The 72089-nt window shown below is 37.8% G+C and overlaps 1 protein-coding gene across 1 annotated transcript; it reads left to right on the forward strand.

Annotated features, from left to right (window-relative positions):
- Positions 1-29742: 29742 nt before the first annotated feature.
- LOC114302301 (DNA repair REX1-B protein) lies at positions 29743-43697 on the forward strand. The gene is made up of 4 exons (XM_028247305.2): positions 29743-29990; positions 38291-38384; positions 38497-38601; positions 43243-43697. Exons 1-4 carry the CDS (start codon positions 29836-29838, stop codon positions 43510-43512), a joined length of 624 nt encoding a protein of 207 aa, XP_028103106.2. The 5' UTR covers positions 29743-29835; the 3' UTR covers positions 43513-43697.
- The last annotated feature ends 28392 nt before the right edge of the window (positions 43698-72089 follow it).

Raw genomic sequence — 72089 nt, forward strand, 5'->3', positions numbered from 1 at the left:
AAACTATTTAAAAGGACTGATCATTCGGATAACAAAAAACAAAGAAATCATCTGCAAAGCAAATGTGCCTAATGTTCAATTCATGAATCATCACACTTTGGATGAGAGGAAAACAAGCCAGAACTGATATGGTTATGAAAGATTATGTAAAAAACTCCATAACAAGGATAAATTCAATATATTATGAATTTATTTACAAAGAAGTTAAAAAGTTTTTATTTTGGTTAGTCATTTTTAAGCTTTGTGGAAATGTTCCACAAATAAAAAGGTTGTGCAAAGTTGAAGTAGCCGAGGCTAAGACGACAACACATTTTAACATCTCCATTGGAACACCCATATAAACTATTTCATGAACAAACCCTTAACATACAAAATTGGACTCCACTTTTTTGTCATATAATACACTTTAACAAACATTTTTAACATTTCCACTAGCCTTCTTAGTTAATATGGAAGAATGCATTATCAGAATAATGCATTGTGATAAAAAAATAATAATAATAAACATGGAGCTGAAACAGAAATATTTGTGATAAAAAATATCACAGAAAAAAATTTCAGATGTGAATTTTAAAAGAGTCTGCCACATAGGACCAAAATCAATCCTCTATAGAGAACACTAAAGCAAAACAGAGGAGTCATAAAATCAACATCTCCATCAATCAAATATAACTCGAATCTTCTGAATATTTCATAGGTATATACATATAAAACTCAAATTTCAGATTCTACATGAACACGGATCTCAGAATAGCACAATTCGATTAACACAAAAAACAATTGAACAATACTAATTTCACATTAAAAAAAAAATTAGAAATTGACAAACTCAAATCCATCTAAAACAATTCCACAACCTTGAGCAATTAGATTCAATTTTCAAAATCCAATTCACAAAAACCTCAATCAAATTCACCGAAACACATTTATATCAACATCAACCCAATCTTTGCCGACTAACATTTAAACTTCACACTACACAATCTGAGTCATACTTCACAGATACATGTAAATATGTATGTATAGGCGCAGAGAGAGAGATAGAAATTGGAAGAGAGGAAGAGAGAGAGATTCATACCGCCGGATATCTCAGACGACAATGGTGAGTGAAAGAGCGAGTGAGAGAGCAGAGCTATACAGGTCTGTGATGCGAGAGAGAGAGAGAGAGAGAGAGAGAGAGAACGATCAGTGTTTGAATTTTTCTAGAACTAGGGCAAATATAAGGAAAACGGGTAAAAGGGTAAAAAAAATAAAAAAATAAAAAGGAATGAATTGGTTATTTGCGACGGGTAATCAAATGGTCGCAATTATATAGTAGCAAAAGGTCACTTTTCTAGTAGTGAAACTTAAATAACCATTGGCCTTTGATTGGTCACTTTGTAGCCCTCTGTTTGTCATGGATCCATTGACCTCTGTTTTGATTGTCACTTTGGTGACCTCTGTTTTGTTTTGTACTGTGGTTATGATTATTTGCTTATATGATTTCTAAATTAAAATTTTGTTGTTTAAATAATTTATTTATTCAAACTGAATTGTTCACTTTTTTAGCCTAAATAATTATCCATAGTAATTTTTGTAACCTCATGCTCACTATATAATATTTCTCATCCTGCCATGTGCTTATAGCTCTTATCCTCTTTCAGGTGATGAGATTTCGCGGGATCGAGATTGGGAATAAATCGCTATGTTTTTATTTTTATTTACTATCTGTAATCCTGATTAGACTTTTGTAATTAAATAAGGTCCAAATGAATATTTGTTTTTCTGTTAAATAAACTTCTTGGTACGCATTTATTTTATTTTATTTTATCCGCCATAAATTTTGGAATTATTATTTTTTTATTGTTATGATGCCTAACCTCTGTATACCGAGGTTGGGTCGTAACAACAGTGGTATCAGAGCAATGGTTTAAAAATAAAAATAAAAACAAAAAAAAAACACCTTAATAATTGTTAAACGATTAAACGGTTTTATAAATCATTGTTAGGCTAATTTTTCCTATGTTATAGGGAATGGCAAATCTGGTAGAGTTATTCTGGTTTGAGCCCCCGAGAGCCCACCATGTCCCGAATCTGTTAGAGGGATGGGGAGATTCAGAGAGTATCGTCAAACAAGCCCACCCAGGACTTGACCGACTCATGGGGAGACCTGTATACTTACAGGCTGACCCTAATGAGGATTTTTGGTTTTGGAGACTTAGCCGTGGCAACACACGCGGGAGATACATTGGGCCAACCTCCATTGTTGGTCTTACTCTAGATCTAGGACATCTGCACTTTTTGGTTGCACCTTTGCCATCAGGCTTTACAGAGAGGAGAGGGCACGCATACCCCAGTAGCCACATACGTACTACGACACCTCCCCCACAGCACATTATCCATGTCCTAGTTGTGGATCTCACTGATAGCACGACATAATTGGAGGTACCTATACGGATTATTGGGTGGGAGTTCTGGAGATATGATCATGGTGTTTTTGTCTATATGGTCCAGGTTGTATGGCGTTGTTTTGGGATAGAGCATAATGGCTGGGAGTTTGAGTCCCTTTATGCAAAGTGAGTTTGTAGGGCTGTTTCATGTCCCAATCTTTCAAAGCCAGTTCTCGTGGTTGCTTAACGGTCCAGTTTAGACGCTTGATTAGGAGACTTTTGTAAACTGACCAAGATTAGTCTAATCCTTATTTTTGTATTAGTAGGAGTAGACACTCACTCCTGACTACTATATAAGTATGTTGTACTAACACCATATGTATAAGTAAGACAGGTATTGTGTAAATTATTTATGTTTTGTTATAGTATCTTTGTGAATCATAGAAGTAATATTGCAATAATTAAGTATGTAATAATTAGTTTAAAAAAAAAAAAAACCTTGTAGTAATTTTTAACGATGGAAATGGAATCGGATCGTCGGTCAGCGGTGCTGACCCAATGGAGCAAATCATGGGAAGAGTTGTTGCCAATCTCCTACAAAACTTGCAAAATAATGTAACCAATGGAACGCCAAAGCCACGAGGTGGACCAATTACAATTAAGCAATTTCAAGATTTGAAACCTACTACATTTAATGGTGGTTCAAACCCATTACTAGCCGAAGCTTGGGTCAAAGAGATGGAGAAAATTTTTTGCACGCTACCTTGTATGGAAGAATAGAATGTGTCTTTTGCCACCTTCAGTCTTAAAGAAGATGCACAGGAATGGTGGTTGTTTGCTCTGGAAAAAGAAGGGATTGTGACATGGGAAAGATTCTTAGAAGTATTTTACGAGAAATATTTTCCAGACTCGTTACGGGAGTAGAAAGTGTTGGAGTTCATACACCTGATGTAGGGAACGATGTCGGTAGTAGAGTATGAAAGTAAGTTCACCTGACTCGCACGCTTTGCAACATATGTCATCCCGACAGAAGCCCGAAAGGCTAGGAAGTTTAAAGGAGGTCTGGAGGATGAAATCAGAAGCAAGATATAGGTTTTAAAACTACCAACCTATGCAGAAGTGGTAGATCTAGCATACATCGCCGAGAAAGGAATCAAGATAGCACGATCAGGATGGATAAGACAAAGGAAGTGCTTTTGGGGCGACCCAAAAGGAGGATGTAGTTCCGCACCACCAAAGAAGATGAATGCAAGACCTGTGAAATCATCCAATTCTAGTAACCAAAGTACCACTACCTTCAGAAGAAGCACCATCCCTAACTGTCCAATATGCAGAAACACTCACTGGGGTTAGTGCTATCGAACAGTAGACACATGTTATAGATGTGGCAAAATGGGTCATTTGGTGAGGGATTGTCCAAAATTTATCAATCCCGTGACAAGTACCACTGAACTGGTCCAGAAACCAGGGGTACCTGTAGGAGAGAGAAAAGAACAAAAATGTCGGGGGAGAGCTTTTGCCTTGGTACTTGGAAACCCCGATGCTACCGAGAACGTTGTGTTAGGTACACTTTCTATATGTGGTCATGCAACTCATATCCTCATTGATTCTAGATTAACTCATTCTTTTGTTGCCCCACACTTTGCTTCTAAATTGGCATTAATACCTGAACCCTTGGGATATGCATTAACTGTGTCTTTTCCATTTGGTAGTTATGCACTTAGTACTGACATATATAAATTTTGTACTATATCCTTGAAAGATGAAACCTTCTATGCAGACTTGATTCCGCTCCACATCAGTAGTTTTGATGTAATCTAGGGAATGGATTGGTTAGTTGCCAATCATGCCTTAATCGACTGGACAACCAAAAAGGTTTTTCTCCGATTACCAAACCAGTGCAAACTTGTATTTGATGGAACTGGAGTCTTTACCCATCCATGTTTAATATCCTCTATGTCCGTCCGACGGCTTCTGAGGAAGGGTTGTTATGGTTGTATATGTTACGTAGTCGATACTCAACAAGTAAACCCGGCACTCAATTCGATACCTGTAGTTCAGGAATTTCTTGATGTCTTTCTCGAAGAATTACTTAGTACCCTAGTTGATCGAGAAGTCGAGTTTTCCATTGAAACTCAACCCGGTACTCAATCGATACCGAAAACTCCTTACTGCATGTCAACTATGGAATTAAAGACCTAACTTCAGGAAATACTTGACAAGGGCTTCATTCGACCAAGTATCTCACCATGGGGAGTCATGTACTATTTGTGAAAAAGAAGGACAGCACAATGAGCTAATGTATTGATTCTTGAGAACTAAACAAGGTTACCATCAAGAATCGCTACTCTTTGCCACAAATCTATGATTGATTTGATCAACTACAAGGGGCTCAAGTATTTTTCAAGATTGACTTGTGGTCTGGCTATTATCAAGTGAAGGTCAACGCTGAAAGTGTCGAGAAAACTATATTCTCGTATACTCTAGAATGCTGGAGGACCTTGAACGACATTTACAATCTGTGTTGCAGACACTACGTGATTACAAACTTTATGCCAAGTTGAAGAAATGCGAATTTTGGATCACTAGTGTACACTTCCTTGGTCATGTCATTGACAAGAATGGCATCTTCGTCGACCCACAAAAGATCGCAGCAATCGTGGATTGGCTACGACCCGCTAATGTATTGGAAGCTCGGAGTTTCTTATGGTTGGTAGGATATTACCGACGTTTCGTCTAGGACTTCTCGAGGATCGCATCTGATTCAATTAACCCAAAAAAATACCCCGTTCGAAGAATGGACTGACAAACGAGAACATTGTTTCCAAGAGCTGAAGGATAGACTTGTGACTGCTCCTATATTAACTCTCCCAACTGGAACAAATGGGTTCGTGATCTACAGTGATGCCTCTTATAATAGACTGGGTTGCGTTCTTATGCAAAATGGGAAAATCATCGCATACGCTTCACGCCAATTAAAGACCCACGAAAAGAATTTCCCAACTCATGATTTAGAGTTAGCAACGATGATCTTCGCCCTTAAAATCTGGTGTCACTATATTTATGGAGTAGCGTGCGAAGTCTACACCGACCACAAGAGGCTAAATATTTGTTCACACAAAAAGAACTAAACATGAGGCAACGATGATGGTTGAAGTTCATGAAAGATTACAATGTGAAAATTTAGCACCACCCGAGCAAGGCTAACGTGGTAGCAGACGCGTTGAGTCAAAACGCTACTAGAAGTTTGGCAAGTATCTTCACTTATAAGAGACCACTCATTCAAGAACTAGAAAAGTTGGATCTAGAGTTGGTTCCACACAAGGCTAATGGGTTGCTCACCAATATAGTTGTGGAACTCACTCTAATTGAGGAAATTAGGGCACGTTAGTACGGGGATAAACTTTTAAAGAAAAGATATAAGGAACAAGGAAGTACGCCTGATCCTGATTTTGCTATATGCAATGGAATACTAAATTTTGAAACCAAATTTGTGTGCCTAACATTCCAAAGATTAAGAAGAAGATATTAGTAGAAGCCTATAGCTTAAGATTCGCAGTCCACTCGGGGAACACGAAAATGTATCACGACTTAAAGAAACATTATTGGTGGATAGGAATGAAAAGAGACATACCAAGCCATATTCCCAAATGCTTTCAGTGTCAATGAGTTAAGGTAGAACATTAAAGACCGACAGGGCTGCCATAACCACTTCTGATTCCGGAATAGAAGTGGGAGCGCATCACCATGGATTTTGTCATCGAATTGCCACAATCAACTTCAAAGCACGATACAATATGGGTGATAGTAGATCGATTAACGAAGTCATCCCATTTCCTACCTATTAGAGTCACGTACTCTCTTAATAAATTTGCTACTGTAGACACCCCATTTTTGACCGTCCTCAAGACTTGGACGTCACCGCTTGAACACTCGGTGATCATCCATGTTTGTGTTCGTCTTGAGTTCCCGGAGGTCTCGGCTACGCGCCTTGCCTCAGGACCTCTCGACTCGACTGTTTTGTGTTTGGTTTTGCACCAAACACTTGTGTTTTGCCTTGGAGGGGCAGGGAATGGCTTATGAGCCATCCTCACACATCACTGGCCATGGCTTGAGACCACCGGCTGTGTTTTGTTGCCACTGGCCAAATGTTTGGCCAGCCGGCACTATAGATAGCCAGCCGGCTATCTTTTTTTGGTCAAATGCATTTTTGGCCGGCCGACTATTGTGCATCTGCTTTTGCAGATATTTTCATGCAGCTGGCATGCACTTGGCTCCCCTCTATACACGTGTATAGAGGGATTTCCCTCTTAGCTAGCTTGTCTTGTAAGCTTACAAGATTGAAGCTCTATAAGAGGAGGCCTCCTCTCCCTCTCTTAGGGGTTAGACAATTTAGACAACATTTTCAGAGAGCTTTGCGTTTTAGGGTTTGAGTGTTGTATCCATCCTATCTCTATTTCTCCCTCTCTTTAGCTCTAAATGTGTGTTTAGTCTTATTATTGCACACAAACACATAGTATCACACCTTTTCTTGGTTGCTGAGGGCCAGAGAAGTGTTCTTGGAGTTCTTGGAGCTGGTTTGGAGCCAAAGAAGCTACTGGAGCTTCATTGGTGAAGAGGGTCTACAAGGGTAAGACTTTTATCCCTTTTTTCCCCATTTTTGCATAGCTTATTTACCTATCTTGCATCTATTTTTGAGCTTAGTGTATAACATATAAAAGTTCTGTTTTTTAGTGCTCTAAATAGTTTGTTAAGGGTGTTTTAAGCTTTGGGGTTGTTTGACCCCTCTTAAGGCTTGTTTGCCCTTGTTTTGTGCCATTTCGGTTGAGCTCTGAGACCATTGTGTTTGGGCCTCCTCACCACTGAAATATTGAGGGATTTCGGAGGTGAGGATGGTGCCTTGAGGTCCCAAGAAGGAGAGGGCCACCCCCTCTCCTTGTTGTCCTTGAAAAGGGCCATTTTTAGCCTCTTGAGGGAGCATATAGTTTGAGTATGTATTGACCATGCCTTGACTGATTTTCAGGCTTGTTATGTCATAATATAGCATTGTTGTATGTTGGTTTTGGTACACCATGCTTGTCTAGCATACATACCTTGTAATGCCATGATTTGCCTCAATACATGCATAGCATTTAGACTACCATGCTTTTGTGTTTTGGCCAAGCTTTGTGAAGCTTATATGCATATTTTGATGTGCTAAGGGACTGTTTTAAGTCATTTGAGTCATCCATGCCTTGCTTTGTGTAGCTACCATGTAATCCCTCTTGTATGCCTTAAGCTTTGGCCCTTCTAGCATGCCATTTCAGTGGTTTGGAACCACTTGACATGTTATTTCAGACCTCATGATGTGCCCATATGCTTGCATTTGATCCCCCTTCAATGTGTTTAAAGGTTGTTGCCTTATGCCCCTTGTTTAGGCCTTGGAGTATGCTTGCATTTTTAGACCACTTAGATGCCATCTAAGTACATCCTTAGCTTTGTTTAGGTCTGCATTAGACCTATTTTAAGTCCCTTTAGCCTTGTGAGGATTGGTTGACCTAGCCTTGGTTTACCTCCTCTTTGGCTTGCCTTAAGTCTTGGACCATTGTTGCATGTTTGGCTTGCCTTATTTACTTGGTTTGGCACCTTTATAACATTTTTTTTAGAGCTTTATGTGCATGCCATTAATCCATGTTTTGTCACTTTTAAGTGTGTTTAAAGGTTGCATGTTTGATGCTTGAGTGTTGGCCCATTAGCATGTGCATGTGTGTGTGTGTGTGTGTGTTGGCCCTCATTTCCATAGCATTGGCTACTGTTTTGGACCTAGTTTAGGGCTGTCCAATTAGTGTAAGTCCCTTCCTCGCATGCCATTCAAATGTCATTACATTATTCCATGGTTGCATGCTTTGGTTGCATGTGTTGCATGCTTAAAATCATTTGCATTGGGTATGCATCCTCTTGGTCAAGTTGTTAGCATATTTGTATGACTTGTATGTTTGCATGGTTGAGTTGCACATTGCATACTTGATTAGCTTGCATGGATTGCATGCCTAGTGAGCATTGTGCATTGCATCTCCATGTTACACACTTAGGCTCACATGCTTAGGTTGCATTGTACTAGCATGCATGCTTGGCCTCTTGAATTGCTTGTGATAGAGGTTGAGTTCAATTTGTTTGTTTATGTGCATTGCATGACATTTGAAATGAAAATGCACAACTTGGTCGCTTGGGCCATCACGCATTGAAATGCGCGATTGGTGGTCCGAGAACCAAGGACCATGTCCCTTGGAGTCTTAAACATGATAAGGGATGTGTTGGTGCATACATTTGCTTGAAATGCATTGTCATGCCATGTTTTGTCCTCTGCTGCTGTCAAACCAGTTTCTGTAGGAAGATTTGGCCAACCGGCCATCTTCAGTGCCGACCGGCAAATAGTGTTGGCCGATGGATCAATTTTGTGGCCGGTGATCATTTCCCTTGGCCGGTGGCCATTCCCCTCAGCTGGTGGTGTTCCACAGTGTGCAGAGAGCATATCCTGGGACTTGTACAATTTTCAGAGGAGCAGAGCAGGGAAAACAGAGGCAACTTGTGCATGGTGGCGGATTTCCGAGCAGAACCGAGCACGCATTGCATTGGACCCTCTTCCCGAGGCTGATTTTATTGCTTAATTAGCTTAGTTAATTTGCTTAGCTAGTGAATTGTCTGTAATAATTAATTAGCTTGATAGTTAGTTAATTGTATTATTCTTTTAGTCCCTCCGAGCGAGGGCTAATTTGTAATAAGTGTGGGTGCGTGTTTGCATGTCTTCCAACCCCCACTTCTTTCTCCCTTTTACTTACCCGCTTTGATGGTTAGTATTAGGACACGTTTAATTTAGCATACCTTATGCAATGCATGTGTGCATCATTCATCAATATTGCATGCACCGGGCTCGGCGCATCATGCTAACTGCATAAGTATTTCAAATCTAACTTGAATACATGCTACTTGTGCATTTTCACATATCATTTATAGACTAGCCGAGCCTACTCTAGTGACATTCCGTATGCGTTGCATTAGGCATTTAAACATGGATTTGGATCATGCATGTTTGCTAACATGTTCTTGTTTTGGCACGGAGTACTAGGTAAGCTTTTATGCTTTAGCATCTTGCATGAGTGTGAGTGTTTGCCATGACAGCATGCTTACCATGTGGCTAGATGCTTATGTGATATAAACTGCCTGAACACATAACGTTTTCAAAAATGGATATCACGGTTAGTAGAGGCCGATCTTCGGATCGGGCGAGAGGGGGTGCTCATAGCTGACCTTCCCCAATCGTACCCAAGCTCCCGAGCCGAGGCAACTTTGGTGATGACGGACACGTGGCCTTTGGCACCGAGTCAGGGCTTCCTAAATTCCCCCATAAAAAATATTTAGGTGGCGACTCTGTATCTGGCAAAACAGTCCATGTTTGGCACTTCTTTCAAAATCTGTTTTCTCAAAACGATTTGCCGGATTTGTACTCTTTGGTTCAGATTTAGAACCGTGACAATTTGAGAGTCCGAACTGTAGTGAGCCCACATACGAACAGAACGGGACTCATCCTCCCGGGGCGTTCGGGGACGTCTACAGCTACGCTATACATCAAGGAAATCATTCGATTGCATGGCATACCCATATCAATTGTATTAGATCGAAACCCTCGCTCCGTATCTCAATTTTGGAACAAGCTACAAACGGCTTTGGGAATAACCCTGGAATTTAGCACTACTTACCATCCACAAATAGATGGACAATCCGAAAGAACGATCCTGACATTGGAGGACATGTTATGAGTATGCGTGTTAGACCTTAAAGGCAACTGGGATGAGCATCTACCTTTAGTGGCATTCATCCACAACAATAGCTACCAAGCCAATGTCAGAATGGCACCATATGAAGTGCTGTATGGGAGAAAGTGTCAATCACCTGTATGTTGGACAAAGTTCGGAGAGAGGAAGCTATTGGGTCCTAAAATTGTTCAAATGACAAGTGACAAGATCCAACTCATTCAGCAACGAATCTGCACTGCACAAGGCTGCCAGAAAAGCTATGCCTATAGATGAAGATAAGATTTGGAATTTCAAGTAGGCAACCATGTTTTCTTGAGAATTTTTCCAACAAGAGAAGTCATTCAGTTTAGAAGACGAGGAAAATTGAAACCGCATTACGTTGAACCATTTCAAATATTAGAAAGGATTGGCCTCGTAGCATATCGCCTTGCACTTCCACCAGAGTTATCTAATGTGCACAATGTATTTTATGTTTTAAAGCTTTGACAATATCTCCGTGATTCAGAACATGTTATCAATTACGAAGACCTAGAAGTTCAAACAGATCTCTCTTACGAGGAGCAACTGGTGCAGATCCTTGATCGTCACAATCAGATTCTCCACAACAAGACTATACCCCTCGTAAAAGTACTATGGTGTAATCATCGCGTCAAAGAAGCTATGTGGGAAACTGAGAATCAAATGCAAACCGAATATCCTCATCTTTTCGAAAAACAAGGTATGACAAGTTTGAGGCCAAACTTTTTTTTAAGGAGGGGAGAAATACTTGCAAATCAGATTTTGAGAAGAATATTTTTATTCATCTTAATTCAATTCATTGTACAATTACTTATTTATAGAGATGGATCACCAGTAAGTAGTAAGTCCTATAATTGAGTTATTTCTATAATCAAGCTACAATCAAGCTATTTCCTAATCTACAGATAGAATAAGAGTGTCTCCAATAATAGGAAACAATCACAAGAGATAATTCCTAAAATCATAATTCCTAAAATCTCTACACTCCTCCTCAAGTTGTTGCATAGATGTCACACATGCCCAACTTGCCCAAAAACTTTGAGAACGCTCGACTGGACACTGCTTTAGTAAGGATATCAGCCAACTGATCTTCTGAACGAGTCTTAGGCAACTCCACAATTTTCTCATCCAATTTCTCCTTAATGAAGAATCTGTCTACTTCCACATGCTTTATACGATCATGTTGAATCGAATTATGAGCAATATCACATGCCATTTTATTGTCATAGTAGAGTTGAACTGGCTGCGTAGGTGAATAGCCTAAATCCGCCAAGAGAAGTTTTAGCAATAATATTTCACATATTCCAAGTGTCATACCTCTAAATTCAAACTCTATGCTTGAACGTGCAACAACATTTTGTTTATTGCTTCCCCATGTAACGAGATTACCACCTACAAAGGTGAAATATCCTGAAGTAGATCGTCTGTCATCTACTGCTCCAGGCCAATCAGCATTAGTATATGCATCCACACTTTGACAATCTACATTTTTTGTAAATAAAATTCCTTTTCCAAGAGCAGACTTCAGATACCTTAAAATGTGCATAACTGCATTCATATGTTGCTCTCTAGGATTATGCAAAAACTGGATGACAATACTCAAAAGCATAGGCAAGGTTTGGCCTTGGGTGGGCTAAGTACATCAATCTTCCGACGAGTCTTTGATATCTCCCTTTATCAACAGGTACCTAATTAGTCTCAATACATAACTTCAATCCTTCTTCTACTAGTGTATCAGCTGGTTGACATGCTGACATACCAATTTCCTACAAAAAATCTAAGGCATATTTTCTTTGAGACAAAAAAATTCCTTTATCAAATCAATACACTTTGATCCCAAGAAAATATTTCAAGTGACTGAGATCTTTCATTTCAAATTCTTTGGATAAATAACTCTGTAGAGGCATTCTTTCTTTAGGATCATTTCTTGTGACCACCATGTCGTCAGCATACACAATAAGGGCAGTGATCTTACCATGCCGTTTTTTCAAGAATAAAGTGTGGTCCGAATTACTTTGATGGTAGCCAAAGGTTCTCATAGACTTTGTGAACCTTCCAAATCAAGCTCTAGGAGATTGTTTCAACCCATATAAAGCTTTCTTTAATTGGCACACCTTCCGAAAATGCACTTTTAGTATCATGCATCCTGGTGGCAAATCCATGTAGACTACTTCGGGCAACCCCAGAGCCGACTGTAGTTAAAAAGAATTTTTGGAAAAACATGAACATGCCGGGCTCCAAGCGTGGACGATCTGAAACGCAGAGTTTTACATAGTCGACCAGCCCTTGTTCGCCAGAACCAATCAAGAAGAGACATTGCAATAAGAAGAAGAAGACCCAACGTAGGAAGATGTTCCACTTCCAATGCAGCTGTTCGATATTCCATACGAACGGATGGATCATAAAAGGCAAGCGCAAGCGAGAAACTATTTAATCCAAAATAATTGGGGATTTTGAATTATTTTGCAATGGATCTTGGAGATCTAGGTCAATTTAGGCGGTTGATTTTAAAATACGAGCCGGATTTTTTGTTGTTGCACTGGTCCTTATTTGTGATCGGCGAAGATAACGCCGAAAATTTAATCCGGCTCATCAACGCCTTACAGCGGCAAGAAGATGCTCTATTCGCCGGTCTGAAAGCGGTTTCTGAAATCAAAACCCAGGCGATGGCTCCATCCATGCAGACAATGGAGCGATGTACAGACACACATCCTGCCGCTAATATCTGTGTGGACTCAGAAGATGTGTCAAAATCCGACTGTGGACTTAGGAATAGTGACATAGTTTCCTAATTATCATAATTGTATAATTGTTACTATTCCAAAATAAATAATTTGTTCAAATGTGTGGTAGTTCTGTCCTATTGTGTATTATATTCATTACTGGGCCGTATTCTAGTGTCCACTTCTTTCATAGTTCTAATGGGCCTAAGTCTGAAGGGCCTATGAAATAACACTGGCTAACTATGGGCCTTGTCACGTTATATTGGCCTCTTAATTTGGGAGACTGTAATTGGGCCCATTTATATTATTGTTGATGATCCAAAACAATAATGACATTAATTAAATATATCTCAACATCGTTATTATTTAATCATGAAAATGTACATAAATATTTTCCCACAGCCAATCTTTTACATAATATGAAAGCTCGTCGAGTACAATGGTCAGTGCGAGACAATAATTAACTGTACTAATAATCCCAAAGCTGGATAATTTGTTCATCATCCTGCGTGCAATACGCTGGGTAAATATATTCTCCGTTAGGCTTTTGCGACCACTGTATGTCAGCCACGTATACATTGTCACGGTGAACGTCCGAACTCCCAATGCTTTCCGGAGGTTGTAGTTGAACAGGCATTCTATCTTGTATACTCCCTGATTCCCCGGCATGGACATGTCTACGGCTCTGAACCACATCGGGTTCCTCAAAGTGTCGTAGAAGACCCCTGACAGCATCTTCTGTCTCCAATGGATGTGGTTCGATACATCCGTTTGTATGTGTGTCTGAATGACACACACAAGATAGAATGCCTGTTCAACTACAACCAGGCATTCTCTCGGATAGACTTGCGTCATCCGAGAGAATGTTTTAATCTTGGCTGCATTTATAATAATATACCAATTTGTTCGCTAGAACCAATCAAGAAGAGGCATTCTAATGAGAAGAAGAAGGCCCAACGCATAAAGATATTCCACTTCCAATGCGGCTGTTCGATATTCCATACGAACGGATGTATCAAACCACATTCACTGGAGAGAGAAGATGCTGTCAGGGGTCTTCTACGACACTTTAAGGAACCCGATGTGGTTCAAAGCCATGGACATGTCCATGCCAAGGAATCAGGGGGTATACAAGATAGAACCGTTCATCCTGTGTCTGAAAACTCCGGGGTTGCCAGCCATACAGCAACGATCCACATTGCGTGTAACAATTCTTTGTAACTAGAGTCGGCCCCTCGATTTCGGAAACTGTCGTAATTGGATGACAACTTGTCGTAATTCAACCACATCCACTGTGGCGATAATGTAAAAGATACACCCCAGCAGAATGGGGTCGCGGAGCAAAAAAATCAGCACTTGTTGGAGGTTGTTCGTGCTTCATTGATAGAAGCCCATATGCCAGTTTCTTATTGGGGACACACACTTACCTCTGCATCTTATTTGATCAACCGAGTACCTTCCAGCAGCATTGATTTTCGAACACGTAGTTTGATGAATAGTTCCATGGATTTTCAAATATCGCTTTAATTCAAGGTTCAAATATTCACCTCCATTATCACTGTGGAAAACCTGAACCTGTGCATTGTACTGACTGTGAACAATTTTATGAAAATTTTGAAATAACAAGTTTACTTCACTTTTGGAGTTCACCAAACATACCCAAGTCATCCTGGTACAATCATCAATAAAAGTAATAAACCAACATGATCCATCCAAGTTAGTAACTTTAGATGGACCCAAACATCAGAATGTATGATCATAAAAGGAACTGGGCTCTTATTCAAAATTATTCACATCCTGATTACCAGGTTCAGAGAGTTCTCTTTTAATAGAGATCAAAAAATTATAGTTATAGTCTAGAGCTTGAACTTCTTCCCGGTACTCCCCTTGAAGTTCAGGCTCAGAGGAAAAATACATAGAGTCTTCATGAAAAATGACATCCAACATAACAAACATGCGTTTGGTGGGAGGGTGATAGCAGCGGTACCCCTTTTGAGAAGTAGCATATCTTAGAAAGACACAGCACAATGCTCGAGGAGTCAACATGGTGCGTTGATGCTTATAAAGGTGTACAAATGCTACACAACCAAACACATGGGGAGGTAAGTTGGGGCTGACGGGAGCAATAATTGCTTCAGCGAGAGCCTGAGATGGTGTTCGAAAATCAATGCTGCTGGAAGGTACTTGGTTGATCAAATAAGCTGCAGAGGTAAGTGTGTGTCCCCAATAAGAAATCGACATATGGTCTTTTATCAACGAAGCACGAACAACCTCCAACAAGTGCTGATTTTTTCGCTCCGCGACCCCATTCTGCTGGGGTGTATCAGAACAAGTAGTTTGATGAATAGTTCCATGGATTTCCAAATATTGCTTTAATTCAAGATTCAAATATTCACCTCCATTATCACTGTGGAAAACCTGAACCTGTGCATTGTACTGACTGTGAACAATTTTATGAAAATTTTGAAATAACAAGTTTACTTCACTTTTGGACTTCATTAACCATACCCAAGTCATCCTAGTACAATCATCAATAAAAGTAATAAATCAACGTGATCCATCCAAGTTAGTAACTTTAGATGGACCCAAACATCAGAATGTATGATCATAAAAGGAACTGGGCTCTTATTCAAAATTAATGGAAACAAAGCACGATGGGCTGATGTGGATCACGTTGGTTTAGAGCCGTTAGGCTTTTGCAACCACTATCTTGTATACCCCCTGATATACAGTGACACAGTAACTTTTGTGTGGGAATGTTGCAAAATCCGACTGTGGACTTAGGAATAGTGACGCAGTTTCCTAATTATCATAATTGTATAATTGTTACTATTCCAAAATAAATAATTTGTTCAAATGCGTGGTAGTTCTGTCATGTTGTGTATTATATTCATTACTGGGCCGCATTCTAGTGTCCACTTCTTTCATAGTTCTGATGGGCCTAAGTCTGAAGGGCCTATGAAATAGCATTGGCTAACTATGGGCCTTGTCACGTTATATGGGCCTCTTAATTTGGAAGACTGTAATTGGGCCCATTTATATTATTGTTGATGATCCAAAACAATAATGACATTAATTAAACATATCTAAACATCGTTATTATTTAATCATGAAAATGTACATAAATATTTTCCCACCGCCAATCTTTTACATAATATGAAAGCTCATCGAGTACAATGGTCAGTGCGAGACAATAATTAACTGTACTAATAATCCCAAAGTTGGATAATTTGTTCGTCATCCTGCGTGCAATAAGCTGGGTAAATACATTCTTCGTTAGGCTTTTGCGACCACTGTATGTCAGCCACGTATACATTGTCGCGGTGAACGTCCGGACTCCCAGTGCTTTCCGAAGGTTGTGGTCTTTGGGCTTCATCGCTTATATTTTCTGCAACCCATTGCTGTATGGCTGTTGGAACGATCCATATTGTATCTGTAAATTGATGAACATACGGCAATGGCGGAGTAAATGAAATTTTGTCTTAATTGGATGACAACTTGTCGTAATTCAACCAGAAACATTTTGGATTGCCATTTCTTACCAATGCCATAGCTTCTTCTTTGCTTCCGGCTGTAAGAGCCTCATGGTATATATTTTCATTGTTGTCTTGATTAGCGCAGCGGCCCCTCTGACGGAATTCACCCCATTCTGTGTAATCCCCATATTTGGAGATGTATTCCAGCACATCCTGATAGTTGTTGGCCCCTTGTACATATGGATGGAAATGGCGATTAGTTCGATCATGAGTAACGTCGAAGAACCGTTCATCCTGTGTCTAAAAACGGTATGGAAATTAGACAAGAGCATGGAGATGCGGTTCACCGTCCTCGTGTAATTCATGTGCAACCCTCACATAATTTGGTGGCCTGTTAGTGAACAACTCTCTAATTTTCTCTAACAATCTCTCTTTAGGTAAAGAACATCTGGGATATGTGAAGAAGATGTTCTTGTTTTGAACTCTAAAACGACGTCGCATTGAGGCCATAACTCACTCTCAATGACCTTGTTCGCCATAACCAATAAAGAAGAGGCATTTTGGATGACACAGTGACACAGGCTTTTGCGACATTCCCACACAAAATAACAAATAATTGCGTTTTTTACAATATTATTATACGCGCCGTTCAGCACACCAAAACTATCTCGTAATTCGGATACAACATTCTTTCCGATGTTGATAAATGTTTTAACGCCTTGACGGCTAACGACTGGATACTCAATCGATTGCGGCGGCATTAAAACAGGGATACGCCGTAATACAACAAAACGATCTATTTCCGTACCCCTGACCATACAACCAGTTCGTGGGTTACCATTGGGCCACTGGAAAACATCTTTAAACTTAGGCGTATACGCAGGATTAGGAAAACGGTCCAACACAACGACAAATTCATATTGGCCATTGTCAAGTATACCAGATGGATCAAACTCCACAGTCTGAGTAGGGGCGTCACGCATGTCTCTTTCGAGCCCAGGCGTATCGGCAGAAACTTCGGAGAGACCACCAGTTTGCCGTAAAACTACACCCTGGATGTAGAGTCCTAACAGCTTCAATTTTCGCCCAAGTCGTTCATCTTGTTCAGTACCAACCTCTGGCAAATCGAAATGGAAAAAATGAGGCTCATCATACGGGCGAAAATGGTCAATCCTCCAGATGGAATCACAAAACGATTTGGATGTGAATCGTTTTTTTTTGTAATAATTACATTTTTGCTTAAAATAACTTCGGTTGGAAACACCAGATCTACTGGATGTTGTCCAACGGCGACTAAAATTTAATTTTGTTCTGGGGGTATATGGACGCCGTTGCGAAAATCAGAACGTAGTCGCCATAATCGATGGTGAAACTCCAGCCATTAAATGCATCACATCGATTTTATGTTATAGGCGTAATATGTTGACCGTGACGTGGGACAACATTAACAGTTATTAATTTGTAAAATAGGCGAAATACTAAACGTTAAAACAGTGTACGTGCATAAAGTATGGCACAGCATAATTTGACGACCCATAATAACAGATGGCAAGCGATGCAAAAAGGAGGCAACTCGTGGGCCATACGTATGAACCCACCATTTGAATTCAAATTTCCCGCTTGCGCTTGCCTTTTTAGATGTTTTAATCTTGGCCACAGATCTGGGCGCGGAGCGGAGCCCCTAGCCGACAACACGCCACAAAATGTAGAAGGGAGCACCAATCAGGGGACGACACGTGGCACGGAGGGAGCATCCCAGTAATATTATAGGGACACTCCTGGGATCATATATAAGTCACTCACTTACTCCCTTATACCAGTAAAGTTTTTAGAGAGTGACTTGCGTCATCCGAGAGAGTAAGTGACGTCATTGCGAGTGAGTGACTTATGGCCTCAAAGCGATGTCGTTTTAAATTAATTATTCTCCTAACTCTATCAACTGGGATATATAAGAATATGCATTAGCCATTCATACCCCATAAGAGAATTGTGTATCTAACAATTCTGGGAGCCCGTTGCGCTATCATAATGGCAGAAGAAATACAACAAGCCGATCTTACAGATAACGTTCATGAGAATAAGGAGGGCGAATTGGAAACCGAAATCGTAGACGCGACATCAAACTTACCGGTATCCAATATACCAATAACAAATCCAAAGATAGGCGATACGATGTGGCAGAAGCTCACATTCAAGTCAATGATAATTGACAAATCCAAGTTAAGCTACAGGCCACAGTGTCCATTTAATTCAATCGGTCGCGTCGAAGTCGAAATATGAGACACACGATTACGGGCGGACGATCAATTACAAGCTCGATTTACTTTTCCAGTTACATGCCCAGTAGACATCACATATTTTGGAAACGCATATGCTGCCGCAGATAAAAGAGGATGCCCAGGGATAGCGTCTTACAAATTGCTACAAACAAATATCAACGACAATGTCAAATATTGCAAAATGAAAGCCACATTGGCCTTTCAAACATCGTCTTTCCCAGATGAAATAACGTATCGTTCGCCATTAATAAATGTTTTGTCCAAAGTATGCAACAACAACCACATGGATATTTGGCACGTGGCACGCAGCGTGACGAAGGCAAGACTAACACGTTGTAATTCTGAATCACGTTTTCAGTCGACAATGACATTATCAGTACCAATGGGCCAATACGGTTCTTCGGCCCAAAGGATAATGGCAGCACGAGTATCAACAAGTTCAATTAGGGATGGGTCTTAATTATTTAGTCGGCGCGAGTGAGTGACTTATGGCCTCAATGCGACGTCGTTTTAGAGTTCAAAACAAGAATATCTTCCTCACATATCCCAGATGTTCTTTACCTAAAGAGAGAATGTTAGAGAAAATTAGAGAGTTGTTCACTAACAGGCCACCAAATTATGTGAGGGTTGCACATGAATTGCACAAGGACGGTGAACTGCATCTCCATGCTCTTGTCTAATTTTCATACCATTTTCAGACATAGGATGAACGGTTTTTCGACGTTACTCACAATCGAACTAATCGCCATTTTCCATCCAAATGTACAAGGGGCCAATAACCATCAGGTTGTGCTGAAATACATCTCCAAATATGGGGATTACACGGAATGGGGTGAATTCCGTCAGAGGGGCCGCTGTGCTAATCAGGACGAAGCCCAAAGACCATAACCAATCGTCTGCCTTGTTTGGATGTCCTTAAACACACAAAAATCAGGCCAAAAAATGACAATACAAAATAAGACAGTGGTTATTTGGGAAACTAACAAGAGATTATAATCTAAAGATGGAACAATCAAAACAGAATCTAAATTCAAAGTGTTAGTGAGGGACATTGATCCTTCTCCAATAATCAGAATTGAGGTACAATTGGCAGTGGAAACAAAAATTTTGTGCAGAAAGTTTAAGAGGAAAGACTTGTTTAGAATCAAATGTCATATGATCTGTAGCACCGGAATCAATTATCCATGCACTATTAGAAACAGGTGCAGAAATATTTAAAACCTTACCATCATTACCTACCACTGCTGCTAATGCTGAGAATGCTTCAACAATATCATTCTCTATCTTTGTTTCAATAACTACAACAGTGGAGGTTTTCTTAGAATTCCTCTTTCGTGAATCACGACCATGATCCCACCATTTTGGATACCCCACAAGTTTGTAGCATCGATTTTTGGTATGACCACTTTGATTGTAATGAGTGCATTTGTAGGAAGATTTATCGACACCAATAGCAATCTTAGGAGGGACGGGCTTCGGTCGGTTCTGCTGGTGTTGAGGAGGCCAATTCTGATTAGAACGGTTTTCGAGTCACCATGGTAGAAGCTTCAAAATTTCCAAGTTCAACATTCATCGTTTCACGTCAAACACATTCACGGCAGACCAGTGCATAACATTCCTCTAATGCGGGGATTGGATCCTTCCTCAAAATTTCATGGATTTGTTCGAATTCACCATCTAATCTAGCAAGAAAAATATGCATCCTTAGTCGTTGAACTGATTACGATGATCCTTAGTCGGGATAGGATGCAACATCATTTTCACTCTCTATAATCACCTGATCACGATGATCCAATTCACTAAAAATTTCAATCAACTCTCCATAATACACAAAAAGTGTTCTGCTACTCTGTTTGGCAGAGAGGGCCCTCTGGTTCAAGGTAAATACTTGTAATTCGTCTGCTCCATCATAAAAAGCTTTAGAAAGAGCTTTCCAAATATCACAAGCGATGGGTAGGCGAATGTATTGCTTTATAATGTCTGGGAACATAGAAATCAACAACCATCTCTTAATCCTTTGATTGTCTACATACCATTTCTCATATCTGTCATCCGTCGCGGTTGGTGGCTGTGAATTGCCACGAATAGAGGAGAGTTTCTCCTTTTTAGCAATATTCATCTCCATGATTTGAGACCACATATCATAATTGGTTTCATTGAATACAATCCCTGCATTGAATGATGAGCCTTCGGATTGAATGATAATGGAACCAGACTTGGTGCCTGATGTTTCAGAATCTAACTCGGCCATGGTTTGATGGTGATATGGATTCAATGAAAGGATGATGATGATTCTTTCAAGGCTCTAATACCAACTTGCAAATCAGACTTTGAGAAGAATATTTTTATTCATCTTAATTCAATACATTGTACAATTACTTATTTATAAAGATGGATCACCAGTAAGTAGTAAGTCCTATAATTGAGCAATTCCTATAATCAAGCTACAATCAAGCTATTTCCTAATTTACAGATAGAATAAGAGTATCTCTAATAATAGGAAACAATCATAAGAGATAATTCCTAAAATCATAATTCCTAAAATCTCTACAGAAATGTGACACTCGAATTTTTAATTTAATTCAACATCGTGTTAATATCAATTAATCATGAGAAGGAAAAATATAAACGAAAAACAAATATATATATATATATAATAATAAACAAATAAATAGAATTCCTTAGTGTATCAAAAAGTGCATAATGGAAGCTTGTGGTTTAAAAAGTTAGTTGTTATTAATTTTCTAATATTAGAAATTGAAAGATTAAATTGTTTAAGGGGATAAATTGTGGGACACCACACTTTTAAAATATTAAATAGTTTAGTAAGTAGTAAGTGATGTTGTATAGTTTGGTGGTGAGGATTTTAGACGTGAACCTAATTTATAATCATACATAATTTTAGGGATCATTGTGGATTGCCAAAGAAGGTAATAACCTTTAGAATTGTAAAAAGAAGCCAAGTAAGATTTCCGTGAGCTAAGGATTAATGTGGCTCTTGGTAATTCTCGGGGTTAAAACCAAAGGTCAAGGCCAAGAACGTGTGGCAAAAGAGGGAGCTTCTACGTGTATAATTCTTAGCTTGGGCCTCACACTTGGGTAGGTATAAATAATGAAGGTGCTGAAGTAGAATGAGTGGAAGCAACCAACTAAGTGGAGTGTAAGGAGGAATAGCACATCAAGAAAAGTTTCGGAAGCAGAGGGAAAAACAAGGGTAAATTTATATTAAAAATGAGTAATATTATACTTTGAGTCACCATAAAATATTTTATGTATATGTTGAGTTACCACGATTTATTTTATGCAATCCATGTTTTACAAATTATATTAATGTTTCAATTACATTAATGACTTTATAAACCCTATTTGTTTAAATTGAAACCCATGGATATGATTTGTTTAAATTTAGAAATTATTTGAAAATGATTAGATAAATATTTATTTTTGTAAGTACCACTACGAGAGTCTCATGCTTTGGGGGACTTAAATAACCATTGGCTTCTGTTTGGTCACTTTGTAGCCTTCTGTTTGTCATGGATCCATTGACCTATATTTTGATTGTCACTTTGGTTACCTCTGTTCTATTTTGTACTGTGATTATGATTATTTTGCTTATATGATTTTTGAATTAAAATTTTATTGTTTAAATAATTTATTTATTCAAACTGAATTATTCACTATTTTAGCCTAAGTAATTATCTATGGTAATTTTGTAACCTCATGCTCACTATATAATATTTTCACTCTGCCATGTGTTTATAGTTGTTATCCCTTTTTAGGTGATGAGATTTAGCAGGATCGAGATTGGGAATAAATCCTAGTGTTTTTATTTTTATTTAATATATGTAATCCTGATCAGACTCTTGTAATTAAATAAGGCCGAAATAAATATTTGTTTTTTTGTTAAATAAACTTTTTGGTACCAATTTATTTTATCCGCTTGCACTATTAATACAGAAATTTTAGAATTTTTTTTTTATTGTTGCGACGCCTAACCCTTGGCTACTGAGGTTGGTTCGTGACATTTGTTGCACAAAACTGGATTTTCCAGATCTTTTGTCCAGTTGACCAAATAAAAGGTACGACCAACAGATCTTTCGTACGGCCCAACCATTTATTTGTTCGGTCAAATGACTTTTCTAGGAAAAACAAAGTAGAATAGGGCAATTTCCGGCAGATGATCTCCTATTATACTTCTCTCTCTATCTTCTCATGATTTGTTAGATTCAGCTTTTATTTAATTAAATAAATTCATTGTTGTAATAATTTACAACCCCACTTTATTCTATTTAATTTATTATTATAATAATTTCCAACCCCACGTCTTTTATTCATTTCATTGTAAAGGCCTATCGTAATAACTTCCAACCTCCATTTCTTTCTATCCTTTTGCTATGTATGTCTTCCAATCACCATTTCTTTTCTATTCCTTTTATTTTCATACTTCTCTATCTGTTAATAGCATCATGTTTTCTTTTTCACCATTTCCATGCCTTGCATCTATATTTTATGCATTCGGACTCGGCTCTTTTGCATTTGTGGGCTTATCATTTCCTACGTGATTTTGTGCACTGCTCCATGCTTTGAGATGATCCACATGTCATGTATCAATAGCCGGGTCCTTAGTAGCATTCTTGTGTATGTATTGCATTAGTATTTTGCATCTAGGATAATGTATATTTTGCCAACATTTTTCTTTATCTTTTTACCATATGTGAGTAAATACTAGGTATGCATTTATAGCTTTAGCATCTTGCGTGTGCATTATTTTCTTATTATGTCTAGCATCTTACTATGCTTTTACTTGTTTAATTGATCTATCTCTACGATTGCCGGTGGATGGAGGTTGTGTCGTTTAGATTGAACCAGTATTGATTTTATGCTTGTGAACTCAGTTTTATTTGGGTTTACATTCTTCAAAAACTCTTTTAAAATGCATGAGATCAAGACATTCCAAAATGAATGACATAATCTATACTTGATTGCTTCACATATTAATTTATAGCATTAATAATAATTGGAACATTAATATATATTGTTAATAAAATTCATATCATGGTTTAGTAGAGGCCAATCCTTTGATCGGGTTAGTAGGGGTGCTCAATTAATGACCTTCCTCCCTCATACCTAAGGTTCCGAACCGAGGCATCTTTGGTTGTAACGAACAGTAACCTTTGGCATGAGTCACAGGTTTCCTAGTTTTCCTAAAAGAATAGGCTGCGACTATGAGATCTGGTGATGTAGTCAATTTTTGGAAAATTTTGCGATTAATGGACTTTCTATGGATTTGTTGGATCTGGACTCCCATTTATGTTTCACATTGCATTCGTGAGGCTAGATCAAAGATTGGGAGTTCGAACTGTCAGGTGCTCTCGGGTACCCTCGGGGCATCCTACATTCGTCATCGCCGTCACTACCGTCCCATCTCTCTATCATCGTGGCTAGATTTCCACTTTCAGATCTAGGGTTTTAAGGAAAGAAAAAGAAGAAGATGAAAGGAGGTTAAAGGATCTAGGTCGAAGAATCTAGGGTTATAATGGCGACTAGGTCACAATTTGGGTCACGATTTGAAGAAGAAGAAGAGATGAGGAGGATATAGTGGGTGGGTGGTTATAGAGGTGGCAGTGGAGGGGGAGACGATTTTCAGGTCTTGATTTCACAATTGACTTATATACTAAATTTTTTTGTTCATTTTTCTAAATAGGAATACATACACTATATTAATTTCAAATAAAAATAAACATATGTAAGTCAAATATCACATTGTTATATGCCTACTATTACACATGACCATGTTATGGGAACTATTGGATTATTTCTAAATTATTGATTAGAAAAATTGTTGAAAATTGGTATGAAGGATGAATAATTGAAAAATAAATGAATCTAAAATAATTGTATTTGAAATGAAAGTTTAAAAAAAATAAAATAAATAGCAAAGACATGGTGAAGATTACTTTCTTGTCACTTCCTTTTTTTTGCCCTAATTTCTCACTTCCTTCACTTTAATTTCTTTTCCAACCTCACTAACCACTATTTACAATTGACGGCTACCCCACTCCTACTCTTTTCTATCATAGACCACCACTTCCTCACTCTTTTCAACCTTCTTTAATCGCTCTTGACCCTCCATCAACCTCCATTACCTACCTTTGCCCATTTCCCGTCTCCCACCACCTTTGCCACTATCTCCAACCCCCATTGGCCTCCTCAACTCATTTTTTTACCATCACCACCATCCCTAATGCTCTTTGACATCCTTAGCCCCTTCATATTCCCCTTTTCTTGTTACAATCATTGTTACTCATGCCCTTGCCTTCACTAGTCCCTTTTTTTAATGAGAGAGAGTGTGAGATTGCGCGAGTGAGAGAAAAAGAGATTATGGTAATAGTGATGTAGTTTGCAGAGGGTGGAGAGACGTGTAACGCCCAAATTTTATTAATTATAGTCAATTTCCATAACAATAAAAGTGCAAGCGAAAATAAATAACTAAATAATAAATGTTCTCTTTCTTATATACGATGATGAATTGTTCAAATACATCAATTTACAACATGTGCCTTTAGGCTTATAATGAAGAAAATAAAACAAAACAAATGAAATGGAAGGGTTTAACCCTCTTTACAATAAAATGGCATTTCGCCTATAAGTAATATGCCCTTTGGCTAACAACTAAAAAGACCCCTTAGTCTTGAATAATCCTTCAAACTTCGTACCTGAAAAATGGTCAACAATGTGAGATGAACGATAATATTCAGTAGGAATTCCCAATGATTCTAAACAATATATATATATATATATTGATACGTAAGTATATATTTTCCAAAAGAATCCTTCTTAAATATTTTAGGAAAACCCTTTTATAATCTTTGCGACTCATCATTAATAATTCAAAACAATTTCCTGAACTTTGTTTATTTTCCAAACAAGTACAAAAATACTCAGTTATGCTCTCGTTTTACTCGTTTACATCTTGTAACATTCACACAATTACCAATCTAAACACTTAAGTTATTACCAAGATTCCACAATCATCTATCATTATAAACACAAGTTACAATTCCAACATATCACAACACTATCTCAATTACACGTTAACCATCTACCACAACAACAAGTACTAACATATAACACAATCCGGCTTTGTCAAGCCACAACAATCCACTTTACAAGGCGCTAGCTAGAAGGAATTTGGAACCCATCATTAGAAGCGCAAACCATCTCAACATAGTTTATCTGGTGCTAATCAAAGGGAAACTAGAACCTATCTCAAAGTGCTACGCTTTTTTGGTGGCTAGTTGAAAGAAAAGCAAAACCTCCATATAGCCCAATAGTACATACGCTTTATCGGGTGCTAGCCGAAAAGAAAGCGAAACCTATGTCAATGCGCCATGCTTTATTGGGTACTAACTGGAAGGAAAGCGAAACCTATGTCAATGCGCTACGCTTTACCGAATGCTAACTAGAAGGAAAGCGAAACCTCTATATAGTACTTTCATCATCTAGTTCAACTTGTTTCGACATCATTCTAAATTACGTAAACAAATCGACAATTGAAAACATGCACGACCCATTCTACAACAAATAATGCAATCCTCCATCGATGGCCAAGAGCGAAACTTCTAAACAATCAACGATATAGACTCATAAACTATGCAATATGATTCTCATAATCTCAATATCATTCACATTGTCCAAACTTAAATTAATAAACCATATTATCACATAACTTCTATAATTAATTTCATTAATCCCAATCATCAATAATTTTGTCATAATTTAAACTCATGACAACCCCTTCATTTTCTTTCCATGACAATTTACATTTTTAATTCACAATAATCAATATAGTTCAATTACTATTAAAATCATCAATTTATCTCATACTCAAATTTATTAAATAAATAAAATTAGGGCTTTTTATTTAAATCATCACAATCATGTTCTATTAGCATAATTTTCTCATAATCAACACCAAAGCATGAGATTTACTCTTTAACACTGTGTTTGGTTGGGGATATGGGAAGGGAAATGAAAAAGTTAGGTAAAATATGAATAAAATATACCTACATTTCACCTAGTTTCACACACATTTTCCCTTTCTCTTTTCAAATTCTTCTCAAATCCCTCAACCAAACACATCATAAAGTCAAAACCCTTACTCACCTCTACATGCATTTCAAAATCCTTTCACAAGTCATGATTTTTATGTAATCAAAACTACCACATAGCTATCTATAGCGATGCATTAAAGAGAAGCAAAGAAATCCCTACCTCTTGAAAAGAAGAGGAGAATCAAGATAAAAAATTCTCAGTTTTGAACTAGCTGGAAATTGATCTTCACCGGTCAAAACATAGCCCTCGACACGATCGTTATTTTGACCTTGAGAACTAGTATCAAAATGTTACTTATTTTGATAGATCAAAGAAAATATGATGTTTGGTGGTTGTTTGGAAAGGAAAGAGAGAGAGAGAGATGCGAGTGTTTAAAGAGAGGGAATTAAGAGAAAAGTGAGAAACAGAGATCAGTTTTGAGGAAGAGAGCATGAAATTCGAGACAAAAAAACACAAAGTCTCGTATGTGTGGAGCCCCTGGCCTCAAGTGCGGTGCCCTTAGTTGCATGTGCGGTTCACTACAGTGTATGCCTGGTGATGCGCTCATTTGACGCATGGTGTAGCCCAACTCCTTGCACGTGGGGCCCCCTACTGTACGTGCGGGCCTGTCTGTTCCAGCCCAATCTTCTCGATGTGATTTCATGACTTTGTTTTTCGTTCGTACGCCCGAAACTCAAAATTTATAACTTGTTCAATCGTCAAGAAGGGTAATCTAGATTAAGTTTTCAAACACTAACATATCACGCGACACTCAATCCTCCAAAAGTAAGACGGTAGTTCTGAAAGGCACACTCAAGTTAGGTCAACAACTCGGGACTTCACAAGATAGATGTGAAGAGAGATAAGAGGAAGAGAAAATGGAAGGCAAGTATTAGAGGTGGTAGTGGTAACGACGATAAAATGAGTAAGGATGTAGAAAAGGGTTAGAGAGGGACTACAACAGTTGACGGGGTTTAGGGACAGGTAGCAGGAAAATGGGTTAGAAAGGTCAACACATACTGAAGATGACAACGACGGTTGTTTGTGTGGGGAAATGGACTGGGGGAGAGAGGGCCAAAAAGGGTAAATGAGTGGTGGTCGGTGATTGGGAAGAGTGGTGAAAGATGGCCACTAATTGGAGAGAATTGAGAGAAATTAATACAAAAAATGAGAGAGGGCAACAAAGTAATTTTAATAATGTTTTTACAAATTTTCTTTAGGCAATTCTATTTACACAACAATTTTATCCCTTTATACCTTCATTTTTTTATGTTTTATTACAATTTTGTCCTTGTAGGAAACTACATTTTAGTTCACAACCCTAATCTAATTTCTCTTTTTACTCTCAACTCCATCAAGCCATTGGATCATACTTTGCCATTGCCAGCACCAACACTAGTACTTCCATAGTTCTAATACTTTACTCATCTCTCTTAGGCTTTACACCCTCAACGATTCCGCCTACATCTTTCTTCCACTATAAATGACCCTCACCCTGTAACTCTCTACCTCCAAAGACCATTCTTTCTCATCCTCACGACCACCACTGTAAATTTGCTTCAGATTTAGGGTTAGAAAGAAGAAGAAGAAGATAAAGAAGAAGAAAAGAGAATAAGAGAGATAAAGAGTTTGGTTTACGAGCGCACAATATGTATCTAGAGTTTCGATTACCAGTGCCGAATATGTGGCCTCCGTTTAAGTTTGTAATGCCCAATCAATGGTGTTTGTTTAAAGATTGATCACCAAATGGACCAGTGACTTTGTCGTTTTACTTCTTCTTTTTCTTTTTTTTTTTCTTTAACTCTAATCCTTATTTCTTGATGATGGGTTCGTAGTAGGAGAAAGAAGGCTGGGACATGGAGTCATCGGTGGGGGTTGTCAGTTGGAAAATGGTGTTAGTGGAAGAGTCTGAGAAGAGGAGGGAGTGGGGGCAAGAAGAGAGGTCATGGTAGAAAAAGGGTTGGAATTTGGTGGCTGGAGGTGGTAGCAATGGCTAACGTTGGCGTAGTGGCAACCAAATGTGGAAGGATGTAAAAATAAAAATAGAAAAGAGGAAAATAGTGTAAGGAAAGAGTGTGAGATTGAGGATAACGAGAAAATTGGTATAATAAAGAGTATAAGAGATAAAATAAAAATTTAAATTTTTTATGAGTGTAATAAGAAAATAGGTGTATTAAAACCTTGAAGGGTTGGTTTAGTGGGTACAACTCAAGACTTGTGGGTGGGCTCCTTCCAGATTTGCAATAAGCTCGTTGGAATCAGTCCACACATAGTTTTTGCTTTGGCTTTAAATGGAATCCCTATACATGGATGATATGATTGGTCCTCCAAAATTAATTAAGATACACATAGACAGATTCCGACACCTAATTATAAAAAAAATTTGGTGTAAAGAAGCCAAATTCTTGTGTACATTTTTTTTCTTTAAACGTCCCAATCAAATGCAATTAATTTAGATTGCTGCCTATTTTGTAATTATTCATATGGTATTTAAAGGCAAAAATAATCACTTTGCTTGGTTTCACTTTTTCAAAAATAATTTTAAAAAAATTTTACTTTCTTATTTTTCGTATTTTTTTTGTTTTACTGATTTTTTTTAATATTTTGAGCAATTTTTTTTTTACTTTTTAGACATACCTAACATAAATATACCTAAAAAATAAAAAATTTGTAAGAAAACCTTTTAAAAATTCACTAAATACCAAACATATAAAAAAAAATACGAGAATTCAGTATATTTTTTATATTTTCATGTATTTATTAATTTTTTAAAATATTTTTTCACAAATTTTTTACTTTTTAAATATATATACGTAAGGTGCATCTAAAACAGTAAAAAAATATTTAAAATTTTAAAAATATTCACTGAAAATAAAAAAATACAAAAATTATAAAATTTAATTTTTAAAAAATTTAATTCAAAAAAACTCAAACCAAACTGACTGGATAATAACCAAAAAAAAAAAAAATAATAATAATAATAATAAAAAAAAAGAAAAAAGAAATTTGAACTGCTTTCGGTTCCATTTCTATAACGCACAGAACGGGAGAGAGAGAGAGAGAGAGAGAGAGAGAGCGGAGAGATGGAAGATTTTGAGAAGAAGGTGACAATAACAGATTCAGATTCAATGGAGGCGGAGGTCGATAGTCGCTGTGATTCCTCCAAAATCATCTGTCTTCTTCGCAGGTTCCTCGAAATTCAGGAGCGAAGAGCCCACGCTTATGCAAAGCTTAAAAAGTAGGTCCCAAACTCTCTCTCACAGTCTTCGTCTTCTTTTCTTTTTGAAAGCATTCTTTATCTATTTTATTGATATAAATTCCTCCTCAAGTTTGATCTCTTGTGTTTGGTCTCATAGAAAACCCAATCAAATGAAAAAGTTGTTGATGAATCTTTTCTAACATGTATTATTAGGCATCAAACGAATTATATAATCTTTGTTTTCTAAAATAGTGTAAAGATAAACCAATTGAAAAGTCTTATATATTACCCCTCTCAACTATGACCCATTGTCACTTTACCCCCCCTCAACTAAAAATTGCTATATTATTTTGATTTTTTTGAATCTCAACCTTGTTGATGTTCTGTTATGACATATCATTTGTACTTATCTTTAGTTATAAAATTAGCATGTGCATATTTTTTTTCACATATTTTTTCATAGGACATTTGGGATATATACAAATAATTTAGATTTTGAATGGGCATTTTTGTAATAAAATTAGTATGTGCAGCTCACATACCATTTTTCATTCTCTTTCATATCAAAATATTAATAGAGGGTTGGGATTGAAACAAAGAGGAAGATCACGGGAGTAAAATGTAGCAAATCTTAGTTGAGGAAGGTGAAATGATAACGACCCATAATTGATGCAGGTAAAGTGTAATTTTCCCATAAATGTATTCTAGTACACGTATATTGATATATTTTAAAATTTTTTTTTACCATTAGATACAAACCTAATAGGACTCATGTTAATAAATACCCATATTATCCATTTTCTTTATGTCCAATGGTAAAATTGGGTAATAAATCCGTTTGCATATAAAATTTTTCATATGTTATATGTATAGAATGTATGTATGCATGTATTACCCACTTGCATATTACTTCAGTTGTGGTTTATATGTAAAACCCTGATAGCAACACCGCCCAAGCTACCACCTAGGTTGCTGCCTCTCCTCACATGGGGATGGGGTCAGCTCCTATGTGAGGGGGAACTAACCTAGGCTCAATGATGCACGCGTGCAGGTGCGGGTGCGGATACGGGTACGATACTGGTATACCGATACGGCAATACCTAAAAAAAAAGGATACGGATAAGGTTGGGGTACGTCAATAAATTTTTTATTTCTTATAATTTATAATTTGAAATTCAATCTACAAATCAAAATTAGAAATTACAAAACCAAAAAAAAAAAATTGTAGTTCAACAACATTAATACCAAAGCAAAGTCTCTAAGTTATTTTAATGCCATTAAATAGGAGAAATTACAAAATGAAGTTTCATTCCAAAAGCAAGCTAAGCGAAATTTGAAAACTTGAAATTTCAGTTTTCACTTACACCAATTTTATCTTTGAATAATACATCTTTCATCTCTGGCATATCAAGTAAATGATTTGCAATTTCAAGTAAATCAGAACTCTCTAATAAATTAAACGTATCTCCACTAATGTCCAATAGCTTGGTGTACTCCTAATGTTCCCATCCCGTACCCATGAAGTATCTGTGGAGTACCCAACTGCTAAAGAACGTATAAAAAGTACCTGGTACATATTTTGAGTACTCGGTACGCATGCAACTCTATCAGTACGAGTACCAATACCCGGTAAGTATCCGGTACGAGTACGGCAACATTTTCAGAGTACTCGCGTTTCATAGCCTAGGCTAACTGTAGTGGGTGTCCAAACATTTTTGATATATGTATGCAACTCTTTTGCATGTATGTACTTGTCATGAATTTTGCATGTATGTACTTGCCATGAGTTTTGCATGACATTGTAATTTCAAAAACATGTGCTTGGGTCACATTAAATTTTATTGCATGTAGTTATGTTTAAGCTGTGATGGAGGAAATGTTTTTTGATTATTTATTTGTTCTTCAAAATTTAACTATTTTAAAACCTAATTGGTGGGATAGATATCAATACTATTGTTTGGCTTTAATTTTGCAATTGTCTATCTTCCAATTTCATTCTCTTATATTTCTTTGTTGAGTCAACTAAAAGGTGCAGATTGGAATCTACCTGTCTTCCAACCTCCAAGGGTGTCTACAAAAAAATTGTGAATTATCCATGTCAAACACGACACAACATGACATGGGGATGTGTTGGAAATATAGAAGATTTAACTTGGTTAACCTCTAAATCACCAAAAGTTCTCTAGATCACCCTCTTAAAATGCTTCCTTGCCACATGAATATACTGAAATGAGAGAGACCTAGGTGCTTTTGATATTTCATTCTTGTCCATGCTTTCTTAGTTTTGAAAGATTTCATGGCCATCAAAACATTCTTTCAACAAATGTTTGTTACAACTCCAACTACATTTTGTACTTTTCATTTTGTTTTGTTTTTTCTTTTAAATAAAGGTTGTTGAAAACCATAATACATAAACTGGGGATAATGTTCTTGTTTTAGTTGTGCACCTTGGTATCTAAATCACATAATGTTTTTTGGTCTTTATGAGAACCATTTGAATCAAGTAGTGTAGTGATTCACATGGTTCTTGCCGGCTTACACAAATTTTATTTTATACGCTCTATTTTGTTTATAATTGTTAGACTTTATTGAATTCAATTAGGTGTTAATGTAAATGAACCATAACTATGTAGCCCTATTCCTAAAAGATTGACTCCAAAATAGCATATCTAAATTATAAGAAAGCCCGTAGAGGCAACAATTGCAAATTGCAAGGGGAAATTTTTTATTTGTTCGAGTATGTAACCAAACTCCACTATTTGAATTGAGAGTTCATATTGAAAGACTTATATGATCTTATCAATTGTTAGAATTTTTGGAAAAAATCATGAATTTTCTAGGATAGTATTAAAGATCTCATCGTAGAAATTGAATCATTTTTGTTTTGATTTTCTATATAAAATCCCATAACATAATAAGCCTAAGTGGCATAATTCTGTTTCTAGGTGTTGCTCATATTTTACAAGAGATGCTTACTTATAAATCTGATCATATTAGAGCTCGACAGGAAGTATTTGGTTTTACATCTACTTTCATTTGGTATTTTGGCCTAAATTCCTTGACTCCTTGATAAATCCGCTTTTTTGACAAATGAATGCACGTCTATTGTCCCATAAAGGGGAGAAAAAAAAAATTGAAAAGTACAAAATATAGTTGGAGTTGTCTCATAGACATTTGTTGAAGGAAGGTTTTCATGGCCATGAAATCTTTCAATGGTTGTAAGCTTATAGGGCCGGATCAGATTTCTATTTCCTTTTTTTAGTAGTGTTGGGATGTTGTTAGATGTTTTGTGCATGATGACTTCTTTTTTTGATTGTGATGAATACGAGAAAGGTTGAATGCCTCTCTCATGGCTTTAATCCCCAAGAAATGGGGCACACATTAGGGCGTTTGCACCCATCTAATCCCACTCTCAGCTCGAGAGAGGCAATGAAGGGGAGTGTTTTTGGTGATGGTTCCATTGTTTAAGTAGCAGATGGGTTGCAAGGGGACAAGATGTTTTTGGTTGTGATGAAGGAGTTAGGGAGGAGCATGTTGGGTCTTTGACTTTGGTCCTTGGTATGGATATTGTGTTGTTCTTGGGATTAGAGGTGACGGAAAGGATGGAGGGCCTTGGTACCTAGTTTGATGACCTGGGTAAAGAGGTGGTAATTTCTTAGGAGGATGTTGAGGGGACTTTTGGTGGGGGTTGATGTAACCACCAATCCTTTGGCTATCTTGTGAATGGTTTGGGGTCTTTTGAGGGTGGAAGGAGAGGTGGTTGGGAGTGGTGAGAGAATGGTGTTCGATTGGGTGCTCAAATGAATGAAGGGTTTAGCTGCTTTATGGGGTTGTCTTGTAATGGGGTTGAAAAGGAGGTGCAACTATTTGAGATGATTGAGCCTAGAAGAGCAAAAAGGAATTAGTTGGTCTTTATGGATTGTGCTCTCCTAATTTGTGTGTTGTGATGATTTTAATATCATTAGGTTCGTTTCATTTCATTAGTGATTGTGACTTGATTGATCCAACGTTTGGTTAATGCTTGTTTAACGTAGTCAATTCTTCAGGCTAGTTTGGTGTGTGTAACAGGTTGGATAGATTTTTATTTTATGTTAAGGGAAGAAAAGTTTTTGGATGTTAGGCAAAAGGTGATTCCTAGAGTTGCATCATGTCACTGTCCTATGGTTCTGGAGTGCTGCCCTTTTAAATGGAGTCCTACTCCTAGATTTGAAAGCATCTGGTTGGTGCTTTAGTCTTTTAGAAAATATTTTCAATAGTGGTGGGATAGTGATAGGATTCATGGTTGGGAATGTTTTATGTTTATGAAGAAACTCAGAACAACGAAGGATAATTTAAAGGTTTGGAATGAATTTGTGTTTGGGGACTTGAGAATAGTAAAGAATGAGATATTGAGAAGATCAGAGGAACTAGATATTTTAGCATCAAGGGGTGGGTGTCTCCTATGTTGATGTTCTGTCAATGCCCTCTATTGCTAAAATATCCATCTGATAATTATTTATTTACAATCACCCACATCTAGAATAACTGCTTTATCTAGAATAACTACTTTAGGTTTAATTCGTGGGGACTAGAATAACTGCTTTAGGTTTAATTCATGGGGACTACATGATATCATAATGATAAAGTTATCATTGTATAAACTTTCAAGTCTATTTATACTTTTCTTTTGTTATAGGAAGAACATGACATATATCATAATGTAAGAGAAAGATTTAGAAAAATATTGATAGCTGAATTCCAAATAAAAAAGATCAGATAACTTGATAGGACTATTTGTCAACCTCTTGTAAGCAAAGATATTCTTCAAACATGTAATGTGTTATTGATTAATGAAATTATTAGTTTAGGGCAATATGTAATGTGTTACTGATAAAGTTTTGTTCGATTTCATCTTCATGTTCACTAATTCACAACTTATGCTATTCATGAGTAACAAACATGCTCTCCATTTTGAAATTAAATGATTTTTTTGAAATAAAAGAAGTAAAATGCCGTTGTCTAGGGTTTTGAAGAAGAAAAAAATGGGAAAAAAAAAAGTAAGAAATTATAGGGTTTCCTTACGTTTTATCGGCATGATTGTTGGAGATGACTGTTTGAATCACAATGCTATCACGCTGGAGAATCACACCGGAATCAAACTTCTCACTTTGGAATTGCTGGAGTGAAAATCGCTTTGGAAATCTCGTTGGAAATCGCTTGAGATTTTTGTTCACGCTTGAGATTTCTGTTCTTGCGTTTTGTTCATACATGAGAAATCGTGGGAGTGGAAACGTTTCAAACAATATTGAAGTTAGGGGTAAAATTGGAAAGCGGGAATAATTTATTTGGGTCAGGACTTGTTGGGAATTAAGTCCGGTCCAAAGGACCGGCTTGTAACTTCTCCCTCCCCCCCAAAAGAAAAAAAAAAAAAAAAGGTCAACAACCAAGCCCACTAGCCCAGCCCAACCTAACACTAGTCCACCCCAAACCCAACCCAACCCAATCTATCCCAACAAACCCTGAAAGAAAAAGAAAACAACCACTCTTCCTTCCCTTTAGCTATGGTTGCCAACGCCAAGTTAAATTCAAAATTTGATACCCATGCCAAGTGTTAGATAGCTTGATATACATTTTTGAGCCCATTTCTTAATAGCTTAAGCTTTAGGAAAATTGGCAACTTAACATGGTATTAGAGCTCAAGTTGGGAGAGGTCTTGAGTTCAACTCTCTCCGTTGACATTTTGTAATCTTTCCTTGTTTGGTTTCTTCTTCTCTATTTGGTTGTTTGCTTATCCTTTTGCAATCTTTCCCTGTCTGGTTTCTTCTTCTCTATTTGGTTGTTTGCTTATCCTTCTATTTAATTATTTGTTTGTCTCTCCATGGCAAGACGGGGTTGCGTGTGAGGGAGGATGTTAGATAGCATGATGTACATTGTTGGGTCCGTTTCCTAATAGCTCATGTTTTTTGGGAAAATTGATAACTTAACACCAAGATCAACAAGAATTGAAGAAATCACATAAACAAATGCATGTGAGACAGGATCAATGGCAGAAACATAAAAAATGCAGATGACATATGATCAAAACATTGGCACAAGTACCAGTTACTTTAGAGAAATTAGCCGCTTCTGTGTTGGCAGACAAAAAAATTAGCCGCTTCCGTTTTGGCAGACAAAGGAAAGGATAAGGCTATCGCTCCTCCACCTCATATTTTTGGGTATTAACACCAAGGAATACTGGAGGATCATCGCTTAACTGATGTAGACACATGTGCCAAAGTCCCTATTTTAATGGAGATCAAAACACGAAGTTATTTGTTAATTGGATGCATAGCTTTGGAGAATTTTTTTTGTTGGTATCGGTGACTAATGAAAGGTAGCTACTTTGTGCCGAAAATTAGTTGAAGAGCACAACCAGAATTTGGCGGGAAAAATATTAGCAAGAGGATCATGCTGTCATCCAAACATGGGAAGAAATGAAGCTTGCATGAACTGTTACTTTGTTCCACTAAGCCACAAGCAACAAGCCTACTTACAGTTTATTCAATTGACTCAAGGAAACAAAGAGTACACCAGGTTGTTATACAATGTGGTTACTAGATTTGAATTTTCTTGGACTGAGGATATAATGATTTCCATGTATTGTTAGGGATTAAATCTGTTGAGTTCTTGTGGATTAGCTGATAGTAGATTATATTTGATGGCAGATGCAGTATAAATAGCTGTAGCTCTTCAGATGGAGGAAGAAATACAAAAATAGAACTCCTGTGTGCACTGACATCCTTACAAGGAGTGGAAGGACTTTTATGGATTCCAACCATGACAAATTCCTTGGCAGGTCACCTCGTACTACTCCCAGTCCTCATTCTTTGTACAGAGGTAACACCAGACCCAGGTTCTTTTAATTGCCAAGGTTTGGGACATCATGCTACAGATTGTCCTCCTAAGATAATTGTGCCCATTAAGTTAGTTGCTGTGGTTGAAAATGAAGGCACTACAGGGAGTAGTTGACCTTGTTGATCCTGAGTCCAATGATGATCTATGTGATGATGTGATTGGCACTATTCGACTTTGTTGGCTTTTACTAAACATGACATATAAGAACATGAAAAGCTGCAAAAAAGGAATGGTTTTTCATGAGAGGTTGAACTGTCGTGATCAAGTGTGCCCTCTGCTGACTGATACAAGGAAATGCACTAATGTTGTGTCTGAAGATGCTATGAAAAAATTGGGTTTGTAAGTGGAGCCCCATTCTGAACCTTATCATGTGGTATAGATCACCAATACCAAAATGAATGTTGACAAACAGTGCCTCATGATGTTCAATATTGGCAAGCTCAAGGAGATGGTAATGTGCAATGTTTTGCCTCTGAAGTTTTGTCATATTCTTTTGGGCCATACATGAATTTGTATATGCTAGATGTGCCAACATCTATTCTTTTATTGTGCCAACATCTATTCTTTTATTGATGGCTCAAAAAAATATACTCTTACTTGTGCTACCAATTCAAGAGTCGTTAAATTGAAGAAAAATTCCTTATGATTCGGCGTGTTTCTTTAGATGAGGTTCTTTGACATGCTGCCAACTTGCCAGAATCAAGTTCTTTTCGGCAGAGGAGAATTGATGGCGTGACCCTTATACTATCCGCTTTGGAAGCTTGGGGTGAAGCCTGTGGGTTCATTGCGTGGACCAAAGGTTTTTTTGTCCAATAAATGTGAGTGGCAGATTTCTATTTTTATTATTTAACTAGGATTTAAGTAAATAATTGCCCAGGATATTTGACCTTGTTTTCCAAATTATGTTATGATCTAGTTTCCTAATTTAATTAAGGTTTGGTCTATAAATATTAGGTTTTTGGCATTGTAATATTTAGTTTTGGTTAAAATAATATTGAGAGATTTTAGCTGTGGCGAATTTGAGTTTTTCTTTCCCTTTCCCCTATTCCGTTCTACATCACATATTCAGCTAACTTGCTGAAGATAAACTTGAAATCTGTCGTATTACTCAGCTGACAGCTCTTATAAGGGTATTAATATCACATTCATTTTCCTGGGAATGATCTAGCTATGTTGTCGAGAAGTCTTATTACAAAATACAACATTGATAACACTTGAAAAAGCTGATTAGGTCTTTCAATGATGTGAGAAGTGTTATATAAAATTAGCCATGAGGCTCTATCAAATGTGCTCATATTTTTCTGTCATGCATATGAAACAAATTTTCTCTGTTTTTTAGAGTATGTTCATGTGCTGGTAGAATGCAAGCCTTTCTCATACTGTTTTCATACATCCTAGTATCCAATCTTAAATAAACTCATGTTGGTAACTTATATATTGCTTTGTACATGAAAATTATTTGACAGGGGTTTTGCAGACTATATGGTTTCAGGAGGGGAATCAGTTTACCAACAACTCTGCAGCGAGATCACAGTAGAATTCAATGAGTGTTCAAAACAGGTCTACCACATGATTGCAGCATCATTGTTCAGATTGTTTTCCTTTTTCCTTTTTTTTTGTCCCCCTGTTCCCTGGCATATTGTTTGATTTCAGCCTTCCCTTGCTGTTAAAGGTCCTTGAAATGGAGTCACTATTTCTGAGCCCTGATTGCTTCCGAGATGATCTAGCTCACCTTGTCAGATCTATTCAAGTACAGGAAAAGCAGAAACTGCAACTGGTGTGTCTTTCTCCTAGTTCACAAAATCTTTTCATATTTTTATTCTTAGATGATTGAGATCATTTACAACTGCTGAACGGTTACCTTATCAAGTTAATCCTTTCTAGTTCAAATTCATAGGAGCAATTAAATAAGATAAGGTTTGAATATTACAGGTGTCATTCTTCCTCCCCCCTTGGAAAATATCAACTAAGGTAACTTAAAAAAGGGTAATTACAGAAAAAGTAAACATTAACTATCAAAATATCATAAAAATTAGCCCATAAAGGTCAAATAAGGTGAAGAATCTAGCCATGTTAACCACCCTAAACAACTATTGTTTTCCAAACAGTTAGATGTCTTGAAGCTAAACTATATTCTTCTCCATCAAGGGTTCTGTGCTTCATGTTGGCAGAGAGGATTTAAATTGGAATGGGGATCCTAGATTGCTTATTGAGAATTGTAGTGTTGCTGGCTCGCTGTGTCCTGAGCTGGAAATTAATATTGAATTCCGTGAGACAAGAACCTGAGGAACTTTGATTTGTAAGCTTTCCATTTATTGCAATATCAATCCTCAACACTCACAAAATATGGGAAATTTTGAAGGACCAATCTACATAACAAGAAAGCAATGGAGAAATTATGTCTGGCAAGAGTTAAGGGATAAGAGAATTGGTCAAAAACTTGACGGAATCATCACAGCCTTTAATAGTCTTGGGAGGTGCAAAAAAAAAGTTAATTAATAGCTGTGTTACATGGACTCGGCACTTTGGGGCAAAGTACCCGTGTCAATACAACACGACACGACACGACACGACACGACACAGGTGCGGGTGTGGGATCTGTGTCGGATTTGCCTGTTCTCTCTTGGACACGGCTCTTTACAGATAGCAAAAGAAATGAAAGAGGAGAGAGCAAGAGAGAACCTGGTCGAAGCTCCATCCAGGCGAAGATCAAAGACCTCCAGTCGAAGCTCCATCCGGTCGATCTAATCGAAGATCGAACCTCCATCAATCGATCGAACAGTCGAACACCCCAGACGACTTCGAAAAGCCTCTCTCTCTCTCTCGCGATCGCGATCGATCGCTTCACTTTTCTCTCCCTCTCTCTCTGTCGTTTTATCTTCTTGACTTGATTCATATCTATGTCTCTTGATTCATATCTATTCGTATCTATCTATATATAATAATAATAATAATAGTTAATAACTATTATTATAATAACTATTATTATTATATATTATATAATAATTATTATATAACATATAATATATTTATAAAATATATACTTATATATATTAATAAAAAAAAAATAAGCACATGTATGTAAAATAAAATAAAAAAATTAATTGGAGCACATTATTAAAAAAATATAATAAATAAATAAAATAATTAATGTATATTAAAATAAAAATATTTATAAAAAAATTAAAAAATTTGCCGTGTCCCCTACCATGTTTGTGTCCCCATTTTTTAGAAATTGTCGTGTCCCGTATCTGTCTCTGTCCATATGTGTGTCCATGTCTGTGTCTGTGCTTCATAGATTTTTATTTGTTATTTATATAATATAACTCATCTTCATATAATAAATATATTTAAAAAAAAAAACTATTTAACGTATCTCCGTACCTGTATCCAAATTTGGATACATATCTATGTGTCCTTAATTTTTAATTTTGAAGTGTCCGACCCCTAGATATGCACCCACACCTGGTACCTGTACCCAAGTCCATGTAACATAGATTAATAGAATTATTATGCTTCTACTTAATTTTTGGCAAAAGAAAATCTTGCTCAAATCTTGCTCATAGTATGTTTGAGCATAAAAATAAGATATGCATACATACCAATTGAGGGTGTTATATTTCTCAATTAAAAAATGTAATCTAATTTAAGTTTTGATGAAGTTCCTAATCTCCTTTATTACTAATGAATTGATGTTACCATTGGGGTTTATTCCATATCCCACCAATGCGAATAGAAGCACACCCACGCATCACACCAAAGAGAAAAACAAACACATAGAGATTTACGTGGTTTGGCTCAAATTGCCTACATCCACGGGAGAGAGAGGTTCTACTATGAATAAAATAGAGAATACATGTGAGATGGCTCAAATATTCAACTCTCACCCTTTACATCTCTATTTTTTCCCTCTCAATTTCTCATAGAGAAAACCAATAGTCCACATGATTATTTATAATAGTGTACCCATGAGAATCCTAGTTCCATATAATTAGGTAACCAAATCCTACACATATTAGGTTTCTCTGTAGATTCTGCATTCTACTATTCTAGCTCAAATACATGTATAAACTAACCTAATAATTGTATGGGATCCACTTTTATCACATGAGTGGACCAATCCTAACAATCACCCTTTCCACCCATGTGGGGTAAATGTTGTGTACCCTCCAATCTAGATGCCCTGGTTTATGTGACACTACCTTCACCTAGAAGATGTTGTACTCCCTGGACCAAGTGCCCACGTTATTTGTACATCACACAATAGTGCTCAAACGTGTCCTTCATGGCTTCCTCTGTCCTCGTGCTCAAGCCTATGAGATTCGCACCCACCTCCCTATGGTGTCTCCCTTGCCACAAAACAAATCTCAATAGAAAAGAGACCCGGCTTCCTTCTGTGTACACCTTGTCGTAAAACCGTCTCAAGTTCTATACTCGTTCCTTCTGTGAACATCTAGCAACCTATTGTCTTCCTCTTGGTAGCCACCAAATATCCTTCTAACTGTTGCTTACCACTTTTCACTCATAACTCGTACTACTTGTTTGATGCTTGAGATGACAGCAACTCCCCTCTTGTCATGGCATACGCCACAAGCTTGTACAAGTTGTCAGTCATGATGTCCAATCAGAAAAAAAAACGTTGTCTGATTGACCTCACAATGACTAGATTTCCTTGTTTGAATCAGATTACTCCTAGATCACCCACGTTCAAACTCGATCACCTAGATTACCGCTGAATCTGTCCAATCTTAGTAAACCACGTAGAATCTAAAAATTCTAACCGTACCGATGAAACCGCAGCTCCTGAAATCCTCGAGAACCACCTTTGCCTTGAATTTTCTACTACATATATGCCTTGATATAGCAAAAACAATTTAAAATCATTAACTTCATGCTTGTGACACATTGGATTGTACCTCTTTGCAAGCCAAAACCACAACCTAACCTTGCATTATCCAATCAAAGTCTTCATCAATCCATTTGTACCATGGTGTTCTGCAGCAGGACGAAAAGAAAAAAATGTCGCATTTTTTCTTCTTCTTCGCGCATGTCCTTGTGCTATAACCACGCCTTTACCAACCGTAACTAGGATCAGCAACCTTTAGCTCTGATACCACTTGTTGAGATTTATACCATATCCCACCAATGCAATTGGAAGCCCACCCATGCAATTGGAAGCCCGTCCATGCATCACACGAAAGAGAAAATCAAACACACATAATTTTACATGGTTCAGCCCAAATTGCCTCCATCCACAGGGAAGAGAGCTTTTACTATGAATAAAATAGAGACTGTATGTGAGATGGCCAAAATGTTCAAAACCTACACTACTACCTGAACCCCATGCTCAAGGGTAGAACCCTTGCTCACCCGGTGCTTTCACGATATTTTTTCTCTCACCCCTTGTCTCTATTTTTTCCCTCTCAATCTCTCTAAAAAACAAAAAACCTCTATCCCACATGGCTATTTATAGTAGTCTACCTATGAGAATCCTAGTTCTATAGAATTAGGCAACCAAATCCTACACATACTCTACTATTCTAACTCAAATACATGTATATATCAACCTAATAACTGCATGGGATCAACCTTTATCACATGGGTGGACTAATCCTAACAGTTACTACTAATTCTTATATGTTCTATGTGCATGTGAAGTTGCATTTTTCTATTCTAATAATTAATAATATAAGCCTATTGATTAATGGAATTATTAATTATACACTGGAACAAAGTTGGTTCCTTGAAAAATTATTAGTTATTAGAGGCTATTAAGTTATAGAATAGTATTATTAGAGGATCAATTGTAGATGTTGCACTTACTATATATTTTTCTAAGCTACATTATGTTTAGAATGTTGCTCATTATGTGGTGGGGTGGGGTCTCTCATTAGTGTGTCATTCATGTTTCAGTCATTGCGTTCTTGACTACCAGAGTGATGGGAAAGAGAGCAACCTTTCTGTTCTTTAACGTTTGGTTCCTTGGCTCAGTCTAATCTAGGTGTATCACTCCATAGAAAAATGGAGAGCTGTACCCGAAGTCTGGGTTGCATCACCTACTGCATTTGAAAAAAAAAAAAATTTAAATTTCATTCAATGTGCAACTTGCAGCACTAAAGACAGCAAAAATTAAAACGGAAATTTGAGGGGAAGATACCATCTAGTTATTATTAATTAATTGATGACTGTTCACAAATAGCAATCATATTAAACCTTTTATTTTCCTTCTTTTTTTTAAAATGATTTTTCCTATTAAAAAGGTGCAATGTCGGAGAAGATTGATACCTTTATTTTAATTGGTTCTTTTTACTTGTTTATCTTTTTTCTTGTGCTCAAACTGCTTTTGTTTACAGACTAGTATTAGATGAAATTTCTCCTATACTGTGTCTCATTTGAAATTTCCTTGATTGGTCAACAGACGGCCACAATTCAAGTGTTGAAGAAGGCAGGTCGTCCCTCAGAACGTCTGGTAAGCCATGAGAACTGCGGATTTAAGAGGCCTATGCAGCATGAGTGTGTGCATGTCCATGAGATAACTGAAGCAGCTGGTACTGAGGAGGCCGAGGCTGATGCAGAGTATGATAATGCTCTTAAGGAAGCCATTAGAGGAGTGCAGGATGCGGTGACCACCATAAATGAACATTTGGAAGAAGTTAGGTATGAAATTGCAGCCCTAGAGGCTGAATGAATGAATGACCTTCCTTCTTTCTGATTTCAATAAATTGTAAGTAAAGTCTATTGACTTAAAGTTGTGTTACCCATAAATGTTTAGAGAAGTGACTAATCCAAACTTGTTATGACATGCGAGCTGTCATTATAGTTCAATTTAGTGGTTTCATCAAATATAAAGAGATAATCGTATTTAGCAGGGCCTTTCCTCATCTTGAGAGTTGGGTTTCTTCCCATTTTCCTTTTGGTGGTCAGGGCTTTCTTACAATCGTATGAAGCGTAGCTTTGTGTACATGTTACTTGAAGGAGCAGCACAAGTAGATATATATCAAGACTACACAGAATTACTATAAACCTCTTGAATGCCTAATTAATCCTGTACATGCAGTTTGTAGTTCTGTTCCGATACAACAGGAACAAGCAGCTTGGTCAAATGCTCTCTCTCTATAACAAGATTGAATTGTTTCCTGTCTCGTATTGCACAAATGTGATAGGTCTATTGATGCGTATTCATGTTTAAAATGAAAAAAAGAAAAAAAAAAAAGAGCACAATTTGAAACTATGAAAAGAAAACAGAGCAATGGTAAAATGAAAAACAGAGCACTGGAGAAGAGGATGCAAAAAAGAAAATCTTCATTAAACAATAAGGCTAAGATGATTATATCAAAAGTTGTTGACCATCTCATAACGTATCGCTATTGCTTTATTTTGTGTCATTACAATATCTATCCATATCCCTTTTGTATGATGGAGTCAATCTCTTATTTATGGTCCTTCCCAACTAACACAAGTTGTGTCTCAACTTACAGTGTAACTACTACCTACGAACCGCCTTCATAATCTAACAATGATTGAACTTGTGTGCAAACACGAGTGAGTATTGTGTAATTGCATTTTGACCTTGTTATGAGAGACACAAGTTTGGGAAGTCTCAATAATAATCAAAAAGTCAGGTCGTCGTTAAAATAGTCAAAAAATTAAACAGCTATACAAGAAAGTTAAGTATTTATTTTCCTCTTAATTTTGTGCACGTTTTTTCGTAAAAAAAAAAGAAACATCTTAAACATGTTAATTTTTTTCACTTCATATTTCAGTCAAAAAATAAAAAAATTATTAAAATAGTCTATTTCCTAAACAATTCTAAATAATAGACTAGGCAATCTATGCCATCTACCTATCGGATCCGGATTATCTCTAATATTTTTTTCATCCGACCATCATCTAACACTTGATTTAAATGTTACAATTCAATAGCTAGTCATTACTACTAACTGTGATATTTGGGTCAATTGTTAGGTGACATTTGAGTCAATTGTTGGGTGATGACTAGAGAGGATTCTCTTCACTATCTCTTGCCCAAGAATTGCTCCAAGGGATTGTTCAGTAGAAAGTACAAGTATAAAGATGGTGGGCTACAATGACTTGTGTATCTTAAGAACCACAACTTTAGGGTATTCAATGACATCTATATTTACTATTTTTTGTCTCAGTTTTTCAAATTTTGTATATTATAAACGAAAACACGTTTGACAACTTTTTTCATTATAAAAAATGATGTAAATAGTTTTTAAAATTTATTAAAATTTAGAAAATAAAAAATTGTATTTTCACTTGTTTTGAAAGCAAGTTTTCATTCCCCCCTTCCATCATCTCCTCCCACCCTTCCCTTCCTACTAGAAGACCAACTTTGACCACCAGTAGCCTTTTTGAGTAGTTGTTTTATCAAATTTATGTTTTATATTTTTTTATCTTTTTTGTATTAAGAATTGGGTTGTGGTATTGTTTTGTTTGAAAATGGTTTGTAATGTTAAAATTTGACCAGGTAATCCTGATAGGGCTTTAGGTAACCTTAACGCAATGAAATATTTTTCCACCCCAAATAGGGCCGGGAACTGGAAGCTGAAAACAAAACCCTAGCTCTACTTTTACCTTTTTCTTTAATTTAAAGGGCGGGCATTGACCAGATGGGGTTTAGTTTGGATCCGTCCTAAATTAAGAAGAACGGAAGAATGTGTTTCAAGACTGGTCCGTTCCAATATCAGGCTTAACAAATTTCAAGCGTAACTCTAAAATTACAATACAACATGAAACCTTTATGTTGGCATCCCATTCCACTCTTTGCACACATTTAATGATAATTATTTTTATTATAATTTTATCCTTAAGTGAAATAACTACTATGGACATCGCACACAATTCAAATAAACACAATTTCTCAATCCACATCCAGACTCACGTTGAAGCTGTTGAAGCTCCACAAGTCCATTGTAGCTACTCTATTCTTCCATACTCAGTTTGCTAAACCTCCACATTCCATTCTCATCATTTGAAACCCTTCATTGTTAGCTTCCATTCATTAGTTTGCACACTAAACACCTTCATTCTTGATTCTTAGCTTTTCATTAGTTTACAAACTAAACCTCATCCTCATTCAGATAAATGTTTATGAGAAAGATAGTCAAGGAAATGTGAGTTTTGCTATGTAAGAGTCGTTTTTGTTTTTTTTTCAGCGTCTTTCGAAAAACCAGGGTCAAAATATATCAATTTATTCAATAGTCTACTATCTAAATAATTATTTAATTTCGGAAGTTGTCATCCGAAATAATGTATAGTGTTCAACATTCAACTTCCGAACTGGTAAAAATAATTCGGACAACTACATTCGAACAGTAGCATTTTTTTTGACATTGTACTTTCGAATGAAGTAAAAAAATAAATAAATTCAACATTTATTCCAAATTCGTAAATTGCATACTAAATTTGCAGATTCAAATTGCAAATTTGTCTTTATAATGCCATTTCAAATTTGTAATGTTATAAAAAACATGCAAGAATATGTCGCAACTTAAGGAAGTTAGGTTTGCGTGGATAGTGTGTTGGATTGCACTACTCAATTCACAACTGAATAGGTTTACTCAACGAAATTATAATGATTGTGTTTTGAATTGCTCAACGAATATAAATGTTTGATAATATTTATTTGACTTTGTAGGTATTCAAAAGTAAGGATGAATTGCTCAACTGGGTACGTGAAGTTGGAAAGAGAAATTGTTTGGTCATTATAATCAAAACATCAGACTATGGTGCAGAGAAAAAAGACCCAAGATGTATCTTGCTTGTGAGAGGAGTGGCCAATATAGACGACAAAGAAGTTAAAACATGATGGCAACAATACATCAAGAATAACTGATACAAAGAAGTGTGGTTGTCCTTTTGATATGAGGGCTCACAGGTTGACTACAAATGATGAATGGACATTGATCGTAATATGTTAATTGCATAATCATCCACCTGCGGAGCACCTTGAGTGACATTCATATTCGGGAAGGCAGTCAAAGGATGAGAAATCATTATTAATGGATATGTCAAAGAGCATGGTTAGGCCAAAAGAGATCCTAATAAACTTGAAACAGCGAGATGCCCTCAATATAAGCACATTTAAAACCATTTACAATGTACCATCGAAACAAGGTGGTAGAGAGAGCTAGAAGATCACAAATGCAACACTTATTGGGTGAATTGTCCAAGTATAATTACATTGAGCGCCATCGATGTGAAGAGTCCATGATGACTGTGACAGACTTGTTTTGGGCACATCCTACCAGTTTGGACTTATTTCGGTCTTTCCCAGGTATATTGATTATGGATTGCACATATAAAACCAACATATATCGTCTTTCTCTTCTTGAAATTGTGGGAGTGATGTCAACTAAATGACTTTCTCGGTAGCTTTCGCATACTTACAGTCTGAGAGGGCTAATAACTGTGTGTGGGTGTTAGCTACATTGCGTGATGTCACGGATGGTTTTGTTTTGCCAGCGATTATTGTCACTGACAAAGAGCTAACCTTGATGAATGCCATACAGAAGATATTATTGGCTACTCACATTGGATGACTATGCCAAACATGGGGCATCTTGTTGCATCGTGCTACAATCTTATGTTATACCACTTGTCATTACAGCAATGTCTCACCTTTTTACCTCTTAGAACAGTGCCAGTACCTCAACTTGATAGATGTGAGATTGCCATTGGGTTTGTCAACAGAAATCATTTCGTCCAAGTATAAGAGAAACTTATCATTTTGTACATGTACAAGAAATTATAAGGTATGACCACTAACTCAAGTGACATTTGGAAAAGGTTTTTTTTTGCAGTTAGGCCATCCAGTTCCTCCTATAGCCACTAATTGGCGAAAATACTGTCACCCTTGTGCTGTCGACTGGGATGATGCATATGTGCGCCTCATTCAGCATTTCAAGGACATCATTCATGATACTATAGCTACTTGAGAGACATTTGATGTTGTTGATGTCGAATGACACATGTATGTATTTGACACTGTTAGAACTATAGAAGAAATTAATGGATGTGTTTTTTGATGTCGATGTGTTCGGTGGCATGGATTGAATACTATCGACCATTGTTACCATTCCATTCTAATAAGAAAATATCATTTACAATGTCATCGACCATTGTTACCATTCCATTCTAATAACAAAATATCTTTTATAAAGTCATTAAACGATGTGTATAACAATGTCAACTTACAAAAACACTACAAAAAATTCATCAACTGACAAATAACATGTCACGAATCATCTGTATGCCTACGACTAGGCCTATGACTAGATGTCAATGTCGGAGATAAAAATTGACCTCCAGTACAACTAGGTCCAGCAGAACTAGGTCTAGCTTCGTCAATGTGCTGATCTTCAAGGACATACACCATAGCCTCGATAGCTTGGTAAAGTCGATGAGGATGTCGAATCACGTCCTCATAACCAGCCTCGATAGCTTGGTGTTGTTGTCTACTGACCACCATGGCCAAGCAAGGATCTTCGAAGAGTGATTATGACACTTTAAGGGCCCTCGTTCCTATAAAACAAATGAATATCTCTTTAGAAACTACCATATAACACAAAAAAAAAAAAAAATCATATACAAATGAATTTCACTTCTACTCAGGAATGTTTACCTCCCCCTACCAAACAGCTGCAGCGATATGACTATTGAAACTCTGCATTATTGATGGATCAGTCAGTCCTCCTGAAAAATCATGAGTAAGGTCCTCTTCCTGGACAGTAGGAGAATCAGGTAAAGGGGTATTATGCACGGCAATGTCAGGCATATCATCACCTTCAACTCGTCTTTGGCTTCGACTTCGATTTTGATTAGCACTGGGGATATCATATTCTACTGGAACTGGATCACGACCTTGACCCCGACCCCGACCCGGACCCCGACCTCGACCTTATCCTCGCCCACGCCCTCTTCTCCGTTCATGGTCAACATCAAATTTACGACATCGTCTATTTGAAGCAGTAGGTGGGACACGTTGTTGACATTCAGAATCCATATTATCTGTAAAAATTAATATATTTAATGATTATACAATTGTGAAAAGAATATACAAAAGATGGGAGGAAAAAAAAATCATTCGGAAGTTGAAAATCAAAAAACCAAATTCATTTCAGAAGTTGAATGTCGTCTAAGTTAAATATATTCAAAAGTTGAATGTCGAAAAAATGAAAAAATTTTGGAATTTTACTATTGAAATAAATGCTAATTTTCAGAATGCTACTTCCGAACAAATTGTTTATTTTCGAAAAACAAGTTCGGAATGAGGAACATATTTCTCATTTCGGTGGGCTATGCGTTCGTTTATTATGAAAATGGTAAAAACAAACCCTACATTACAAATGAAATAGGAATGTGGATTGAAATAAGTAAACTAACCCGAGTTCTCCAAATTTGAAGAATTCCTTTAATGATTCACGTGAGGTGCCTTTAATGGTTCAATGAGATGTCTTCAATGCTTCAATTATATGTCTTCAATGGATGGATGCAGCTTTTGGGGACGAAAAGTAAACTATGAGAGATGGGTGTGAGTGCGTGAGAGACGAGGCTGACAGTGGAATGGATGTGTGCAAAACTGTTTGGAGAGACGGGTTTGGGGGTCTAGGTGTGTGTGTATGTGCATGAGGGTAGATGTGGAATAAAAGGTGTGTGCAGTGAGCAAAATAATTTGGGATTAATTTTTTAAGTATGTGTATTGAGAAGGATGTGCAAAGAGTGGAATGGGTGTGTGCAAATACAAGCTCCCCATTTTTACCCCACCTTCAAAAAGAGACGCTTTACCACTCGTTTTCAGTGAATAACATTTTCCAACACATCTTGCTTAAATTGCTTAACCTATATCCAGATTGTGTTTTCTAACATTTTCACTCTTGCATGGCTCACCGTTTTGCATGGAAGAGAGCACTATAGAAGCTTTTTTCTACTCAAACTAACTGGCCGGAAGCCCCACCTAGCTCAAACAACTCACTTTATGTCAAGTAGGACATTAGTTTGGTCAAAGGAAGTTATCTCCATCAATTTCCATAGTTGTCATCCCAATCTCACAAGGACTTCCCATGGATAACCAAGAGACAAATCCAGGATAACCCAAAATGATCTAGGGCATAGTAAATACTCCCACATTCATCAATCGACCCCACAGAGTTGAAGTTAAAAATTGCTCGAACTCATTTTCAATAAAGAACAAGCCTAGGGAAGCAAGTCTGCAAACTGAGGAAGATTCAAGCTAAATGGACATCACCATTGAGTTTGGAACACTGAAAAGCCTTAGGTCAGGTCTTGAGAGGTTTGAAAATGCCTTCGGCACTCCTAGTCACCCTCTAAATGGTAAAAAATCAAGAAAAGACAGCATAGTCTCTATTCACAAAAATTGATATTCCATTTTGGCAAACAGATATCACTATTAAATCCAAAACATAGAAAAACCTCAAGTAAGGTCCGAAGTGCCTATATATTGTGCAGTTAATATTGTTGGGCTTTATGCCCTCATGCAATTAGATTCATGCCTTTATGTATTCTGTGCAATAAATATTATTGTCATGGCCCAGGGTCAGAAAACCCAACCTAGTTTGTTTTTGGATGGGACACATGTCGTCCTGGTTGACTTTGACCTTGCCTTGTGTATTTGGACCTTGGGACAGCTTGGTTTAGCTTCGGAAAGCAACCTAGAGTTTTCTGTCTAAGCTTGGTTGCACCCGTAACGTTGAGGGGTGTAGGTCGCACCTGCAATGGGCTGCAACTGAATGTGGCCTTCAGGTCTGTGTATGGGGGAGAAGTTGCGTGGTCGTAAGGATCCATGAGCACGGCCGCGAATAAGTTGATCGCACCCGCTACTTGTTTTATTGGGCGGTCATGGCTGCAGTCTATTCCATCGCGCCCATGATGAGTTGTCTATAAAAGTCACCCGTGAGTTGAAAATATCACTTTTTTGGGTTCTCTCTCTCTCTCTCTCTCTCTCTCTCTCTCTCTCTTCCATTTGCAAACCCTTTAAGCTTTCAAGCTTGGGTTTCATTTATTTTGAGTGATCTTTGATCCCTAGTTCTATAGACCAAAACGTAGAGGGCCGTGAGGGCTTTGATTTAATTTGAGCAGATCGTATTTTCGTCACAAATGGATTTTGGCTTTTCTCCTCTGCGCTTCAAGAGGTAGGGATTCTTCTGCTTCTTTTCAATACCTTGTTATAGGTAGTCATGTGGTAATTTTTATTGCATTAAAACATGATTTTTGGTATTGATTTTATTAAAATCATATGGGTTGGTTTGGGTTTGAGTTTATGGGTTATGGGTTGAATTGGTAGTTATGATGATGTTTGGGATGTGGGGTTGGGAAGCATAGCTTCTAACCGTGAGATTACGGAAAGAGGAATGAGAAGTGTTTAGTAATTGTTGAGTTATGTTTTATCAAAACGAATTGGGGTTTTTGAATGAATTGGGTATTGTTGTGTATTGGGCATGTTAGAGGTGTGGAAACTGGTTTTCAAAACAAATAGATATTTTGTTAATTCTTTTACATACTTGGGAATTGGAATTTAGTTTGTACATATTTATTGTTGTTATTAAATAATTTGAGTTTGTAGAGTTTTGTCCTTAGCCATCGGTGGAGGATGGTATTGATTGTTGATTAGTAGATGCCATGTGTAGGGTTTGTGTATAGATTATATATTTTAGATTAATGTATTATTGGTTGTTAGTGGACATTGTGAATAGACAATTCCACTTGTCTGTTATTGCAAGTTATGTTATTACAAAGGAATTGGAAAAAATGAGAATGTTGTTAGTGTTATGAGATTGGTGTAGATAGAATATTTGGGTGAATGATAACCATTAACTAGTAATGGCTTGATAATTAAAAACTCATACAATATTTAATGAAATGTTTTGATGAGATTGAAAACTTGTTTGTCGAACGATGGTGCAAGGAGCACATTTTGGGATGTGTTGGCTCATGTCTTCAGGCATTGGTTATAACTAAAAACAACTTTGTTTTAGTTGAATGACTAGAGTGAGTTCGAGTCATGTTCTGTCATGATTGGGTGATGTGGTACTCATATTGACCACGGGATTGGTGACGCTCAACAATGGTCACAGTGATGCTCAGAGATGGTCATAGTGGCGCTCAGCGATAGCCACTAGGCTTTGGTAGTTCTCAGTGATGGCTACGGGTTATGGTAATGCTTGGCGATGGTCATGGGGTTACGTGGTGCTTAGGGATGACCACGAGGTTTGGGTGGTGCTCAGCGGTAACATAGGGTTACGCAATGGTTTAATTTAAACATAAACCTGTGCTGTGTAGTTTGTGTTGGACGTGGTGTGACCTTAGGTTATGTGTTATATGTGACTTTAGTATCTACGTGTATGTGTTAAGGTTGTTGTTGAGTTTGGATTAGATGATGTGGTTAGTTGAGGAAATTGTGTTGAGTTGTGTTAGAGGATGTGGTTAGAGATGTTTGGTAATGTTGGAGTTGAATTAGTGAATTGAAATATAGGAATGGGTATTCGTAAGTGAATGGAAATGAACTTTTTGAAAAGAAAGTATGGTATTTATATATATATATATATATATATTTTGGGTATAAAATATCACATTATATATATATTAGCGGTGTGCAAGGAATTGATTGGCCTGATGAATCTGTGCGGTCTGAACAAAATCGATGTTTTACGATCGGCTTCCTCATGAAGAACCCGTGCTTTCCATAGAAAATCTGCACATGGTAACCAAGTTAGCCTACACCAAGAGGGTACATTCGCCCCAAGGCAATCAAAGAAGGGTGGCTGCACATGTGAGAGGAAGTACAGCCGCAGGTGTGGTGAACTGCCACATTAGCAGCTAGTCCAAGCTGTTTCCTAGTTCATTTTGACTTTTCTCACGTTTTGAGGGGCAGATGCAAAGAGTTCGGGACGGGAAAATCGTAGGATGACTTTTCTTAGCCTCTAAGCCTCCTCCATGCCTATAAATACAACCCCTTGCCCCCCTTTTGAGAGGACCGAAGATTTATAGTGATTTCAAAAGTTATTTGATTGAGATAGAAGTGTGATACACCACCCTCCCTCTTAAATCCAAAATTCCCAAACCTTAGAGGCAACACATCAGTAATCAGAGTAGATCTAGGGTTAAAGAATCTTGATCAAAGCACGACCACAGCGTAAGGAAAGCAATCAAGCTTGTTTTTCTCAATTTTGCTCAGTTTCTTCGGTTTGTTTCAAACCAGTGAGTAAGTCTTTGATTTTGCTTAAATATAGTACTTTTAATCATGTTTTACTCTTTGATAATGGTTAGGGTGTTTAGCATGCATTCATGATCATGTTAGTTCATAGTTTTGTTAGTTTTTCGCTTTGTTTTGCATGTTTTAGCCTTGTATATGTTAGTTGCATGTTAGGGTTTGTTTAAGCTTCATATTATCATGCATATGGCCCGGTTTATTCATCGCATATCTCAGCATGTTTACTCTTTCTTATGTGTTAGTTGTTATCTTTATTAAATCATCATGTTAAAAGCCATTAAACTGGGTTTAGGTTCATGTTATTTGATTAGTAGCATGTTTAGGTCATGTGTATATTATTTTAAGCATCAATATCATTGTCATGTTGCTGTGGATTCCAGGTAAGTCTTCTTTCCTTCATAGCATGTTGCTTGTTTACTTGATGCATTAAAGCCATCTTTTGTTAAGAAAAAACATTGTTTTTATGAAAATCAGTGGCTTGATGTGATCGTATTGATGAATCCAACTTAGGCAGTGTCTTGTTTATTCAATCATCTAGTTATTAAGGTTAGTAAAGGTTTTAGGGTTAATAATTGAGTTCATAGAGCCAATTAAACATTAAATCTCATAAATAAAATATTATTAGAGGCCAATCATTTGATTGGGTGAGAGGGGGTGAATCAATTAATGACCTTCCCTTTTCATATCTAAATTTCCGAGCCACAAATGTTTTGGTTATGACGAATTAGTGCCTACATTTTCAAAGTCAAACGATTTCTTAGTTCCCCATAAAAGACTAAGTGGCGACTCTTTGTCGTGAATCGATCTATTTTGATAACTTGTGAGATGAATGATTGTGGGATAAATGATTGGTTAACACTATAGATCATGAGATTCACATTCGATATGGGATAAAAGAGTTTGGTACAATGTATGGAAACAAACCCTAATAATAAAAAAGGCATGGTATCCACATGTGGTATTGTGACACATATGTTATTATTAGTAACAATAATAATTAACTCTTTGAGGACTAGAGTGCAATTGCAATTATACAATGGAGTTAATTGCAATTAATTTGTGGCTTTTATCTTGTGAGATAAGGTGTAGGGTCTAATTGGAGCTAGATTTAGAGAGGCCTTAGAAGTATCAATCCGAGACTCCATGGAAAAATGTCTTAATGCCTATTAAAAGTGTAAAAATGACCCACCGGCCTGAGGTCTGACTAGACCCGAGGCCCAGCCCAAACCGATCCCCCTGGACTAGGGCATAGGCCATGATTTTTCTAGCTTGGCTCGATCCAAGCCCAACACGAGGCCTATCCTGCCCGACGCCCAATGGCACCTACAAGCTATTTTGGTAAGAAAAGATAAAAACTAAGGCTCGACCCAGGCCAGACCCAAGCCTAGGCCTAGGCTTGAAACTCGATTCGAGGCCCAACCTAAAACTCGATTAACCTTGGGATGGGCTTAGATTTTTGGGAATTGGGACTGGCCCAATTTTTGGCTCCCAAAGCTAGATAGGCCGGACTGGGCCAATTTTACATCCCTAATGCCTATAATAGGCATATGAGGCCAACCGAGGAGAAATAATTATGCAATATTTTCTTTCATATTACTATATAGTAAATGTAGAGAGAAAAATATAGGATCCCATAATCTTATCTTGGCAAGAATTTCCAAAGGACATTGGATTGAAGACTATTATATATACAAGTAATTCATGAGTTCATCAATAATTATTCCAAATTCAAGTGTTCTTGAAGATCATCATCAACATTCGAAGTAAGAAATTACGAATAGTCAAGATATAAATAATCTTGATCATTATCTCATAGTTTGGCTTGCAACAAGAGTCGAAAAGGTGTGATTATCATCTAGAACATTATGAACACATGAGATACGATCTTTTTTTTTTTTTTGGTTCAAATTATCAACTTTCGCGTGGTTTTTGAAACCAACAAATATGTGGTAGTTTCTTACAATTAAAATATATTAAAATTATGCTATTTTAAAGCCATGCATGTAATGAAATTTATACAAATTATTTTTTTTTATTTTTATAATTCTTTAATTTTCGACTCATGAAATTTGTGATGAATTCTAGTAAAAGAGCTAAATTAAGAAACCCTAATTTAATTGTATTTATTTCATGGAAAGTTTATAATTATTTTCAAAACTTATTATCTTGTACAATTCTAGAAAATGTAAATTTCTTACTAATTCTTTGCATAAAAAAGAGATTAGCCATTTGCATGTTATATTTAAGTTGGGAATTTTACATAATGAAAATGGAATTTTTGTTGAGGATGTAATTGCAGAAATTGATTTGGTTATCTTGAGAATGATTATAGCTGAGAAATTGGAGATATGTGAAAATTATTGTATCTTGAATTGAAATCTTGATTTAGAAGTGAATTTAGGTAATGTATAGTTGTTGAGAATTAAATTGGTTTGATGTCCTTGATGAAAGATCGAAAATTTGCACGGAGCACAGGATCAACTTGAGGGCACAGAAGATGGGATCTATGTCAGAACAACAGGGCTATAGTAGGACATACAGTTGTAGGTCCTAGTATATGTGTTCGCGACCCTGTACGTGCTGCTGAGTTGAGTCACTTGATCACTTAGCCTTTTTCTTCTTTTCTTCTTCTATACACGACTATATATCTTTTTCCTTGTATTTATGCTCTTCTTTTCTTCCTTTCACTCTATTTCTTTCATTTTCTCTCTCTAAAACCATGCAATGCGATAACTCAAGTTTTGAATACTTAAAGTTTTATTTGATCTCTGGGGTGAGAACTAATGTTGTATAGCTCATCAACAACTAAATTTCTATCATATTGGATTTTCAATTCCATCAACTAGGAGATTTTAGGGTTTTTTCCATTCTTTGAAATTGAGGTAGGATTTTCTTTTCTCTTGGTAAATATGAGTTATATTGTGTATGCATGTTTTCTTGTACAAAATCTTAGCCATTTTTCATGTATTCATGATATATATATTGGGCTTTGAAGAATATCTATATGAAGTTCTATACTAGATTTTGAGAACCTTAATTTGGTTACAAACTTTAAAATTATGAATTGCGAATTCTTTGGAACAATTGGATAGTCTTTTATAATTAGCTGGCAAAGATTGTGGGGAATTCTCATACATTATTATTCTTGCATGCATTAAGATAAATTTTAAGTTGTATACTTTTTTTGATAAATTTTCATAATACAAATTTGTTGAGAAACCTCATATTTTTGAAACTTGGAGAACAATTGTTAACATGAATTATCTATTGAATGGTTCCTGTGGGTGTTGAAATTTGACTTCACAACCAAATTGGATCTTCTCGCTGAGATCCTGAAAATTAAGTTGTAGAGCACATACAAGAATAGAGAAGCCTAATACTTGCGCACAGAAAGACAACAAGACCAATGGCTCGTCCACTTAGGAGCACTTTGATGATTAAGTTAGTCAACAATCTCATAAGATATTAGTCAAAGCAAACAACTTTCAATTAAAGCGTACCTTAAACCAACAGGGGTGCACTCTTTATATAGTCAAAAGTGTCCTCGCCATCCTAGAAGTCTTACTTCCATAGAACTCTTATCCTTCACTAGGATAACACTTATCTTGGATTCTTTCATTTTGGATTGGGATAAACTCTCTCAAGAGTCTTGATCTATTCAAACAAAGAGTCTGTCATCAGTTAGGACTCTAGTGCCTCATCTGAACATCTCGAATTCAAATATGTTCTGACCACACCTCGGCCAATCAGAATCACTCACATGGCACCTTGGCTACATAGGCCATGTGGACGACTTAATTATGTCCCTACAGCTGCCCCCTAGGTTCTATTACCTCAACCATACTAACGTGACGAAACCTATATTGTCAGACCTCCAAACATGTTAGCTAACCAACACACTAGAGGATGCTTATCTAATCGAGATCATGACACGTTGACTTCCAAGAACCAAGAACGAAGAATTTAAACGTTCCTCCCACCAAACACTTAGTTGTCATCCTCAACTACCACTACCATGTGGTGCACCACCACTGGTCCCTCGCATGTCGCCTCACTAACACACGTTGCCTAGTCTGGCGTCAGTCGTTGGCACGCTTTCCAAGAAGTTTGAAATGATTATCGCCATTTTGGTTGTTCAATTTCCTGTAAAAAACTCATATTCTCTCTCCTCTTCACTCATTCGAACCCTTACACACTCTCTCTACGTTCAGACCTTTTTTATCTAGTTCTTGCGAACCTTTATTGCTACGCTCTAAAGCTCGCCACTACTACTGCTCCGTTCATCATTTTCAGCGACTGAATCAACATTCTGCTTCTGATTAAAAGGTCCATCTCACTACGTCGAACTCAAATCCAATCTCCATTTTTTCTAAATCCACCTATAAGGCACCCAATCATTCGATTTCCATTCAGTTTTCTAAGCTCTTACTCTTGTCTTAATCTTCTTTAAATTTGTTCTAATTTTCTTTGAATTTGCCTTCGGTTTTGCATAAATCGCACTTGAATCATCTTAAATAGACACAAAACTCTAAAAACTTGATAGAATTACTAGAAACTTCCTTGAACACCCTAGGTCAAAGACACCAAGAACATGTTGTCTTACCATAATGGGGATGCACAAATGGAGAGTAGACTTTTGTAGTTGGTTTCTCAAGCTCCTCGGAGGGGTTTAGTTTCCTTAGATACGATAGCCCTACAGTTCGGACTCCTGCGGTTCTAAATTTGGTTTCACAAGTCCAATGTGAAATAGAAAAAACACAAATGAGAGTCTAAACCTAGCAAATCTTTAGAAAATCCACTTATCATCAGAGATGCCAAAAAATGGACTACATTGCTAGATTTCAGAGTCTTCACCTAAATATTTTTGGGAAATTTAGGAAACCCGTGACTCGTGCCAAAGGCTACTTGTCTGTCATAACCAAAGTGTCTCGGTTTGAGAACTTAGGTATGAGAGGGGAAGGCCATGAATTGAGCACCGCACTCACCTGATCAAAGATCAGCCTCTACTAATCGTGATGTGTTTTTTATGTACAGTATATGCTCATGTTTTGATTATTATGCTACCTTACTATGTGAGGCACACAAGTATAGACTACGACATCCACTTTGGAATGTTTTGATTTCATGTTTGTTTGAAAAGAGTTTTGAATACGTGCTACTTGAAAAGCAAGCTCATAGGTACATTTATCAAACTCGTTCCAACCTAAGTGAAATGGCCTTCATCCACAGGCATTCAAAGAGGTATTTCAAATAAGCATGTAGCCTCATGGTAAATATGCTTGATATGGCAACACAAACACACATGCGATATGCTAAAGTATGAAATGCTCACCTAGTACTCAGTCATGGCAAGCCAAAGAGAAGAAAATAATTAGAAACACGCATGCTCTAATATGCAAGTGACTAATGCAACACATACAAAATGCAACTACTAGGTTCGGTTTATTTTAACATGTCATATGGATCAACTCAAAGCATGCGGCGACGCACATATTCAAGTAAGTAGGAAAGGACAACAATGTTAGAATGATGAACTGAATCCCATGCATGAAAAAAAAAGGATATTAAGCATGGCAATGATATGAAACAAAAAATATGATGCTACCATGGTAAGCATATAAATAAAAGGGAGAAAGAAATGGGGGTTGGAAGACATACAAAATATTACAAGCGCTACAAATTTGCCCTCGCACAAGAGGGTCTGAATGTCCTAATTAACTAATTATTACAAACCCAAATGAAAGCTACTAATTATACAATACAAACAAATGAACTAATTAATTACAAATATAAGTGAATTAGCTAACTAATTATTTACAAAATGCAACTCAAAGGAGTTAAATTAAATGGATTAAAGGAGGGGCAATGAATCAAGCAGACAAGGGCGAGAACATCCCCTGGAAACCCTAACTGTTCACTACTAGAAGTTAACTCTGTTCAAAGTTTGAAAAACACTTTGTTTCAGGCCTCAAGATCTACTTTGTTTTACTGAAAATGCATCTCAGCCATCCAATAAAAGGGTTCGGCCAGTCTTGAGATATGGTTGGCCGTACTATGCACTGGTCGGCCAGCCATGACTTTTAGGGGAGTATCTGTTGCAATCAGAACTGGAACAGAGCACAAACAAGGGGTTTTCCAAGGACGTTCATCCATCATTCTCTCTCCTGTCATGAAAATTTCTCAAGACGAGAGTAGGTTCGTTTCACAAATCATCAAACATCCCATGGGTATTTAAATGATGATTAGTGAAGCAAAGAGATGGTAATCAATGAAAACAAAGCTAACTAACGCTAAGTATGAAAGATACAATCAAAGATATGACCAAAACCCACTGAATCTCATGGAAAACAAGAGAAAGTGAATACTCAAGCTTAGAGATAATAGATTTAAAAGAAGCCATTCTTGAAGGCGAAGCATATACATAATATATTCCATCATTAGGAAGACCAAAGAGACTCATCTTCCTACTCATGGAAGATGGATTAAAACCTCAATTTCCATGCTTCAAAGTAAAAAGAAAAGAGCCTTTAATGGCCTTGAAAGAGCTCTCATGTAGCTTTCAAACAAATACAATGCTAGACTAAGTAAAAACAATAAATGAAAGCTAAGAAAAGATTATTGCAAGCTCATTTTTCTACGCATGGAACATGGATGAAACATCCATTTCCATGCTGCAAAAGAGGAACTAGAAGAGGGCTATGCAATATCTTCATAGGAGAGAGATATGAGACAAGAATTAAACTATCTATGTAAGCTTTAAACACATACAAACAACTTATATTTAATCAAAATCTAACTAAAAATAGTGCTGGAAATTAAAGAATTGAAGCCTAAATATAAAGAACAACAAAAGAACAATATGATACAAGAACCAATCTAGATATGTAAGCCTTAAATACATGCAAACAACCCATATTTAATAAAAAACTATCTAAAAACAGTGTTGGAAATGAAGTAAATGAAGAAAGAACATGAAGAACAATAAGAGAGAAGAGCTAGAGGACAAGCTTATGGAAGGGTAGCTAACCTTTCCACCTTTAAACCAGATTTGAAATCACATTTTAAAAGCCAAAATAATTTGAAAAATAGTGTTTAAAACAGAGGATGAAGAACAAGAGAGTAAGAGAAAAGGTGATGAAAGAGAGTTCAAAGATCAACCTCTTGAAAAGTGGAAGAGCTTCATGATTCACATACTTCAATTCATACACTCTCAAGTATCTAAAATAGGGTTCAAAACCTCAGCAAAAAGCTTCAAGTTCAAGCTTCAATGGTGTATCTATAGTGTATCTATATCAAGAGGGTAGACAAGAACTTTTGGTAATCCTCTAAGCCTTTGGAAATTTGTTCTAACCCTAAACTCTGAGGTGAGGGGCTGTATTTATAGAAAAACAACCGCCTTCAATGAAAATACTTGCAAAAGAGGCTAGTTGGCCAAAGCCTGTGCATGGGAGCAGCCTACTGCTGCAGAATATCTATTTTCAATACACATGGCTGGCCGACCAATTAATTGTACGGCCTGCTCATTAAATTGGCAGGCCAGCCAATTATTTTGGCCTCACTGCTCACTGAGTGGTCAGGCTAAAAAAAGGGTTTTGGTCCAAATGGGATGGAAGGCTTGGGTTTAAAGCTCAAAATCGAATTCTTTTGCTAAAGATTTGAACAATTTGCATAATGTAACTTTCATCATCGAGTGTTCAAATTGAAGTGTCCAAGTCTTAAGAGCGGTCAAAAATGGGGTGTCTACAGTTGCCCTTCTTTGATAGAGCTTGAATAGTTATGAAATGACGTGAGTGAATGTCAAAACCCGAAGATGACCCATTTGACGCGGCCGTAAGACATGGGCAAACAATCAAAATGCCGATGTAATTGGTTGAACACGAGGGTTGCCTGGCATAGTTTAGGGGCAGGATGCAAACGATATGCTCAAAATGCATTTAGAAACTGGACTTACACGCTTCGCGAAGCCGATTATTTTTGAAAATCCAAGATTATGCAAGACAATGTAATGAGTAATAAACATAGCAAGATGACAGTATAGGCAACAAGCTTCAAGCTTAAATCAAAATAGGTCTAACTGTGTTTCACACGAAAAGGAGTAAGCAAACAACAATTCCAAACACGTTTCATGTGAAGGAGGAAAGATTCACTTTAACCACGTTGGAATCGTGAGAAGAAGAAGAACACCGCTCAGGGTTGTGTTCCTGCACGCCCTAAGATACTCTAACCACGCTAAAATCGTGAGGAGAGGAAAAGACAAATCCCAAACACGCTGAAATCGTGTGAGGAATGAAGAACACTTGACCACGCTGAAATCGTGAGAAGGTGAAGAGCAAACTTCCTAGGTCGCGTTTCTGCATGCCTCGAGATACTCTAACCACGCTAAAATCGTGAGAAGAGGTCCTGAGAAAATTACTCAGGGTTGCATTCCTGCGTGCCTTGAGATACTCTAACCACACTAAAATCATGAGAAGAGGAAAAGATAAATCCCAAACACATTGAAATCGTGTGAGGAAGGAAGAACACTCTAACCACGTTGAAATCGTGATAAGAGGAAGAGTAAACCGCCAAAGGTCACATTTCTGCATGCCCCGAGACACTCTAACCATGCTAAAATTGTGAGAAGAGGTCCTGAGAAAATCACTCAGGGTCGCGTTCCTGCATGCCCTGAGATAAATTCCAAACACACTAAAATTGTGTGAGGAAGGAAGAACACTCTAACCATGCTAAAATCGTGAGAAGAGGTCTTGAGAAAACTACTTAGGGTTGCATTCTTGCATGCCCTGAGATAAATTCCAAACATGCTGAAATCGTATGAAGAAAGAAGAACACTCTAACCACATTGAAATCGTAAGAAGAGGTCCTGAGAAAATCGTTTAGGGTCGCATTCCTGCATGCCCCGAGATAAATTCCAAACACGCTAAAATCGTGTGAGGAAGGAAGAACACTCTAATCACGTTGAAATTGTGAGATGAGGTCTTGAGAAAATGTGATGATGTGATAGATGCAAAGAGTATGATGAGATTGTGCGATAAATGCACAAAGTATGATGAGATTTGTGCGATAGATGCACATGAACGGTCTGATCGTGCGATAGATGCATGGTGGTGATTTGATCATGCGATAGATGCACGATGTGGTATGTGTGACAAGCAATGTAGTGGATAATACTATTTAGGAAATGCAATAAACAAACAAAGCGTCGCTTTAGAAAGCACCTCATGGGACGAGGGGCGATGAGCCCCTCTATTCTGATGGGGATCTCCCTTTTCTGTTTTCAAACTTCCACCTTCAACTCAAAATTCAAAAGTCCTCGAATGCTGACAAGAGGTAGAATAAGCATGTGGAAACCACGGATGCCGCTTTTCTCCCTGATCACGCTCACAGCTTTCCCTATTCTCCAACGGGGTGATAAACTAGGTTGATTCAGTATCCAAAATTGAAGCGCACACATGCTATCTCAATCTATGGGGCTGCCATACAGATTTCAAGCCGAAGATACACCCTTGGGCATTCAAACTAGACTTTAGTCTCAGAAATTCCAAACCTTTGTGTTCTAGGCATCTCTATTCGAACTCTAGTTTCCATTGTCGCAGTTGGTCTCCTTGGAACTCATCACAAACATGGCCAAGATGCCTCTGGTGGGGATTGGTGTTCCGGGAGAGCACTTTTGATCGGCATTCTGACTTGAAGCATACTTGAGCTCGAGGTCGAGGTACATTCATACTCCGGAGAAATGACGAGGCCTGAGAAAGTGCATCTGAAATACAATCTCAAAATTTTCGGAAGTTGAAACAAACTCAGATGCTCCAATTTTTCCTTTTCTCTTTTGTTTTGCAGTCTGGAACCTATGTAACTTCAAATAGGTCCTTGTTCTATTGCTCTCTCTTTATCGGGGTTGGACCCTGCAGTTTATGAAATAAAGAATTTTGTTTTGCAGATCATGTTGAGAATGGCACGACACTCTGAGCACAAAACGATTTATGTATTAAGCCTACGATTGACCAAAATACAACTCAACAAAGGGAAAACAAATAAAAATGACGTAACCAAAATCGAAATGACTCAAAACAAGAATCAAAATGAACAAAAACAACAAACACAACACTTGGATGTTTGCTTTCTATCGGCGAGAGACCTCTCGGTTCATGGGAAGCCCTTTATTTCTCTAGGTATTGCTTCCCACCGTTTCTTATTTATGGTTCTCACATCACTTTGGCACTCAATCTCTTTTTTTCTAAAAAGCCCTTTCCTTACTTTTTCTCTCAGCGCACATCTCTCTATTCTTCAATCTCTCTTATTTTTTTAATCCCTCCCCAGGTGTGGTTGGTGGATAAGCTAAAGGTTGTGGACCTTACGAGGGGGTCGAATATCTAGCTCTATTTCTAGTTCGTGCTTCACACATGGCTTGATACCTCACTGCTTGGAGGAGGAGAGAGTTTTTGGCCCCTGTGGCTAGTTTCAGTTGTGCCCTTTCTGGCGAGTGTGTTGACAATGGGGAAAAGACAGAAAACCTGACTCGACTGTGCCCCTAGTTTATCACTTTGACCATATTTTTTTTTGTTTTTGGTTTTCTGCTAAAACAATTTTGACCAACATGAGAGTTTAGATTAACATGCTTATTCAACTTTCTGTTTTGAAATTGTCACGCCATAAGTCCCCGTGACAATGCTGCACACTCATCCAAGTGAGCATGCAAGGCTAAGAGTCCAATCAAATAAACCAACAATAAAAAAAATACTCAATTTAAATCTTTAATTATCATGACTCCAAAATCCATAAAAATAAATAATTCTTATCATATGAAATTGTTCACTAAGTTCACTAATATAGTCCACTAACAAAATTGTAACTTAAAATCGTAATCCTACTCTCAGCACTCCCACAAGTACAAAACCCGCGTAGCTCTACTCCTCAGAATCTAAAAAAAAAAAAAAAAAGTAAAATAAAATAAGGGTAGTCTAGGCAGCCCAACAAATAACCAACCATCACTGCTAGTTGGATCAAGTATACAAAAAAATAGTCGATAACCAATAAATATATTTTTGCTACAATTCAATGAACAATTATTTTGTAAGATGGTTTCATAGCTAAAAATAAACAGTGTGGCAATACAATGTAATTGAAAAGACAATGAGATGTTTTGAAGTAGTTTCTTTGTTCGAATCGATGTTTCGATATTCAGACGGTTCAATGATTCGATTCACAAAACTCAAGTCTTGGTGACTACCATCACATAGCCCGTGACAAGGCCCAAAACCACACATAGGCCGGTGGTAAAGTCCCAAAAGAAATTAGTTTATGTGCCAATAAATAACCCCCATTGGCTAGGGTCCAAATCATAGTCAGACTAGAGTGATGTTCAAAATTCAAATAATACATAATTTTTAAATAAAATATTCGATATTCTCAGAATAAACATTTGGTACAATTTCAGAATAGTTTTATAAAATATTTAAATAAATTTCATAATAATATCCGATATTGTTTTATACTTGACCCATAATTTATTTTAAGAGAACAAGGAAGTTATAAATATATATTTATAATTTCAAACGATTCAATAGGAATAAAAATGAACCAACAGTGATAGAAGGTTACTTACCTCTAACAACTAAAATAATATTCCAACACTAACTCCAAACACTCAGCTCCACCACTTCAATCACACAAACCTAATAATTAGAACCTTAAATAAACTAATGTTTTTGTGTCTTTCACACATCCACAAAACCCACTGTATATATGAAATGCTCAAGAAATACCAGATCAATTTCCCCAAATTAATAGTCAAACACACCTTACCTAATATACCAAACTCTATTGTCAAAACTACACATACACAATAGATTGCACTATTATCACAACCCACACAATACACTATACATGTTGCACCATACATCTATTAGGCGTCCCCACAGATTTTCTTTTCCATGACATTTAGACTACCTATTGATCCATTTACATATAATAAACAATGGTGTAGAAGGGTGCTTTAATCAATGAGCATCAAGAATGTTCCCCTCAATTCCTACCGCCGCTTCCCTTGAATCCTCTGCGCAATTGTGATAAGAAAATAATATAAAACCCTTTTTCCTTTTTTTTTTTTTTTTTTCAAAAAGGGTTATTAACCTGCTTTCTTAAAATTACTTAATTACCCAAACGAATTAATTTAATTACTAATCTATCCAAAAAATATAATTCTACACATAATTTGGATTTTACAGAAATCATGTAAGACAAGCTATGAGCACTGAAAATTTTCCTTTTTTGGGTCCAAGAAATGGTCTAGTTTTGAAAAAATGGAATAATTATCGAGAAAATTAGTCAAATTATAAAAAAAACCTCAAAATTGTTTTTGCAAATGGCCACTACCCAACCAACATAGAGTTAACCCTTGAGATGCACAACCTTAGATCTGAACTTGATTTGTCTTGTAGCTGAATCCTTTAACGGCATAGGACAACCGAATTTGAACGAAGATGAGCCAATTTGGACATGGATAGGATAGCCGAGTTGAAGAAGGATAAGCCAATCAACATGGATGAGACAAGCAAGCTGAATAATGGTTGGGGCCGAACTTCAAGATGAAGTTGCCTATGTATCCCAAGAATGGGAATCAGGCCAACGTAGTTCATGGTTAAGGTGCACTCGAGTATTAACTCTCTCCTTTTACGCTCTAACTTTTGCCAAAGCAGCCTTTTCAGGTTTTCAACCTTGCGAACTCTATTTTTTCTTTCCATTTTTCTTTCTTCTTCTTTTCCTTTTTTTTTTCTTTCTTTGTTTTTATTTTTTTCATTCTTGTTCTTTTTTATTTTATTTTATTTTATTTATCTTGCTCTAACTTTTGGCTGGGTCACTCTTCCTGGTTTATGGCACAACGAGCCTTTTAAGGATAGAAAAGTTTAACTTGTCCATGTTGATCGGTTATGAGATCTCTAAGCCATCTAAATCCATGAGAATGGCTACTGTTCATGACTAAATAGTCTTGATGATGTAAGGGCCCATCTAATTGGGTCTGAATTTTCCCTTAGTATCGTGGATGGGAACTTGATTGTCTTTCAGCAATAAATTTTCTTCTTTAAATTCTGGGATTCGGCTTCTCGCCGATCTCCATTGGCCAAATTTGAATCTTTGATCACATCTGCTCTTTTTTGCCCCTAGTTCGAGGGTTGCTTCTCATCCAGCTATGCAAGCTTCATTCGATTCCAATCTGGCCAGGCAAACCTCATATTGTGGTTGATTATTGAACATTCTTGTGGTAAAGTGGTTTGGAAATACTCTTTGATCCAGGTAGACGCTCTTGATCCTCTGGTTGCTACCTGAAAGGAATGAACACTCTGGTCGGGGGTGCCAGAATTAGCACTCCAACGGGGTAAATCAATATTCTCTCAAGTTTTCTTCTATTTTAAGTTATCTTATTTGTTTTCACATACCGTCCTTCTGTCTGATGCTCCTTCTTTTATAATACTCTTTTGGGCCCCACCTTCTGATTTATGAAAACCCCGCACTCACATCGGGGCCCTCAGTTATGCCGTATGATCTACAAACTACATGGCTAACCATCACTCCATCTGCCTTTAAGAGCCGACTTACATTCGACTCCACTAAATTGTAGCTTAATATATACGGCCACCACAATTGCCCCCCAAACATCCAAGTTAGATTGTGATGGTCTGCATGTTTGGTTGGTGGCTTTTTCTTTCAAGTCGGACAAACCCTTGAAAGTCTAAAATATGTAAGTTCCCCTTTCTCTTTTCATTCAGTTCTCATTCCAGTCCCCTGCTTGTTTTGTTTTTATTTAGTATACATTTGGTTCATATTCCATCTTCGACGGCGAGACATTTGAAAGCCCTCCTATCAGAGGAACGAGTCTCAGCCTTCTATTGTCATTTTTTAATTCCAGACGACGTACACTTGCCTCTTGTTGCAGACAGTGTATTGGACATGGAACTGGCTGATACAAACACTATTATTTTCCCCATTTTATCCATCGCTGAGGGTGGAGTCCGATTTTCCCTCCATCTTTTTCTTAGGTCGGTCTTGCGTTATTGGGGTCTTATTCCCTCCCAACCTAACGTGAACTTCTACCGCATAATCATGGAAATAACAGAGTTGAATAGGCGGTTAGGACTTAACGTAGGAATCCCAGCTATTCGGCACTGTTACGTCATAGCGAAGTCGCCCGGTCGGTAGGGCTGTTACTTCTTGAGAACTAAGGACATAGATCATCACTTGGTGACCATGCTTGCTAGCTCTAGAAAGAGGGTTGATGATGTCATGGTCGTCGTCCAAGGCAATTGGAAGTTTGGTGAAGAAGAAGATCGCCAAGACCTAGTGCCGAGGCAGAAAGGGGAGCCAAGTGGCTGACTAGATTGTTATGATACTATTTCTGTAAATTGTGAATTCGGCGTAAATTTTGTATTGATCTATGCATTGACATCAGCAGACGAAGTTGTTCTTACGCAAGTGAAGGCTACTCTTAACTATAAAGGCCGAGCCAACTTTCAAGGACAAGGTCATGCAGCCCATGTTCTATTGAGATATGACCCCACCTACGCCACCTTCTCAGCTGATGACCATATCCTCGTGCCGAGAGGGGAACAGCATTTGACTACACTTATATTCCCTAGTTTCAAAATCCTAAGGGATATTAGTGTCGACGATTCCAATGCTGACGAACAAATCGCTGAAGACACATAGCCCAACGACTGTGTAGAAGACCAAGAATTAAACTCAGAAATTGAATTGGCTTTGAAGCATATCAGCCTTGACGATCAAGCCGACCAACCATCCACTTCTGGCCGAGCAGACTTCTCAACTCCAGAGGACGACATTTTTACCGGTTTAGAGAATCTTCCTGTGGCTGAATTTGAGGCTGAAGAGATGAGCAGAGAATTCCTCGCTCAATTTGCTAGAAGGCATAATGCCGAGAAGATAGCGGCTAGGAGGTAGGCCGATGATTCTAGGAGGAGCGAGGTCACTCCATCACGCCAAGTTCCCAGAGAAGAAATGGCCCCTGAAATGATAGTGGCCGAATATATGTCAGAAGAGCGTTAGGAAATCGTGGAAATCAATCATTCAGGGCAGAAACGGCCTACGAAGATCGTCCTCGACCTAATAGAAGCGCCAGCAGACAAACGGCCAAGAATTAAAATGTCGTCTTCCACCGATGAGGTATCTGAGCCATTTTTCATCCAACCACGGATGAAGAATGCGCCGGTTCTCTCCAGGGGATCGGCCATCAAAGATCCTGTCGTGGCCTTGAGTGTGGCTTCGGCTCTCTTTCTGCCAGTTGATAAGGTCGCTTTTTGAGCCGAGCTAGATGTTGTTTCTATTGCTCTGGCGGCGCAGTCAGCCATATTGGTAAGTTTCAACCCCTTGGATCGTATAAATTATTTTTAGTGCCGACTAATAAGTCTTGGATTTATTGCTTTTGTTAGGCGGTGGGGAGGATTACTGAGATCGGTCGTCATCACTACGACGCCGTAGAGAGACTCGACCTTCTTGAGGGCCAGCTTGAAGCTGAGAAGGGAAAAGCCATGGCTGTAATTGCCGATTTGGCTGTGGCAACGGCTAAGGTCGAGTCTGAAACCTTAAAGGTAGATGAAGAGAAGGCGAGGGCCGTTGTTATGCAGGATAAAGCTTAACACACCAGCCAATTATGTAGGGATGCTAAGGACCGAGCGAACTTGTTGGACGGCTCCCTTAAAGCGGCACAAGAAGAAGTCAAAAAGCTGAAGTTCGACCTTGAGGAGGGGAAGAAAACGAGGGAGCTTGCCGAGTCCAAGGCCATCAAAGCTTTTGTTGCCAGAGAACTTAAGGCTAAGAACTGTACGCTGATGAAGCCGTAAAGTTTGAGAATCGAGGGTTCAAACATGAATGGCTTAAAGCTTTGGCGGCCGCTAAGGTGACTCTTGAGCAACCAATTCCCTTCAAATAGTTGGAAGTCGAACCACTGGAGTCAAACCTAGAGGATTTAGACTTTTGAAAGGCCGTCGATGTACTAGATATATTTTCTTTTCATTTGTTTTGTTTCCGTTTATTTAGATAGATTTTGTACTAAAGCCATTTTCGTGTATAAAATGTCAAATGCATGCGTGCAATTTATGAATGAAAATGTCCATTTTGTTTATCAATTTGTTTGAGGAAAATCCTTTACAAGAATCCGAATAGCGTAATAGCCGAATAGGTTAATAAATTTATCCTTGCCCCAGTTGACCACTAAACATAACAGCTGAATACAATGACCAAGAATATTCATGTGGTCGTGGGGCATTGTTCTAAATTTGACAAAATTGGTTAATAGCTGAACATATTAATAAATATGCCCTTGCCCCAATTGATCACTGAATATAATGACCGAATACAATGACCAAGAATGTTCATGGGGTCAAGTGGGGCATTGTTCTAGATTCGACAAAGCTGGTTGATAGCCGAATAGATTAATAAATCTGCCCTCACCCTAGTTGACCACTGAACATAACGGCCAAATACAATGACAAAGAATGTTCATGGGGTCAAGTGGGGCATTGTTCTTGATTTGGCAAAGCTGGTTAATAGCTGAATAGATTAATAAATCTACCTTTGCCCCAGTTGACCACTGAACATAACGGCCAAATACAAAGGGGGCGGCATCCGTGGGCGCTTCATAATTGGTGCCCCCGCAATTAATAAGCGGGGTAGCCAGGCGCGTGGGTGACCTGTGCCGCTTTAAATAGACACAGTGCGAACCTAAATAAGTGTGAAAAGGAAAAAAGCATTGTGTTGATATGAATTATGTCCAGCAAAGTTTTCTTCAACAGTAGAGGTGGGGGAAAAACATTAGCTGAATTGGAAGTAGATATGAATCGCGGAGCTAGTGGCGAGCCCATTCGAACGGGTAATGTGGCATTGGAGGAACGAGAGAGGCGTTGGCCCCCCCGTCGTCGAAGCAGGTCCCCAAGAGGGGACAAGGTAGAAAAATCGCTGAGAAAAGGGGGGCAACAGTGAGGGACCTCAAGAACTGGGAGTGTACTTGTCTCAACATGAAATGAACCAACCAGGGCATCAAGCCTGCTAAGTTTTGCGGTGTTTGGTGGAAACAGACCAATGACTGAAGCGGATTCAGTTATATATGATCTGAATGTGGCAGTAGAGTTTACTTGGCAAAAATTTCCACCCGAAGTGTAACAATCAATGATTGGACGAGGTGATTATGAGATTTTCAGAGAGGGCATTCATGGGGCAATTAGGGGATTACACAGTTCCTATGAGATAGGGATGTGCCTTCGCACTGTGCAAAGAGAAATTGAGCAGAAGGATGGGCACATTCGGAGTTTGGAATGCCGTGCGGAGAGGGCCGAGAATGAGCTAAGAAGGGCCAAGGCGGCCAAGACGTAAACGGCGCCCCCGACGAACCCGGTCGTAACAGACAGGGTAAACCAGTACCTACTTGATCATGCCATAGCCGATCGGGACATGGCTAGCATGTTCACAGAGGAGGCGATAAGGACACAGGTTTATGAAGAGGGTTTTTTTGATGGCCGAAAGATCGGTATCCAAAAGACCATGGAGAAGTTGGCGGATGATGTTTGCTGATGCGAGAATCGCGGTTTTAAGCACAGATGGACCAAGGCTCTGCAAGCCGCAGGCGTCGATTTGGCGTCACCGCTATTCTAGAGTTACAAGTTTCCCTTCGAAGCTTACAACGCCGAAAAAACTGACCATGAAGAGGATGCCGAGCCGGGGAAGACTTAGATATCAAGAAACATGTTATTGTACTTTTGAATCTATTGAAAGCCATGTATTTGTTTAATGTTTGTGTGAACTTTTGTGATAATTTCATATTTGTGGGCCCATGCCATTTTATTGCCAAATACGATGGGCGCTCCGAACTCGGAGTCTTTGTGTCGGCCATTCGTGATCATGCACAAAGGGCACATTCGCGACCATGCATGAAGGGCACTCCGAATTCGGATGCTTATTCAGCTCAAATGTGAACATGCACGAAGGGCACTCCAAATTCGGAGGCTTTTGTGTGGCCAATCATGATATCCACGAAGGGCGCTTTGGATTTAGAGGCTTATCCGTCCCAAACATGATCATACACGAAAGGCGCTCCGAATTCAAAGGCTTTATTCGGCTAGTCGTGATCATGTATGAAAGGCGCTTTGAATTTGGAGTCTTTGTGATGGCCAATCGTGTTATCCATTAAGGGCGCTCCAGATTCGGAGGCTTTATTTGACCAGTCGAGATCATGCATGAAGGGCACTCCGAACTAGGAGTCATGTGTCGGCCATTCGTGATCATGCACGAAGGGCGCATTCGCGACCATGCACAAAGGGTGCTTCGAATTTGGAGGCTTATTCGGCCTAAACGTGGACATGCACGAAGGGCGCTCCAAATTCGGAGGCTTTTGTGTGGGCCAATCGTGATATCCATGAAGGGCGCTCCAGATTCGGAGGCTTATTTGGCCCAAACGTGATCATGCATGAAGGGCGCCCCAAATTCGGAGGCATTGTTTGGCCAGTCGTGATCATACACGAAGGGTGCTCTGAATTCAGAGTCTGTGTTGGCCAATCGGGATATCCACGAAGGGTGCTCCAGATTCGGAGGCTTATTCGGCCCAAACGTGATCATGCACGAAGGGCGCTTCAAATTTGGAGGCTTTATTCGGCCAGTCGTGATCATGCATGAAGGGCGCTCTGAATTTGGAGTCTTTGTGTTGGCTAATTGTGATATCCATGAAGGGCGCTCCAGATTCGGAGGCTTATTTGGCCCAAACATGATCATGCACGAAGGGCGCTCCGGATTCAGAGGCTTATTCAGCCCAAACATGATCATGCACGAAGGGCGCTCCAAATTTGGAGGCTTTTTTCGGCCAGTCGTGATCATGTACGAAGGGCGCTCCGAATTCAGAGGCTTATTTGGCCCAAACGTGATCATGCACGAAGGGCGTTTCAAAATTGGAGGCTTTTTCATCATTCAACTATTTTTAACGAGATGACGATAAAAAAGGCATACTACATTGCGGA

The sequence above is a fragment of the Camellia sinensis genome, chromosome 2 (genome assembly GCF_055761805.1).
Source record: "Camellia sinensis isolate YWXY chromosome 2, ASM5576180v1, whole genome shotgun sequence".
In the NCBI taxonomy this organism is placed as follows: domain Eukaryota; kingdom Viridiplantae; phylum Streptophyta; class Magnoliopsida; order Ericales; family Theaceae; genus Camellia; species Camellia sinensis.

What these genes read in the sequence shown, in the direction of transcription:
- LOC114302301 (XM_028247305.2), top strand. Translation starts at nt 29,836, where the DNA reads ATGGAAGATTTTGAGAAGAAGGTGACAATAACAGATTCAGATTCAATG. An exon ending in GCTTATGCAAAGCTTAAAAA is followed by an intron (nt 29,991 to 38,290) that starts GTAGGTCCCAAA and finishes ATTATTTGACAG; the next exon opens with GGGTTTTGCAGACTATATGG. An exon ending in AAAAGCAGAAACTGCAACTG is followed by an intron (nt 38,602 to 43,242) that starts GTGTGTCTTTCT and finishes ATTGGTCAACAG; the next exon opens with ACGGCCACAATTCAAGTGTT.